Source organism: Anopheles marshallii, chromosome 2, assembly GCF_943734725.1.
Source record: "Anopheles marshallii chromosome 2, idAnoMarsDA_429_01, whole genome shotgun sequence".
Taxonomy (NCBI): domain Eukaryota; kingdom Metazoa; phylum Arthropoda; class Insecta; order Diptera; family Culicidae; genus Anopheles; species Anopheles marshallii.
The window spans coordinates 2,598,688-2,670,776 of NC_071326.1; the positions used below are offsets into that span (position 1 = coordinate 2,598,688).

General features: G+C 46.0%; 3 protein-coding genes across 3 annotated transcripts; 1 reads left to right on the forward strand and 2 right to left on the reverse strand.

Moving 5' to 3' along the window:
- Positions 1-10,985: 10,985 nt before the first annotated feature.
- LOC128709479 (transmembrane protein 26) lies at positions 10,986-17,566 on the reverse strand. The gene is given in 6 exon segments (XM_053804482.1): positions 10,986-11,283; positions 12,224-12,478; positions 12,763-12,843; positions 15,249-15,405; positions 15,542-16,218; positions 17,373-17,566. Coding segments are annotated over 6 exon segments (1,662 nt in total).
- Positions 17,567-18,559: 993 nt separating this feature from the next.
- LOC128707536 (sorting nexin-13-like) lies at positions 18,560-23,949 on the forward strand. Its single transcript, XM_053802492.1, has 9 exons — positions 18,560-18,672; positions 18,747-18,853; positions 19,523-20,005; positions 20,296-21,387; positions 21,465-21,620; positions 21,695-21,810; positions 21,911-23,056; positions 23,130-23,485; positions 23,544-23,949. Exons 1-9 carry the CDS (start codon positions 18,560-18,562, stop codon positions 23,947-23,949), a joined length of 3,975 nt encoding a protein of 1,324 aa, XP_053658467.1.
- Positions 23,950-27,605: 3,656 nt separating this feature from the next.
- On the reverse strand, positions 27,606-53,965 carry LOC128719575 (zinc finger protein squeeze). The gene is made up of 4 exons (XM_053813200.1): positions 53,429-53,965; positions 45,611-45,634; positions 28,216-29,251; positions 27,606-28,102 (listed from the first exon to the last, which is right to left on the reverse strand). Exons 1-4 carry the CDS (start codon positions 53,963-53,965, stop codon positions 27,606-27,608), a joined length of 2,094 nt encoding a protein of 697 aa, XP_053669175.1.
- Between the last annotated feature and the right edge of the window lie 18,124 nt (positions 53,966-72,089).

The following is a 72,089-nucleotide window of genomic DNA, read 5'->3' on the forward strand; positions in this document are numbered from 1 at the left end:
GTGGAAGGAAGCAACCTAATTAAACATGGCAACAGGGCCATAAAGGAAAGGACACGAAATCGGCTTACCTTTGAAGCGTGAGCGTTCCGTGTACCGAAACGTCCTCTTAAACGCTATCTTATCGGTTTGCGTTGTTTTACTGCTTTTAGTGAAGGTGCTTTCCTTGCTCGTCTCTCGGCTCACTCGTTAACAGCCCGATTGCGGACAATTTTTCCTTGGGAGTTGTAAATCAGAATCCTATTTACCCAGAAATGCCGTTCGGAGTTTCTCGTGGCATTCTGAAGCTTCCAAACGAAACGAGCTCTAAACGAAGATAAAAACGTACCAACCGGGATTGCGAAGGACAAGGGGGAAAATAAAGGAAGAAAGCAACTTTAATTTGACACGAATCACCGGTTTATGATGATTGGAGAGGATAAATTGTGTGTCCCTTTTAGTGTTGGGATTTTTCCTCGCGCTCCATTCCCAACTACAGCTGAGCGAGAGTTGTCCGTCCGCATTTCCCACCAACCATCGTAGCAGGCGGAGGATTTATGCTTTATTTTCTCACCCCTTTCAACCCCCACCAATGGTAACTACGGTTGGAATTTTTGCTGACGTATTTAGAAGACAAATGGAATGTAGAATTAAAAAGGCTTACGCCTGCGACACGTGGAGAGGAAAAACTAAAACAAACAGATTGAAATCAACCGAATTTCGGTCCTGTTGCATATTCGAACCAAAATGCTGAGCACGTGGACACGTAACACTTTCACTCACCCCAGATTCTCACACAGTCACACACTCGACGCAGGTCTAAATCGTCGGCACTTCACACGCCAACCAACCTAGCTGAGATCCCGTTGCCAGCGCGTCAAATTCTTGACATTATTGTAGCATCTTTTTCACCGGACGCACTTTCACCAGGAACCAGGAGATCGTTACATCTTGTGTAATCCTTCTCGTTGTAAGCCACTCCACTTTGCTCGAAATTCGGATTAACTTGATAGCACTCAAACGAGATTCACAGAAAAAGGAAGACGGTACAGAAGAAAACAAAACGGACAATCTTTTATCGACCAGCGACGTTCGTTCACTGTCTGACGTCACTGCGAGACGATTTCACAATGCACACTTTAAGAAATTCTATGCTTTGTTTGTTTTTCCTTCTATTTGTCGCGCTGTATACTGCTCCCAACATGCAATGCGATGACGAAAATGACACCTCGAAGCGATAAAATCAGTTAAAAGGAACGGGCAGGTTCTTCTCGCAAACACACTCGCAACGGTCAACCGTTGCTGTACTTTGCCAGTAAGGTTTTATTCGCCAGGTAAAACCGCGCGCTAGACCTACTTCGATACCGTCCGACGATTCGCACACGAATGAACGGCTGGTTCGCTGTGGCGATGAATGGCAACCTGTGGGAATGGAATGAACTCAGCTGACACGCTCGTGGAAGCGAAGCGCGTATGCGTTCGTTCTCACGCCAGCTGCGAAGGAGGATGGAGAATCATCTTCAAGAGCGCAGTAGAGAGAGAATGAACCTGCTTTTCTCTCAAACAACCCCCTATCGGGGTACTAAAAGCGGTAGTGGAACGCGAGCAGTACAAACGAGTTAGTGTTCACGGGCTGCTGCCGTGTTTCCCATCGACCTCGGCCGCTCAGCTTCCGTGCGTGCGTGCACACGGCGGCTTGAAAACGGTTCACGTGCGCCATGAAAGCAAAAGTAAGTCTTAAGATCTCGCACAATAAAAGAAAAGCAATCGTCGTACACTTTCGCCGATCGTCTCACACAGCACGTGGGAGCTGGGAGAAATGGGGGAGGGCAAAATGGGACAAGTGGGGGTGACAGCAGTCGTTGAGCTTTGCAGGCGACAGGACTCTGACCTGAACACTGCGTTACGCTGTCGTGTCGTGCCGGGAGTTTGTGTGTGCGGCTCGTCTTTGACGGTAGCACTCTGACGCCCTGTGGGGAAAACCCGTTCAATGGGAAGGGTAAATTTGATTATTGAACCTGTCGGGGAATAGAGCCGCAACCTTTACGCTAGGTCTTGGTCTGCAGCATTACTGAAGCCTCCTCCACGTGCCGTACGTTATTTGTTATCTTTCGCTATTCTCTCTGTGCGTTCCACCCTGCCACGAAAAACAATTGCCGGGAGGCGTTACACGGGTGAATCGATCCGTTCCAAATTTGAAGGAGTGAGAAAATGGATTTACCTTCACGTTTTTCTCGTGTGTGTGTGTTTTGGGTTCGTCTTCTCCTTGCGACACGATGCTGCCACACGGAGGCACCATGTGAAGTCAAGTTTTTCTTCCTTTAAGATACCGTACGGCTGTCTTCGATCAGAAAGACACTCGAAACTTGTGGCTGTGCAGCAATGGGAGGCATCGAAAGATAACTTTTCCGATGAAAAGTTGCAAAAGCTACACGGTTCTCACCCATGCTCGGAGCGTTTGTAAACTGGCCTGCGACTGGCGAATGGAAATGCAAATCCATTTCCAGCGTGGGAAAACGGCGAGTAGTGAGATGACTGAAATGGGAGGAAAAAGGGTAACGTTTTGTTCAATACGCTTGTGATACGTGCGAACCATTTCCGATGGTGCATTTTCCGATCGAACGGAAGCGATGCGAAGAAGTTGGCGAGAGTTTTCTTAAGGAAATGTAATTAAATGTGGAGCTGAATGAATGTGCAAATGGTTATTTTGGATGAACGCAGCTGGGGACCGTTTATCGGTGGGTTTTGGTATTTATTTTAAAGTGATTAAATATTTTAAAGATCTTATGGTTCGTTATTTTTTGTGTTGAGTTTTAAAAATATTGAACATCTTCATACAGTATTCCTGCTTGTAGTTCTTTTGTTAAATATGAATGTTCTGTTAAATATGTAAATATGAACAAATATCTTATTTACATTGATGGTTAGATTTCATTCCACTCTTATTCACAAATTTGCAGTCTTCTCTCGGATCTGTCAAATAGTGTAAATGGTAACGCACGACTCAATTACATGCACGGTCTGGGTTAGAATCTCGACCAGACCGTGATTTTTCCATACGTAGAGGGTTGCGCTGTAATCTTTATACATTATTTTTGAGGCAATCACATCAATTGATATGTCAACAATAGGATTTAACAATCATGGTCAGCATTGTACACTATTAAAGTAAAAATTTTCCATCAGCAACTGCAAAAAGGCAAAAGGACTGTTGGTCCCAAGAATGTTTGATTTGGAGTACTAGGAATTTGTAGCAAATTTTACCACATATCCAACGCAGTCAGGATGGAATTTGGTTGCATTGCTCCAAAAAGGAATGCTGTCACATTCACTACCCCGTCCGTACCCGAAGCACAAGGGAACGTGTGAGATAGCCGGCAGGGATTCTCTGTCTGTTTATACACCGATCAATATTATTTTCTCCAAAGCAAATACTGCATTCCATCCTGGTTAGAGTTGGACGAACGATCGGGTACTGTCGGGAGCCACCATTTCTTCCCATCAATCGAACATCGTTGCAGCCCAGTTGCCACGTGGCAATAGTAAACAATAGTGTCAATATTAACAAAAGATTGTTTTTGATGCCTGCCAGTTCATTTAATTTGCAAATCGAAAGGCGAAAAGCAGTTCCGCACATCGCACCGGAAGGGCAATAGAGAGAATGAGAGACAGAGAGCAAGGAACTCATTTACGAAAGCGTATGTGGAAATGCCTTGACTAAACCGCAAGTAAGGTAAGCAATTAGTTTCATTCGGTGGCAAATATGTAACCAACCGGGTGGGACCAGAATAAATACCTACCAGTGGCCGGGAACGGCAAGCAAACCGTGCAAGGATCGTTTGGCGAATAGCAAATGTGGAAATGTGACGAAAGTGCTTAATTGATTAGCTTTCCCTTCACGGTCGTTGCCAGGCAGATGAACCGTGAAATGCCAAAACCATCGTCATCAAACACCATACGTGGTACGAGCTGAACGTTATCTTTTGCGCCGTTTTCCGCCTTCGGGTCGTTTTGGGAATTGCCAGCTACCCGGGACCGATATTGATCAGAGAGCGCGGCGCTACGTCAGGCTGGTTGGATTAGGCGGTTGTGTGTTGTAGGAGGTTTCTAAGCGCGAACGAAGTTGTTTTTATTTTCCCTTGACGCGATCGGATGGTGGAAATTGTTGGAGTATGAAGTTTTCTGCTCAAAAACGAAAATTTTACGGGTTTTAATAGCGTGGAGCAACGGATCGCGAGCGCGCTGTTATCGAACCAGTCCTGAAGATGAAGCAATAAATCATACAGACATGTTTAATGGGACGACAGGTTTCCGGGAATTAAGATGTTGGTTTCGTACGGGTTTCGCGAAAAAAAAATGCAGGAGTTGCTCGATAACAGCTCGATCGGGAGTAAAACACTTCAAGGAATGCTGCTGTGGGGATTAAAGGATGACTTTCGCATACGATACGCTTCAGGCATGTTTATTGAGTGGAAAAGTATTCGGGATTTTGGGGGTTTTAAACTTAAGCTTTGAAGTATTTTTTTATACAAAGTGCAGGATTGCTGAGCGCTTTGTGGTTTTATATTTCATGAATGGTGCAAACAAAACCTTAATTAAATGGGACTGTATCAAGCGAAACCTTCCATGAGTCACAGGACCGCATTATGTCTGTGCCTTGTCTATTAATCTTGCTTCTCGGTTCGATTGGATCGGAATGGTGGCCTGACATAAATCTCTTCCTTATCGCAATGCGTATAAACAGGAAAAGTAAATAAATAGTTTGCTAAACCCAAGTCCAAGTCAAGTTTGATGTTATTGAAGTTTTTCTCTCTCCACCACAAATAATGCCATAAATCTTGAGTTAATGACAGACTAAAAGTGCTTTCGTAAGCATTTTCTACATTGTCTTATGTCTTGTTTACTGAATATATTTTACGAGAAACCTGAAATATTGTTCTGTCGAAGGTCGCCAAAAACTGGAAGGCAAAGAATGTTGAGTCCCAGCACCTTCACTGAACCATAAAATTTGACCACTGAATTTTACGCTGCTTAGCCGGGTTTGGTTCATTTTGTGTGAATCAAAACCCACCATCTGAAAGGATTTCTTGTTCATGAAGATCTCCCGTTTTTTTTTGGTAGCGCCATTCGTAGCGGAACACTGAGCATCCCGAAAGGAAAAGTTTTGTTTGCAAAAAAAAAAAACGAAACCCAAAAGCTGTGCTAAAAGTAGCATAACAAACTTCAAGGTAAAGCCTGCGCCAGACTCTTGCTAGCGGGCTATTTTTTTTTTTTTGCCGTGATTCTTCCTGATACAATCTCTGCCCATGTGAAGCGAGAGAAATCTCCACAGCTTTTCTAAAGCTGGAAGAAAGAAGGAAAACACACGAAGAACCAAAAAAGCTACAATATTTCCTGCAGCCCGCTGAGAAGGAACCCGACCTCAAATGGCGACGTGTACCGACCGAGTGTACTTTACTTTCTGGCGGTACCATTTTCCGGCTCTACTCGCTTCCGGTTGGTGTGTGCCATGGCCAACGTGACCGGAAGCGTCAGAAGAATCGTGAATTGTAGCGGGACTCGAGGAAGGATGCACTTGTGCCTGCCGGTAGTAGCAAGTAACAATGAAGTGATAAACAAAAAAAAAGGGGGATTGGGGTCGCCCAATCCTCTCCCCACAGTTAAATCAAGAGTAGAAAGTAGGGACCCGGTGATGTCTCCTTACGCTCGTCGAACCCCAAGTCGAATTCTCGATTTCTCCTGAGATGATTGAAACCCACAGGCACGCGGCGAAATGGGATGGGAACTCGTCAAAACGGCCGTACACGTCGAACCCACACACACACACATACACATGCACAGTGGGACACTCACCGGTGACACAAAATTCCACTCAAAAAGAAACGCCAACCCCCCGGAGGGATTCAATGTCCCACCGCAAACGTCGGCAAACGGTGCGTCTCATCGATCCGAAGACCTGACAGATACATTTTTCTTTCTCTCGTCGGCCCCCTCTGGTGGCTCTTCCAAGTACACGCTGCACAGCTTCCTTCACAGCGTAAGGATTCTCGCTTCTCGTACGCCAGTTCCGTTCCTAGCTCAGACTCTTTCATGAGCGTGGCGCTGTTTCCTTTTCGGCGGCTGTTTTTTCTTTTTCGGCAGGATGTAATATTCCCTTTTTGGGGTAACTTTAATTTATTCTCAGCACAATTTCAATCGCATTGTGCCTGTTTCCGTGGGTCTGAATTGTGTGCTCGGCAAGGAAATGGACCACGTTATGCGTCGTGATGGTGCTGCGGCCTGTTGACTGTGCCAGCCATCTCGTCGGCTTACGCGACGTGAAACCCGTAGAATGAGGGATGTTATTAAATGGAATTATTACTTTTTTTGTGGTTAAGAATTTATTGTACGAACTGTTTACATGTGGGCATGAATTGGGGAAGGATGTCTTAATAACGAATGTACCGAATACACCGTTCATTATGAACCTTTCGTCGAAATCACCATTTTTTTTGGGTAATATTACATTTTGTGCTATGTACTGGTGCAGGTGTTTTATCGACAACATTTTCACTTTTGTCCGAAGCTTTTATCGTACTTCATTGTGTAATATTTATGGTTTATTATCGGTCTTAAAATTACAATTCTACAAAAATATAATATTGTCTCCATATTCGCATTCTAACATTAAGAACGTTAAAAACTCATTTTGAAGTGTGCTTCAAAATTGTTCACTCAGACAAATCTCGTACTTTTTCGCAATATGCCACAACTGTAATAATTTCTGGCGAGTTCTTCATGTTGAAAGATATCCTTTTTTCCCGCCATCTTACTCTCGTCCCGTGAATGGTACTCGAGTGTCGTTCAGCTTATTCAACGGAATTTTCCGACTCTTGTCTCGTGGTTCCTCGATAGGCCCGGCGAAACATCAAACCCAACCATTAGCTATCTGCTCGTTTTCAGCTCGGCTAGCAATAGTTTTATCATTCCCTGCCCTCACTTCGCGATTCCGGCCGTAATGCACTTGAGGTCCAATTCCGACGAAAAGGGCCGCCATTGTGAGAACCCTCGTGGAAAATGGCAAGATTTGTCTGACGTCACGTACCGATGAAATCGACGCAAAAAAATAACGGAGGCAGAATCGAAATGTTGCCGCACAGCAAAGAGTAAAAACGAATTGAATCTAATTTTCCATCCTGCCAGATTTCTTCAACATACTCCTAAACGGAACTGATAGCACTCAACTGCAGCAGTGAAAGGGAGCATGAAAAAAAAACCACTCACACACACACACACACACACGTAGTCATGAAAATATGCTTTTCCGTTCGGAAAACTTGCTGCTTACCGTGCTTTTGTCTCGTTTTGGGTTATTTTTCTGTGGATGCTTGGATGGTAAGGGTTTTTGGCTTGTTCTGCACCTGTTCGTTTGCTGCTGCGGTAATACTATTTCTGATTCCCTTTTGTCCGTTGTTTATTTTCCATCCAGCGTGGCACGGTAGTTCCGACTAACTCACGCAAAGCGATTATATTATGGTAATGATAATAATAAAATCACACTGCTACGTGCCCGAACGCTTGTCGAACTGCGATGGAGGCGCCCGGTACTTGTGAGGCACGAATTATGGCGTGTAGTCAGCGTGTTTTTGGTGCCAACCGGATGAATGTCAGCAGTGTATCTGCTGGTTTGAAACTCGCTTGCCAATCATTGCCTGATTGTGTGCCGAATAAATTCAATCCTCAAAGTGTATCAAATGGAGCTGGAAGAAATATAGTTCTCGCTGTTCGTGTTATTTGCTAAGCTGGTAAGCAACCTTTACTTCCTTCCTTTAAAGTTATCAACAAACAATCATCGATTTGTTTCTGAATGGCCTGAAACAACTGGTCGAATGCTCTTGCTCTTTCACCTACAAGATCGATTATTACCTTTCAAACTGTTACCGGAAGTCTAGCACCAGTCCAGGTGTCATTCCACCTCGAGGCACTTGCTTGCACAGCACCGAACTCGAGGCGTTTCAAAATTCATACCCCAATCGTTGTTGTTTTCCGTACGTTTTGTTCGCTTGTTATGTTGAAACCGTGTGACTTTTGCCACGCTAGCACATGCAACCGGCTATAAATCCCCGGATCACACAACAACCAAGCAACTCGGAGTCTGTGTTTCGTGGGGAGCATGTTTTGTTGCTGTTGCTGCTGCTGCTGTCGTTGCTCGACTGTTCTCACGTTGAATGCTTTATATTCAACTCTCGCCGTATCATGCTTCATGCCAGAATTCGGCGCTTCAATCCGGTATTCAAATCTCGGGATCCGTTCAAGCGTTACGATGGCTTTGTGCAAGCCTAATAGGGAAAACGAGTTCGATATGCCTGCTTTCTTGCGCGTTGCTTTTCATTTTTCACGAAGCTGGTTTTTTTTTTGGCTTGGAGGTGGATTGGTTTAGTTGAATTTCTTTGTGTTTGAGTTTTTTGTGTTGGGTACGCTATAAATTTGTATTTTCACTTTTGACGCCTTCGACCCAGTTATGTACACTTTTCGGCAAACGATTTTTTTGTTTGCCCACTTTCACTTCACATGCTTTACAGGGCGACGTCGTTTCGTTAGGGTGCTAATGTTGGAGTTTGGAATTGAATTGAAATATGTTTCAAATACTGTACGATAACAGTGGTATCTCGAGATACGAGTTTAATTCATTCCGTTGGCTTGTTTGTATAGCAAGTTACTCTTAAGTTATAAAAAACTATTAAAGAAAGTGAGGCGAGCTGACTGATTTTTCGTTCCTTTTCTTTGCTCTTTTCGTAACAATTTACATTTTTCACGTTTGTTAAACAATACCTATTCACAGAGGTTCGTTTCTCCACCTCTTCAATGAGTTAGGCATGTGTCATTAATCTACTTCTCAACTATTGAGGCTATTCCACGAACAGTTCGATCACATCACGCTCATCCACCTCTAGACCCATGGGTTCTACCGGAGAAACAATCCCCATGTACCGTCGATACTTCGAGATCAAATCCTTCGAAAGCCCTTTCAACCATAACCTCAGTCCACAACTTTTGCCATGCAGAGGTTAAGGCCCCAGTTGTATCACCACGTCAGAGCTGATCAATATTTCTTAGGCACACTGCGGTATTAAAGAGATCCTTTCGGAACGGAGTGGTGTCTCCTTTCCGTCAGTTCAAAAGGAGGGTAACAGGCACACCAACTGAGGTTAAGGCTGAGGTAGTAGAAACTGTCATGAGACGTCGACACACGAGTCGAAGAACAATTGCCACGTAAAATGTCGTCATGTGAGGCGATGATGTGCGGTATACCTCGCAAAATATCGCTCGCTCGTATCTCAAAACCACTCAAATCACATGGTACTGTCGTATTTGTTTACAATGATGTCTTTTCTTGTTTTGCAACATACAAAGCGATCAAATTTATTTCCTTATTAAACTTTATACATCCCTAAACGGGGTAATAAATCCACGTGAATTTTAATATCTTTGTCTTGCCTCGTGCCTTTTGCCATATTTACGAGCCAAATCCATTTGTTGGGTTGTATTTCCAGCGAATGCATGCATTACCAAGTGTGTGTTTGTCGTGTTATGGCATGATTACCGACGTATGATATCTGCGCTCGTTTCCTTTCTCGGGCGCCCGACAAGCATATGCCACCCAATTATGGTAATTAAGGGTAAAGGATGATGTGGCACGGTTCCGTACATTGTACGTGCGTGTCACAACACGTAATACGGACGCGGCGTCCGGGACTCCGGGTTATGAATATATTTGTGTTGCTATTAATCGTAAATAAAGTGTGCGGTACAAAACTTATAATCGAGCTTAGCATTAGATTGAATTGCTTTCAAATGGATTGTAAAAGGAGCTTATTACTAGCACTGTGATGAAGAAAGTTTCTGCCCACTAATTCGCGCATCAAACGCATAAGGGATTTGCCATTCAGTGCGTTAATAGCACCAGCGGTAATTCGGAACCCATTCCATTCCGCTCGGCCGTAATCCTCCACGCGATTATTTTATCGCGTTCGCCCGTATCGAATCAATGTAAAAGACAATCATTTACTCTACTCTACTCTCACCCAACCCGCAATGCGCACCCTGACAACGCGCTGACCGGACCACACGTGGTACCGGGCGTCTCCATCATCATGAAGGACAATTGTGGCGGTACGTGCCGATTACGGCGATACGGCCTATCAATAACAAGTGTATTATCTTCATCACAATCGAAACGGTGCACGTCGAAACGCGGTGGGATGGGATGGTTTGCTTATCCCGCCCGTGCACTTGGGAGTGCGTGTAGGTGACCACAATACACGCTTGTCACGTGTTTTGTGTCCGAAATGTGTCTGCTGATGGCAGTTTCTCAGCTGGACACTTTGGGGAGCCTCCTTTTTTTGCGGCCACGGTAAAAGGTAGTGAAGGAGTGTTGAACAAAAAAAAAAACGGTCAAAACCACCGATGGTTTTCCACGAACAATACGATGGTACGGTTCAGATGCGAGGGCACTAATTGTGGAGTTGGGTCACTCGTCCAACATCAACTGCTGTTTGCATTCAAAAATATGTTTTAATCACACGGCACACAGATCCATTGCAGTGTGAGAATTCGTTCCATGTAAACCCCGCTATCCAAATGGCGAAAGCACCTTTTGCGCATTGTTTCGACTCATATTTATCCACTAACAAACCCACGGTAACAACGATGCAGTTGTACTTTGGCGCTTTACAACTTGCGTCCTTTCTTTGGGTGGGGTTTTCACATAAAAGCGTATTTTCCACCTCCACGAAACTGTTTGAACTGCTTTGTTTGGGCCGGTGCTGGGGCTTTTGTTTGCGGAATACGGCCCCGAGATTTATCATTCCGCCAACAAAACCCGGAAAACCATCCACCCTACTCAAAGTGTGGCGGTGACCAGCCCAAACCCAGGTTTTCTTTTTTACGGTCCGCGAAGGAACGGGAAATTCCTCGTTAGATCGCATCACAAAATTTGCTGCCGCTTTTCGGCGGTTGGGTGTGCTTATTTATTCCGACCCGGAAGAGGAACCGCTGCCGGCGGACGAGGACGACGTGCCCGACGACGAGCCTTCCGGCGGCGGTGTCCTGTCGTGGTGGTGCTGCGGTGGCGGTTTCGATTTCTTCTTACGTCCGCTTGAGGTTTTTTCGTGGATTATCTCGAAGCTACCGCCGCCCGTGTCGGTGGCGTTGCGCCGCTTGCGCTGATCCTTACCACCGTCCACGCTGTGATCGCTGTCAAATGAGGTACGGTGCTTTCGTCGGCCCGAGCTCTGCTTAGCGTCCGTGTGGCGGGTTGAAGATTTCCTGAAAATGGGGGAAAAACACACCGGAATAACAACACGCCACGCTTTTCGGGATGAAGATGGTAATGATGCAGGATGGCAGCATGTATATTTATATCGAAGCTGAGTCTTCACATGCCGAACACGGCCGTGCCGGGGGCCGGGGATGAGAATCCGTTTGTGTGGCGCATTATTGTGCCGGTTATAAGTTATAATGGAATAAAACTCCACCGGGGTGGAAACATTGCGCTCTTCATCTGGCCTGATCCTAGAAATGGCACACATACCAACACCACCACCACACATCATCCCGTGTATGATGTTAATGCCCTGTTTTTATCACAAGTGGCACATCATCGCACAGTGAAGAAAGGGAACAGGAGCTTTTGGTGCTCGCTTTTCAGAAGCGTTTGAGATTGGAGCCCTATTTCTACCCAGCACACGCACACACCGGCACATGTATTGTGCCTGCAAGCATGTGCGTTTGTAGATGGGGACGTTAATTTGAGCACGGCATCGGAAGGAACTGAACACGATTGTGGCACCGTTACAGGATATCTTTCTCAATTAATATTAATCCAAAATGCCGTCATTGCGTTCGAGATCTTTTGCTGGAGGCCGTGGATGGATGAGAATTTTCCGGACTGGGTTGGAGGTATGCAGCGAAATGGGATTATGTGCGATCGGGCAATGGACCGCCGTACTCGAGAGATGGCGAAAAGCGTTGAGAGGAGCACTAGCTCCCTTCCGGGAATCCGTCGGATGACCTTTTTCCAGGAATCAGGATCGATGGGGTAAGGCAGTTTGTTCTCCCCTGAACTCCCTTGAAGCTGTGTCTAAGCACATGCCATGGAGGATGTGTTTGGAAGCCTCCCAACGTCGTCATTTGTGTGACATTTAGCAGACCGCGGTGTGGTCGTGCTTGGAACGCATTAACCTTTGCTGCCCACTGGATCTTTTACCTGTCCTTCGTGTCCTTTGACCGACGTTCTTCGCATTTCCCATGACGCCCCCCCGGTCGTTCACCCTCCGACTGGTAGCGATCGTCATCCGCACCGCCATCGCTGCAGATCGGCGGTGGCAACGGATCGTCCTCATCCGACTCGGTTCCGGGCCGCGGCGGTGGCTTCACCGTCGACTTCCGCAAACGCCGCTGCTCGGCCGTAGTCTGACTGCTGGCCGTCGAGTAGCCAGTGTCCTTGCGGGACGAGGACGACCTGCGATGGGAAAGGGAACGTCAAATCGAAGGAGTCTATCGACGCGAGAAAAATGACGATGATGACGATGAGGTTTGGCAGTCGTTTTAGCCGAGGACACTTGCTACTAATTGAGCAGAAAAGGCGCAACAGTGGCGTGCCGTCACGGGTGATTAATTGCGCATAATTAATCGTACACACGCCAACTGCTTTCGCACAACCGATCTCTCCGGTGGATTAGTGGATTTGGACTCGTCTGCACAGGGCCCTCGACTACGCAACGAATGCTTGCCATTTGACAAAACACTTACCGACTTTTCCGCGAATGTTTCGACTTTCGTCCTTCCTGCTGGTCTGCTTCATCATCGCCAACATCCGCAACTTTCCTGGAAGTGGGCGAGAGATGCAAGATAAGCACAGCTGGATAAGAGAATGTTCAACACAAAACGGGGCCTTCGCATCGATCTGCCATTTGATGAGACGTTTGGTTGGTTGGTTTCGCATTTTTGTTTGCCATTTCCGGACAGATTTGTATCCAGCGCACCGCAATGGCGAAGTTCAGCATTGGCGAAAGGCGGGAAAAGTTTCGATAATAAATACCCACGCTCACGCTCAAGGTTTTAGCCACTGGTAGGAAAATCCTCTTTTCCCTCTATCAAAGCAGGCCACAGGTCGCCAGTAAAAGAAAAAGTACGGGAAACGACTCCCGTGCTGACTACTACCACCCCCGGCTCACGCTTGGATACTTTCACCGGCAATCAGTACACCTATAAGTCGCATTAAAAGTGCACCGTTGGCTGCAGTTTGCTTCCGAAGTTTTGAAAATCGCCACCAGACAACGCAACAAACTGCAGGTGTATCGGCACTGTCAGGCAGCTTTTATTGTTCCGGACGCAGCGGAAACTGCTGGAACAACAGTGCCCGAAAGTGGATTGCCTTGGTCGGGCACGGGAAAAACTTTGCCTATCTCCCGGAGGATCAATTCTCTCGCAAAGTTACGGTTAGGGCAAAACTCTCAAGGACGGGGTATGTTGGGAACCGTTTCCGAAGGCCAGCTGCGAGTAAGCGTTTCGAGAGTTGCCTTATCTTCTGGTGCTCTTGAAGCTAGCAGCTTGAAGTTGCACCCCGGGAAGGATCTGGCAAGTTCTGCTTTACCAATAGCATTGAAGTTTACTAATCGAGGGAATTTTAAATACTGTGCTTCCCTGCTTGATGGTAGTTTCAAAGTCAGCCATTTTCATCGCCATTCCCGTCAATTGGGTGTCTGGTAAAAACGAAAATCAAACTAATTATGCTGGAAGCCAATCCTATCAACATGAATCTTTAAACAACTGTTGCGCTGGGAAAGAATTTGGCGAGTAGACAAGTTAACTTATGGACATATTTGGAAGACTGTTTTGTTTGTAAATATTTAACGATGAATTTAAAATTTACTAATTTGGGTGGTAATTTAAATTCTTGCCCTTAAACAACCATCTTCTGCCATTCCGCTGGTGAATCGCGAACATTAGACAATCTATCTAGCTCGACTTCATTACGATACGGAAACCAAACGCAAATAAACGCTGGTGCGTACCTTTCCCAACGCACACACTACACGCGCTGATGAATGATTCAATTTGGCGTTGGAAAAGTATCTTTTCGCTTCTGTCCCCGGAATCACGTCCATCGAAAGTCAAATCGAATCATACCTTTATTTCCTTTATCCTCGCCACTATTACCATATCGTTTTGCTGGGCCGTGACACAAAGCTCAGAGGCTTTTAGTTGCCTCCGAAGCCGGAGAGGACACGCTTGGAATAATCGATAACGCGTCCCACGAAAGTGCTGGCGGGAAGGGTTTCCAACCGACACGTTCTCGACCGCAGCATTTCATACGCAACCGGAAAAGGGCCTCTTTCCGAGACGACAGCCCGTTTCCTGCCCGAGCTTCTGTGACTTTTTCCACCTTTTCACCATATCTTTTTCTCTCTCTCTCTCTCGCACAGCCACTCTTTCTTGGAGGACACCGGAAAATGGCATCGATTCAGACTTGGTGCTTCCCGTGGCCTACATTCGGTGGTGGTGGCATTGCTACAACAGTCAGTCGGTGTTGTTTCGTTGGCGGACGGGATGATTAATGTTTGTTCCCTCGGAGGTTTCCTTACCGTGCCACAGTGCTGAGGAGATAGAGAGCAACCGTTTCGCGAACATCCCGGAAGGGCAGGTTAACGGTTCTGGTTCGCGTGATATGAAGATTCGCGCGCTCCACCACACATACAGCGGGGAGGCTTTTACGTGACCGCTTGTTGGGAAGGTTACGCGAAACAAATGGCATGTAATTAGTGATCGCTATTAGATAATGTAATCAGGATGGGAATATTTACACTTTTTTGTCTAATCGGGGAAATTCCTGGCCTCAGCCAAGCATGAAGCACACGGCTGTTCCAAATTGATTCGTCCTTTTATAACGCGGGAAACGTGGGACTTTTTGAAGCTTTTGAAAAGAGCTGTACTCTTCGCCTTTCAAATCATATCATCATAAAGGAGGGTGGAATCTTGCTTTAGACAAATTGGATAATTATGTTTTAACAAGCAACATTTAATCCGCTTTGCTTCGTACGTGTGGCACGATTCCAGCAACGAAACGATCTCACTGGAGTGAACTAAATTAGTTAACCTCATTAATGATCTTTACTTTGTGCTGTTTGAGCGCAGCTTTCACGGAAAAAGCTTTCCCTTCCCCTGAACGGAGGCGTATGGAAACTAATTTCCTTCCCGTTCTGTCGGCGAGCGGACGGGAAAGTGCTTACCTTTTGCTAATTTTCCGTTGCTTCTGCTGCCGTGTGGCCGATTGTTCTGCCTTGCCGCGCATCTTCAGCCGCCGCTTGTTGGCCGCTGCTTTCCTGTTTTCCGAGTTCACCACGTACAGTCGGTACAGTTGCAGCAGTATCACGAGCGTGTTTTTGCCTTTATAAACCCCAAAACAAATGTAGCATCGTTTAATCGCCCGGCAAAACAACAAAAAAAAGCAAGCCCGACCGGCAGCTAGTCAGCCCGGTCGACAGACAGCTGGGACAGCTGGGGTGTAAGATAAATCACTCACAGGTAAAGAAGATGTTCATGTAGGTGATGATTTTGTAGTGCACGATGATGAGCAACCGAAACGTAAGGAATGGTGCGTCCTGCAGCAGAATGTTGAGCGCAATTCCCCACACATCGATGTTACAGCACGCCACATTGCAGCAGCTCGCATCGTCGGCTCCCTCCTGACCGGCGCGCGGTTGACTCCCGCCACCCCGGGGCTTACGGGCGCGCGTCGCCGACAGGACGATGGTGAACTGCAGCAACGACCAGGACCAAATGCTCAGCGTCAGCAGCACCAGCACCGGTTCGTTCGCTATCTTCGCATCCTTGAAGGAGTCAAAAAACTCGATAATGTCCGCCGCCGTACCGATGTACACCAGCAGCAGCTGGCTGAGCTGGTCCCGGGTAAGATCGCCCTTCGGCAGCATCCAACGGCCGATGATGAGCACCAGCATGAGAAACTGCTCGATCAGTGTGACCCACATCTCCGCCGTGAGCTGAATGTCCGGCAGCTGAATTTTCACGCCCAGCATCTTGTTCAGGTCCTTCAGATCCTTCCCGACCGTGGCCGCAAGATTGATGGTTTCGTTCAGCATCTGGTCCTGGTAGCGGGTCCGCTTGTCCAGCTTGTCCAGCTCCAGCAGCCAGATGGCGGGCACGATGCTGGACAGGTAGAGAAAGACCGATGGGCAGAACCTGCAAAACCGAGCGATAAGAAGCAATTAACCTGCTGGAGCTTCGTGGTGCCACAAATGCCACAAATGTTTATTTTAATTTACGAAAAGTGAGATTTTTCTTCATCGAAACAGAATGCCGCGCAGTGTAAAGTTAGCAAAATATAGATGAATAATGTTAAGCCTTGCCATTAATCCTAATGTATCACGGTACGAAACCATTTGTCCCATGCACGGTTAAGGCCTAAATCAACAAAATGCTGTAGCTGGCCGCAATGAAAAACTTTCCCATTAATAGCTGACCCTCCCTAGGTCACTTCCGTCGGGAGCGGGAACTGTTATCATTTTGTCATGATGCTGACCTAAAGTTGCGAAAAATTGCTGAGGCTTTGTATATCTAATCTAAATTTATGTCTTTTTCCTGGATGCTGGCATGTATTGCTAAGGGGCTAGAACTTTTTGTCCAGAATTTCCAATTCTTCCAGCCTTGTTTTAAAGCGCTTTGAAACTTTCGATTTTCGAATGAATGGAAGAGAGCTTAATTTTATTTACATCCACCGAATCTTCACAAAACCCTTCAAGTTATGGATGTCATTTTTCCTACATTTTAGATGAATTTGGCGAACGTCCAATCGGTTAAACATCTGAGGTAAATGTTTCTTCTCATTGATGTCACTAATTCGCGAGTTGAAGTAGAGAACCACAAAAGATAAACTCACGCAGTCTGTAGTAAATTCGATTTTTCACAACTTGAGATAAGGCCCAAACTTTGTGCGCACACTTTCGTTTTTCGTTCGCCGACAGCCATTTTCCACCGCACATGGGATAAAGACACCAGCGGTAACTTTCCATGACGTGACACGAGCAGCGTAATTCGCCTGCTTTTCATCCACTCTCCGGTACGAAAATTTCCATCTTGAATGAATCCCAACAATAGCCCCAGACAGGAGGACACCATCGAGGGAGGAAAAAAATAGAATCACTTTAAGTACGGTAACATTCATGCCCATGCCTCAGTCCACCAATACCCAAAGTCCTGTAGTGGTCGTTCCATTTCACCCACGACACATGCTATACAGCAGGAAATTAGATTTTACGGTTACCATTTTGTTGGCATCTTCCAAAACCGTCCCCCGAGAATGGGTGGTAGCTTCCCGTTCGAGCGTGTGTTCTTACCAGCGCCATTCTTGGTTCTTCTTGATCGCCAACGTAAAGATGCCTTCGATAAAAAGCACTCCGATCGGAGCGCATAGACACCAGTAGATGGGTTCCTTTTTGTTTTGGGTCACCTGCCAGATCGCAATGAACCCGTGGGCGGCAAACAGTATCCTCGTCAGCGTGGCTTTGAACGTTGCTAGCAGCTTGGCCATTCTGCTGTTATCACTTTTGTCGGGTTCAGTTGTCCTGGTGCAGCAGACTGCACTTTAAAATGTTCCGCTCAACCGTCCGGGGCTCGAGAACAAATATTGACCAATTTCAACAAACGATCGCGCTCAACTAACTGCCGAAGCGACATCAGCAAGGTCGTGGCAATTGCTTCGTCCTTTATGAATCTGGGCGGGAAAGGAAACATGACCAATCAAATCATTGGTGGAAGTATTCGAATTGTAATCGACACCACGATGACTGGGATAAATTTTGCGATGAGTTGCAAGAATGTTGCGTACGTTGGGAATATTCGAAATTCCACTGTAATATTTACCCACCTACATTGTGAACGAGACAGTGATTGAGTTAATACCGTAAAAATTTGTTTATGTTTTTAAACTGAAGTTTTAATAGTGTGGTACACAATTCAAACAATCTTCATTTGTACCTTCGGACACGCTATGTGTATTGTATCTCACTTTATACGCAATTCCAATTGAATTTTATCCTTTCGGAAGTTTGCTTTCGGATGTGAGAATAAATGCAAAAAGCGAAAGTGTTTCATCTTTAAAATACGATATGTTTTGCGATAAGCGGTGAAATACAACGTTATTATAACATTTCCAGCCAATTGTGCTGTTCTCTTCCAAGATTGTGTCCCAAAAACCGTTACACCTGTTTTAAAACTTGGTGTGTGAGCACATCTGTCAGCTGTCAACTGGGTATCTGACAGCGGCGTATGTCATGACCTCCCGTGCGAATGCTTTCGATCAAAACATCGCAACCAATGTAAGCAAAACAAAATTCGCTGTCGTGTTGTTTTCGTGACAAAAGTTTTTCCCTGTCCATGTTCACCCTTCGGCATTAATGATGCCTTGCACGCATCATCAAGCTATCTTTACCACCAATAGCCCTGATTTGTGTATCGTTTAAAGACCGCGCAGCGTTAGAATGTTGTGCATCGCGACGTAGTGCAGGAGCCCCAGGAATCAAGGATGGAGTTCAAGTACGCCAGCTGGATAGCGCTCAGCGCGGCTGTGTCGATCAATCTGTTCGGAATGTTCTGGGTCACGACGATGGTTATCGGTTTGGTGCTGTTCTTGCTCGGGTACGACTCGCTTATCAGTCTTCCGTTCGAATCGGTGTCACATTCTCAATCCGTTCGTCTCTTTTTCCACGCAGGTTTCTAACCATACTGTACTTACAACATAGCGATCTGGACAAATTTCTAGACAGTGGGCTGCTGGAGAATCCGCTCGATGAACCGAAATCGTTAGGACTCAGCATCGGTATGTAGAGAGTCACCGATTGCAAAACAAGCATGAACCTTGGTGCCGTTGTGTGCTTTTAGTTTTGTAGTTTTGTTTCTGTTGTACCGTGCCCTACGATTGCGAATTGGCCGTTTCTGTTGTTTCGTTTCGGTTTGCTTCTTTTGTTCGTATTTTGTTTAATGTGTTGCTTAAATACGCACATGTGAAATGCACACGATTTCATCCCGATTGGATATGCGTGTTGGAATTATGTTTTTCTTGCATTCATTTATGCTTTGAGACTTCATCTTCGTTTGCTCACCCCGTATCGCTTGGATGTTGTTTGCAATTACGCTAGCAATATTCTATCGCCTCATCCGGAAAACCCCATTTCTCTTCTCTCTTTCTCTCTTTCCCATGTGAACCACATTTTACACACATGTACACGCATATGCTCTCTATCGCCATCATACGTACCGATTACAAAAACTCCTCAACGAAATGTTACCATGACATGCACCCGTGCACATGAAAATGCCAAAATCAACCCCATCTTGTTACTGTATCTGCCCCGGATCCGGTTTGCGACGGTATCCGACACGCACGGCACGCTAACCCCGGCAACTGCAACCGGTGTGTCAATGCCACGCCTTTGCCGAATTGCCACTTGCCCAAACAAAACAAAAAAAAAAATACTGCTCCCAATAGTTTGTGACCCTAAGCCCGGTAATTTGCTGCTCATTTCGCCCAACATCAAAGTGCAAACCGAATCTAACCGAAATGCGAAAGCGCCGCACCCGTCCGGTGCGGGCGACTCGTCCGTGGCCGGTGGCCACGGTACCCGCCGGCGCAACTTTCTCGATGCTGGAATCGAGCTGCTGTTCAAGAAGCGCGAACCACGTTCCAGCGCCGGTGAACCGCCGGCGAAGTCAAACACAATCACGGACCACCTTATGCACCGTGGCCATTTGCACTTCCACCAACGGGACCATCATACCATTTTAGATAACAGCCCCGAGGGAGGATCGCTTCATTCGACGACGGTGCCGCCCCCCACATCGCATCGGCAACCATCGCCCGGAGAGGAACGTAGCCGCTGGAGACCGTTCGAGAGCATTAAGATACACACGGACAAGCGGGCGACAAGCGGCCAGACAGACCACGAGCTGGACAAGCATCGGAGAAAAGATGGTAAACTTTGGGTCGAAATGCTTACAAACCAGAGACAGCTCTACTCATTGCTTTATCCATTGTTTGTTAGCGTAAGAAGGTGTAGGATTTTTGTTGTAAAATTCGCTTGAATGGGACACTAGCGTGTAGAGGTAGAGGAGGGGAGCGAGGGAGGTAGAGGATATAGAGGGACACAAAGGTTTAGTGCTAGATTAGAGTATCTGTCTAGAAAACGATGAAACGATTTGTTCAGTTTGCAAGAACGATCTCGTCGCGATCGATCTCCCATACTCATGTTCGCTTCTTCCCAGTAGGCAATGTTTCCATCGGCGAAGAAGTGTCCGTTGCGTCGACTCCACTGTCCTCGTTTAAATCTTATCTTACGCATCCGGAGATTCTGCTACACCACCACCGTCACGATACACCGCCCGGCTCGCCGAAGAAGAAAAAGATCCTGAGCGGTAACAAACCGGTCGACAAGCTGATACACACGATCCTCGATTATGTGGTGCGCGATTTCATCGACTCCTGGTACACGATCGTGTCGGACAATCGGGAATTTTCCGAGTGCAACATTCGCACCAGCATCGAGTCGCTCATTCTGCAAATCTGTCAACGCGTCCGGTCGGTCGACCTGCTTCCACTGATGACGACCCGCCTGATCGATGATCTAGCGAAGCATACACGCTTCTATCGACTTGCCACGCAGGAGGTAGCTAACAGTGCCAATAGCAAAAAGTCCTCAGGTACGGATCAGAAGCGCATCAAGATCCACGAGAAATTGTCTCCGCAGCGGCGCAGCCTCAAGGTGGAAGGTCACCGGCGCAACAAGAGCGAGACGGATCTTACCTGGCAGCTGGGTAATGCGGCAGTGCAGAAGAATGTGGCCAACTCACGGTTTTACAACCTGCCGGTCGATGAGCAATCGCTAATCGATCCGGACACGATGTTGCTAAACGCTTTCTTTGGCTTTTGTGAGGACTATCGCAGCGAGTGTATGGACGTGGAAGCGCTGGATGACTACTTCAAGCACGTGTCCGAAACGGTGCTTTACTTCGTGCTTCCGGAGGAGGACTTTAACTGTCTGACGTTGCGTACGCTGCTGTGCAACCTGCTCGCCAACAGCCTGCTGAAACCGATGTTTCACACGCTGGCGGATCCGGACTTTATTAACCTGCAGATCGCGAAACAGTTCACCAAGGATCCACCGGCGGGTGAGTTTTTGCTGAAGATGATCCGCCAGTCGACCGATCTGTCGGAGCTGCGTGCCTGCCGGCAGCTGATTACCAAAGAGATGGACGCAAAGTACAAGGATAGTAACTGTAGTGCCGAGCTGGCTAGTCTCAAGTACACGCAGAAGCTGATCGATCTGAGAATAAGCCATTTGCAGAACAACAAGAACGGTAATATGGGAAGGTGGTTTAGGTTTGGGACAATAGCGCTACAACCTGTTTGTATGTTCCTTTTTTCCACCGGGTAGACTTTGGCAAAACGGAACGAGATAAAGCTTCAACGAATTTACCACAGCTCAGCCTCGATGATATCTTGCGGAAGGAGCTGGCCGTGTTCTACTATCTGGACTATCTTAGTGTATTAAATCTGCAAAAGTATGTGATATTTTATCTCACCGCTCAAGGTAAGGAAAAAGCCTTTCTTACTCTTCTGGAGACTTGTTGGATAGCGTATTAATTTTGTCTTGTGTTGCCATAGAATGGAAGCTTAGTACCAGTCAATGTTACTCCGAGATGCAGGTGAACAAGTCAAAGTTAAGCCGAGAAGAACTACTGCGAAGCATCCGGGAAAAGGCGAGCAATCTGTATCAGGAGGTAGTCATCCGAAGGGGGAGTAGTCCCGGTAGGGGCTCATCGTCCAGTACGCTTCAATTAATGTGAATATTGTCTTCCATCTGTACGACTTCTGTTCTAGTATCTGCAACCCTCCTCACCCAACTACCTTAACATCGATCCGGGACTGATAGAGGCTCTCAATTTCCGGTTGAACGATCCGTCCATCCAGCCGGAAAACACGTGGTTCGATTCGATCTGCAAATACATCTACGAGAAGCAGAAAAACGAAGAAGTGTTCCTTAACAACTTCTACCAAAGTGTGGCCTACAAGCAGTTGCTGCGTGAGTTAGACTTTCACAACGCGCACGATCAGGATATGCCTTCGCTCGAACACCTAACCGTGTTCGGAGGGCTCATGCACAGTGATAGTGCAAGCGACACCAACAGCGGTGACATTCGTTTCGATGAAACAGACGACGATGAGGATGGGACGAGCACCGTACCGACCGCACCAACATCTTCCACTGCATTTCCACCACCCATTACGGTGGACATCAAAGAGGAGCACGATGTGAGGGCCAGCGCTGTGGTGAAGAAACCATCCCCGTCGAGCCTTTTCCCCACGACCGTGAACACGATCAAGCACGCCCGATCGCACAGTGACTGTACCGGGATGTTTGCAGCCATCAACGATCTCAACATCGAGCAGCTACGGCAATCGTCCGACTGTTCCAGCAACGATTCGGGCAATGAAGCGCCCACCGCGATGCCCACGAGTCGCCGAATCCCGGCACCGCAGCTGTCTGATGTTGTACATCGTTATGCGGACGAATCAAGTCATCAGGGTCAACACCATCAAACCCAACATCATCACCATCACCACCACCATCACCATCAGTATAAGCATAAACTGTCCGCACGGATCATTAACACGGCTATTCACTGCGAGGGGCATTACGCGGTGTACGCCATTCAGGTGCACGTGATCGAGGATAATCACCACAAGAGCTGGCACATCTATCGACGCTATTCGAAGTTTCTCGAGCTGAAGAAGCTGCTGGTGAAACGTTTCCCAACACTCGATCGCGTACCGTTTCCAGCGAAGAAAACGTTCCAAAACACACAGCGGGCCGTGCTGGAGCATCGGATGGAAATATTGAACCGTTTTCTGGCGGAGATCTGCGCGAAAGCGGAACTTTCCGAAGAGATGATGGCGATCATACGGAACTTCTTGGAACCGGACACGGACGACCGTAAGATGCATGGAGGACCGGTAGTAAAAACGGTAAGGTAGCACGGAGTGAAAAATTTCAACCTTTATTTATTGATGCGAGCCTTTTTCTTTTCTCTAAATATAGATCGAAAGTCTCAAGTCAGGCATGAGTAAGATTCGGAACATGCCGGACACGCTTGTCGGTGGCATTTCGAGGATGTTCGTGGGCAAAAGTTCGCTGAAAGAGCGCAGCTTCTACGACATACAGGACATTCCGACGCTCGAGCTGAAACAGTCCGAGTATCCGGCACTGGCATCGGCACTGAATCTGCTCGACGAGGTGTTCGATCTGCAGAACAAATCGCAATGGTTGCGCCGTGGGCTTATCAACCGACTGTTAGGTGCGCCTTGGGTTAGCCATGCGACCAACAAGCGCATTATACAGACGGCGAGTAGCCTGCTGGCCGCGGATAAGCTGGAATCGGTCCTGTCGTCGATACTGTAAGTTTGCGCTCGCTGCCCGTTAAGGAATGATCTAATTGTTTGTGTCTTCTTCCAGCAATAACGTGTGGCCGGAAGGGGATCGTTTCAATCCAACTACTCCCCTGCGTGAGGATAGTACACGTTTGCGTACAAAACTGGCGGCCAAAATTTCCCTCTTCGCATTGCTGTCCGACGATCTGAAGCACGTGGTCGGTTCGGTGACGTGCAACAGTGGTCTGTTGAATTTCTTCCAAATGCTCCAAAACAAGAAGCTAAACACTCGGCTACTGCTGATCCTGTTCAACCGATTGTTGGTGGTGATCTTACAGACGGAGAACGTTACCAAACACGCTCTCCTGTCGTCTGAAGCTAGTGGAGCCGGCAATGGTGCTGGAACGAACGGCACCGACGATACGACAACGATACGCATCGGAGCACCGGGAATGGTGGCCGGATCGCGAAAAGCGTCCCGATTTTCGTGAAGGGCACGACAATACAAGGCCACATTGGAGACCCATTCCAACAGCAACACAGTATGCCGCGTAACGAAGCTGTATTAAATGAGACGCTATCATTATGGTTTTTCTTATTCCCACTCACCGTTTTATCATGCCATTCCAATTTTGCAATGATTTTAAGTGCTTTGTTTTAACGATATGTGTACTAGGAAGGAACGTTTTTTTTTTGTTAATGTTTTATTATTGGCTTTTAAGTGTAATGTGATGCAGTGTATGCAGCTTTTTATTCTGTCTATTACGATCGGTTGGTTTTTTAGCTCGTCCATGTTTTGTGTAACTACAAGCTATTAGATTAGGGAAGCAGAGAGTCACATATCGCCGGGTGCTTAAATAATAACCTCCCACCCCCGCATAGTTTCATTTCGTTTGTGGGCCATTTTCACTTGGATTCGCTTACAAACGTAACGTGCCGATGAACAAACTACTACTAGCGGATTATTATTGTTGTGTAGAGACAAGTAATAAAACAAAAGGTAATACACTTTATGAAAATGGAGAACTTGACGATTAGCTCGGGCGAGTAAGAGTTCCGAAATGTGTCGGATAAAGATCCTTCTTCGCTTTCCATTCAGGTGACGGCATTCACTAACCCTGCAGAAGAATGGTCTGTTTACCAAGAGAACATCCCTGGAGGAGGTCACATTGATCCTCGTTTGTTATCACCAGTTCCCGTGTAATCTATAGTTGTTCCTTTCACGCATGCTTATTCTGCTACTCGACTAACTCACACACACCAGTATAAAGTGCTAGGAATGCGGATGCTGCGGAGACATCGGTGTTACCTCTTCCGTGGATGTTCTCTTGGTATGCAGAATGATGAAACGGATCATTGCTGGAGAAATTCACCTATTCCGATGGAGATATCACGTTTCCCGACACACTCACACAAACGACCGCGATCGTAGCTATTGTTGATGTTGATAACATGCGAGAGTAGAACAGCTGTATGATTTACCAGAACGGTGATGGGGAACACCTGTTAACTCCCGCTTCGGATGCTCTCTTGGTGTCAGCACTCAGAAAACCGGTCCCTTTTGGAGGATTTTATCTTATCCGGTGAAAGAGATGAAAGATCCACTTCCCGCTGTATCCGACTATCGATCACTCTCGCGATGATCATTTAAAGATTACATGCGAAAAAGAAACAACAACTAAAATTATTGCTGATTCGTGTTACCGCTTCCGTGGATGTTCTCTGTGCTGTCTATACCGGCGGATCCTTTTCTCAAGGAGTTGTACCAATCGTTGGTGATTTCAACGCAAGGAAGCAGACGAACTGGTTTACGAATTATTCATCAGCAAAATCAATTCTTTTGTTCGCGTCTTTTCGATCACATTAATTGAACACACATTCAAGAACAACACCATTACGTTACTTTTTAAATTATGTTTTTTTTACTCTGTTTTATTTAATCATAAAAGATTTGTTTTGCATCAGTTGTTGCTTTGTTTTCCACCCATCCATCATATCGTCGTCGTCGTGTAATTTCGGTTGTAGTTTGTTGTTGTTGCTTTTTTTTACACAGTTTTCTGTTTTATACGTCCCTCGCTTTTTTCACGACACTAACATTCGTTTACTACTACTGCTACTACTATTACTAATTGCTGCAACTACTCTCGCACACATCACATCCTCCACTAACTCCCTTTACTTTACGATTTCTTTCGCTTGTGGCGGAAACGATCGTTCTGATTTTGTGTTTTCTTTGCTGCTGTTCATTATACAGCGTGTTTACATGGATTTGTGTTTTGTGATCTATTGTTTTCAATAAGATGCAATCGTTCATTTGCTGGTTCCCCCGCAAGGGAGCGTATTTTGCTTAAGTAAATCTCTTTCTCTACACGTTGCCCTCCCCGTTTGCCCTTACAAACAAAGTCCTAGAGTACGTGGGGAGCAACGTTATCATTTTGCTGTGGACGCTAGTCGCTCGATGACGATCGTTCCGATTTGCACTTTCTTCGAGAAAGTGGAAACTGGAAGGTAAACCGAGGGAAGCGAAAACAATCCTTCCCTTCCCCCCAGAAAAACACTTGCCAAAACGAAACGATCACTGTTTTCTGTCATACGCACAGCAGCGCACACACTTCTGTAATGATAAGCGTGCTCGTAGTATTACAAATACGAAATAAGGCAACTAAAACCGTAAGAAAAAAAGGAAACTATCGTACACACCACACCCCGCGCAAGAACGCTAACTGTCGATACGATGAAGCTGGTCGCGTGTGATCAGCCCCGATCTCCCGATCGGATATCATAAGCCCCGTGGGTGTGATCGTTTCATTTCCCTCGTTTTGTTTGTTTCTGGTTTAAATGCATCGTTTGTTTCTAAATTGGGAGGGAATTGGGACAGCACGAAAGCTGAGAGACTGGCAAACCTTTCTTTTTCACCAGGAAAAATCCTTACGCGGAGGTGTGGGGATGTAGGTTTTGTACACGTACGCAACAGGATACACGAGAGCACACACTTCAAGTGATAGTGACATTTATAGAGATGTTTATGTGGTATGTATATTTATAAGCTACTCCTGATTTACTCTCCCCCTATTTACAACTGCGCCTCACTCTCCCACGAATCGTTGAAACGTCCTTTTCTGTTTGTATGTGTGCGTGCGTGATGGGCATGCAGTTTGCTTTTTAATGTAAAATGATTACTGATTTCCTTGAAAAGAGACCTCCCTTTTAGCGACTTTCCCTTAGCTGCACACTATGCCCGTTCCTGGACGTAACTGCCTTTTTGTTGCTACCTCCACGCATACACTCGCACACACACACACACACACATGGTGTCCGCTTCTAGAAGATGTTTAGCGTAGTGTATTAATCAATAAAAAAAAGAACCCTCCGCCCTGCCAGTAAACTTACTTAACCGTCTAAAATCACCCGAGATCCTTTAACTAGGCGCAAATCTAAGCAAGGATTAAAACAAACCGGAGGCCGCTATGAAACCTCGCGCATAAAACGGCACATGAGTGTGTGTGTGTGTGGGTGCTGGAGGGTGGTGTACTTGTGGAACGGTTTCAAACCCTTTCCTACGACGCCGTGTCTACCAACGCGTCGTCGCGTTATAGCTGATCTACGAGCGGCGAGCTTATATAACTTATATAAGAAGAACCTTAACTAATAGGGTTTTGTTGTGGATGGTGCTGTTGCTGTGGCACGCCAGACAGAGATAGGTAGAGAGAGAGAGAGGGTGTGTGTGTGTGTGTTGGATAGAACTTAAACAAGTCTAAGGCAAAAGCAACCTACACGCTACCGCCGATGTACGATCTCATCGTGTGATCTTTCTATCTCTCTCTCTCTTTCTCATTGATCCTCGTTTTGTTTTGTTTCGCCTACAATTAGGAGGGATAAATAGAAGTTACTTTAAACGGCCACAATTGTCTTATCAAACTCCTTGATCGATCACACAGACAAGTGTGTGCGTGTGTGTGTGTGTGTGTGCGTGTGGCGTTTCATACTTTCGCACTATAATTACAACTTTTGTAGCACAACACGATCACGCACAACACACATACACCCAGCTTAAGCAGGATCCCGCATACAGCAACAATCCATCCGTACGCATGATCACGCCCGCGCCCAACAACAATCGTGTCCCCGTTGCCATCGCATCGTGGAACTATTTTTCCACCTTGCCAACGCCACCCATTAGCAAATGTTCGCCGGACAGAAGGCCACCGCCTCCGCCACCTCCACCACCGCCCGGTTGGTGCGCGTAGTTCCGGATCTGATGCAGGGAGATCAGCTGGTTCGGGAATCCGTTCGCGGCGGCCGCGGCTACTGCTGCCGCATTCTGGTTGATCGCTTTCTGATTCTGGAAGCTAATCGCATCGTACAGGTACGAGGGTGGTGCCCGCTGTTGGGCGGCAGCCAGCTGCTGCTGGTGGTGCTGGTGGGCCGCCGCCAGACTGTTCAGATGCGGCGGCATCACATTGATGGGCGTGAAGGCGGACGAGTTCGAGGCGGATGAGGAGTTCGATTGGTTGTTAACGTGCTGCTGCTGCTGCTGCTGTTGCACCTGGGAGTTGTGCCGGATGACCACCAGGTCTTCGCCGACGTCGTCCGCCGAGTTGGCGGAACTGCTGCTCCCGTTCAAGTTACGATGATGCTGCGGATCTGGAAAGATGGAACAGATAAGAAGCTACCATCAGGCGCTATCGCACCGCACTGTTGTTCCGTTGGAATTGGAAAACCGGGCGCACACACCGCATTGACACGGAGGTACTTACCGTTCGCGGCACCATTGTTCGCACCACCTGCACTGCCCGCGCCACCATTGTTGCCACCGGCATTACCGCCACCGTTCGCACCTCCACTACTGCTGAAATCGTACTGTTGTTGCTGCTGCTGCTGCTGTTGCTGCATCGCCTCCGCTAAGCTGGCGGCCGAATCCGGACTAACCTTCGGCCAGTACGGGTGTTCCAGCCCGACCGCTGCCGCTGCTGCCGCCGCGTTACCCACCACCATACCACCCATCCGGTTCAGGCCCAACCCGGCCAGGCCCGCCAGTCCAACGGCGGCTGCATCCGCCACCGCCGCCACTGCGGCCGCATTCGCACCCGCCGTACCGGCACCGTTTGGACTTCCGGCGCCACTGTTATTAGCGTTACTGTTAGCGTTACTGCTGCTGTTGTTGTTGTTATTGTTTCCGCCCGCACCCGATCCGGCCGCCGAGTTAGCACCGCCCGCACCCGCCCCAGCACCACCACCTCCTCCGCCGGCTCCACCGCCACCGCCACCGCCCGCCGCCCGGTTGCGACGCTTCTCCTCCTTTTCCGCGTGCTTCTGCATGTGCTTGGCCAGGTATGTTTCCTGCGTGTACGATTTACCGCACAGCTGGCAGATGTGCGTCTTCAGGTGCTTCGAGTCCTTGTGCTTCGGGATGTGCTCCAGCAGCGAGGCCTCATCGGTGAAGCATTTGTAGCACGAGTTACACTTGAACGGTTTGTCCGTCTGATGGCACCGCGAGTGGGACTGCAGGTTGGAGAGCTGGGAGAACGCTTTCGGGCAGCCGGGATGTCGGCATTTGTACGGTTTGTCCCCGGTGTGCGTCCGGATGTGCTGCTGCAGGTGCGACAGCTGCGTGAACTTGCGCTGGCAGATCTCGCACCGGTACGGCTTGATGCCGAGGTGTATCCGCGTGTGCTGCGACAGGTAGCTCGAGTTGGCGAACGACTTCGTGCACTGGGTGCATTTGTACGGTTTGGTTTCGCGCATCTGGAGCGACCCACCGTGCAGCTCCAGGTTGGCCTTGGCGGAGAAGATCTGTCGGATGGAGGAGAAAACGCAAAACATTAGCGCATTAGGAGAACTGAAGTGGATGTTTAGGCGGATTGAAGAGCGTTGCTTTGGGACATCTTCACACGAAGGATAAGAGATGCAGTGGAGTGGACACTCCTCCGCCATCGATGCATCAATACGATTGGCCTTCCTTGTAATGAGGAAAGTTCGAGTAGCAGTGTCAATGACGATTGTGGCGGGCTGAGCAAACGAACCACACGAAATGATCTTCTCGCTGCAGTAGTAGCGCATTTACCGCAACAAGGTGCTCGAGAAACACTCGTCAACGCATTCGAGTAGCCGTGATTGGTTAAAGCATCTCGTTTAGGCGTGATCGTTAATATGGGCAAATATGAAAAGATCATCTAGTGGGATCTCGCCATTCTATTTCAATTTGATAATTAACAGCCAGTACCAACACACCAAACGGTGCTTGAATCTTAACCAGACTAATTGCAAAGAACATTAACAGCAACTCTATGTGATGATCATTATGCAAGGACTTTTGCCCTCTAACTTCTCAACAGCATAGCATGAGAGTTTCTGCAAGTTTTCTATGCAAAATAGTACATAGTTTACGCAAAAGAACATTTTTAACCACGCTTTAAACCCATTAAGTTCCCCCAGCTGTTGCTCCTCAATCGCTCACTTGATCAAGCGCGGCTAACCTTAACCTTGCTCCGCATGTTGTTTTGGTGTTGGTTTCGTGCATTCGCCATCGTCAATTGGATTATTAACGAAACCACTCCACATGTCCGCACCACCACCGAAAGAAGACAATGTCAAGGTCGTCGAATGGTCGGTCGGTAGTGCTGAACAAGACTACACAGACCAGACGCTTTGAAGTTCCTTCTAATGTATGTTATTAGCCGGTGGAAGAATGCGGTAATGTAATGCTGGCAACGAACGTACATTCGGGTGGAATGTTTTGATTCTCGGTTGGATTGATTGGGTTGACACCGAAAGCCTCCAAGATGGGTCTCCTATTTCTACTAGACTTCAACACTGCGGCCGTTCTTGGTGCGTACCAAAGAGGGAATGTTTTCCACCATGATGGAAAGAATTCGGAATAGAAGCTTGCGAGCGTTGTTTTGAAAGTGGCCAGTCATCTTCGAGACGATGGGCGCGTATGTGCGTAAAGTGTGCTCTTAACGGAGCTCCAAAACTCCCCAAAACTTTAACTATATGCTATTTGCGCCAAGGTCGTCGGATGTTGCTTAGTGGAAGAAGGGGATAGAAGGTAGGGACAACTCGAAGCCCAGCCTCTCCTGGCCTTGTTCTATTAGCATGACACTAATTTCAGGGGTAAACCGAAATGAAGCTGAATTTTCTGTTATGAAGATTCACGAATTCTTGAAGATGTCTGTACTTTAAAGACCCATGGATACTCAGCTATCTATCCATCAATACTCAGATATTCAGATTCCTGATTGATTCAAATTATTCAAAAGACTCTTTTAAGAAGATTCATGTAGCACAAAGCGCGGGAGAACTCTTTCTGCAAATCGCGATCACGATCGACGATCAGTAGAAGATAGCAAAGATTATTGCTGGGGGATGTAAAAAAAAAATTGGTGATAAATCAACTATTATTGGTAAAGTGAAACAAATACCCCATTAATAGAAACTGAGAGTTCATTAATAAAGATATTTTATCCCCATTTCAATACTCCACTAACTGTGCGGATAAACACAACTTCTCCACCACTTTGAAGAAAGATCCGGTCGAAGAAACCCGGTATGAAGTGCAAATTACAACGAAAACAACAATTTGATGCCAAGTCGCGCGCACACGCTACTCCATCTCGGGCGAATGCTGATGGAGGATTTAAACAACGTGTTTTGTGAGTACCACGGCGCTGCCTGCACTACGCCTCCCCCCGTTGTGGTTTGCTCTCTTCACGTTCAAGTACTCGATCGCCACCGGGACCGCGTTCGCTAACACTCTTCTTCTCTAAAACTTCAATTTGTCATGAAGAGGCCAACAAGAAAAAACATCCCCCCCATTTCCCCCTTTGACACACACATATAGTAAAATGCAAATTGTGCGTCACACACCGTACCAAAGATCCATTTAGCTCTTGAGAACTGTGCTGCGGGAGGTGGTGAGCTGTGGCCACCAAGGGAACCGAGAGAAGCGGTAGACGGACAAGTACGTTTTGGAAGCTTTTCAAAACCATTGCTTGAACTTGCTAAATGCTGCCTCATTTGCGTGCGATCGTGCGTGGACGATGCTGCCGCCTTCATCTTCCAGCTGTTTGTTCTTTTAATATTCTTTTTTTTTTCTTGCAGTTTGCAAAAGACGGTTGGTTAAATTTGTGAAATCAAACGTAAACAAAGTGAAATATTATTAAACGAGCCGAATCGTGGGTATGGTGGGTGCTGATAGTGAGGTAAGGTAGGTAAAGAATAAAAACCACACCTCCTTCTGCAACATAACCCCTAGGCGGGGGGTGCAAAAATAAACATAATTCTCTGCTCCGAGTTCTCTGTTTGTTCTCGCATCGACACAGGGGTCCCAACCTTCGCACGAGAAAAAGTCGTCCATTGCATGGCCAAATGATGTGCGGTTGATGGTTCAAATTAATTCCACAAATTGCGCCCAGAATACACCGGACCCGGACCCGCCCAATCAACGAAAGCATTGGAACGCACCTTATTTAAAATGTTGTTTTCATTTGGCTTCATTCTTCTGGAGGAGGAAAAAGGCACCGTCTTCTTGTGTCCGGGGACACATACTGCCTTATGTGAGAAGCAATCTAATGAAAGAACAACATTGGACGGTAATGGTTGGAGATGTGAGATACTCCGTAACCTGTTGCGGAAGCATCGAGTCGGAAGATTCATAGGAATTTTTGGCTATATCTAACAGAGGATTCTTCTCACTTTCAAAAATATTTTAAAACTCTAACAACAATTCCTAACAAAGAGAAACATCTTCACATCAAGTGTGAAATACACTGTACAAATAGTTTCAATAAAGGATAAAAAGGACATAAAACTAGCTCCCCAAGCATCTTGGGTATGCGAAAATGGTTTCTCGCTTTATGGGACATCATTCATTCTCAATTGAAAATTGAAATCTCCTCTCCCGTTCCTTTCCACCAACTATCGATCTACAGCGCCAATAAAAGATCGCTACAGCTTCAACAGTGTGGCACCCGACAACTTCTGATAGAAATAGGAAATGTGCTAAAGAAAACATCATCCAAGCAACCATTTTCCTCAAGCAGCAACGGGATTGGGCTGACAGTGGAGAGGGATGCTACTCCCACCCTCACCACTTTTCTTACACCTAAAAAGAGCCCGTAAATCCATCGCCTGCTTCAAGATCTCGGTTGTCCTCCCGATGAAGGGGAACTGCAGCGATATATTTCGTACCGTTTATTATTTTTACTTCTTATTCTCCACACGGTGCGCGCCCCGCATGCTTTCTCCACGCAAATCGAACACGATCTCCCATCCCATCCCAACGCATCCACCCCATTTTCCCCATTGGTAGTATGGAAGAAGCTCGTCAATTCTATCAATTTCTAGTGGAGCTGTCTATGATAACAGCAGCGTAAAAAAAACCCCACCAAATCAAAATAACCAACGACACACCAAAGTGCAGACTCCCTACAGCACACACAGAGTGACACATCCAAGCAAACAGAGCGGCAGAGAGAAAGAGGGCCAGAAAAACTGTGCGAGCGAGATGGGTGCGGGGGTGGATTTGATGTTTGGCTGCTCGCAGACTCCTTTTCGAGTTTTCGAAGGTAGGAAATGGGTTGTGCAAGATGGGACGGGGGAAAAAGGGAGGGGGAGGGAATGGATGATGTTTTTGTTATTCTTTCATTTTCTTTTGCTGCTTCAAGCATTGCAGCAGCCCATTGCTCTTGCGTTCTCGCCCTATCCTTCGCCACCATTCGCCCTCCCCCCCGTTGTTGCTGAATGTTGTTTTTGGCGGATGGTTTTTGTTGTTTCTGCTGTTGTTTTGATGGTGTGTATTTTTTTTTCGTATTTCTTTGCCCTGTTTGCTCCACATACATTCTCGCCCCGTATCCAGGATTATGGCTGTGCTGTACACTACACACAACCCAGGTTACACTGCGATTCCTTCCCTCGATTAAGGTGGCGTGAAACGAGCGAGCGATGGAGGAATATTTTATGTCTTTTTTTTTGTTTTACTTTAATCTTTTTGTTTCTGTTGATTTTGAAACCTTCTTTACATTCCAGCCTTCCGCTGCGATTGAATGTATGAGTGTGTTTTTTTTTCTTTCTTTCATTGTGTTTATAGGTGTGCGAAAGTTGATTTTTTGGTTGTTTTATGATTTTTTCAACCGTTTTGTGTTGTTTTTATTTTTTATGTCTAACCTTTGCACTGCTGGTTTTGACAGGAAAGAGAGTTTGCGACTGTTTTTTTTTCATACCCCTTTCAGCATAAAACGCACACAAGGGGTGGGAATGCGTACATCATGCTAAAAATGAATTGCATACTCAAATGGCGAAATGCATCGTACAAAAAGATAAAAATGCAACCAACCGTCACACAAGTTTTATGCAGTTGCATATAACCACGTGTGTGTGTGTATGTAAGCGCACACACCCCCCCAAACAACAATGGGAAAGTTTTTATCGTCCTTTTTTATTATACAGGATTAACGCACGATAGGGGAGGGAAAGATCGTTTTTTGCCTCCCTCTGTAAATTGCATTCCAATCCTGGTTGCGTTGTAGTACAGGAAACGTTACAGAGCCCCAACTTCATTGCCATAATAATGGAACGAAATTATTCATGTGTGGGTGGAAAGTGCGTGTGTGTGTGCATAACACACAACACAATGTATGCACCGTGATTTTTAAGAGGAAACTGAAGGAGCATCAGCCGAATAATATGGTTAAAACATTCATCGCCCTTTGCACATTAGAAACAATTTTCTTCTTCACAATTTTACACGCAACTCACCTTCACATCAAGATCATCCGATTCTTCACTCTTTTCCCGCTTTACCGGCAGTGCGGTTGGCTGTATTTTGCCCTCCTCGGAGGTTAGCAAAAGTTGCCCAAATACAGGTGCCATGGTTGTCAGGGTACTGAATTTATCTACTTGTGTAACACAATTTCCTTATCATATAAGGATTTTCACCAATATCTTGATGCTCTTTGCTTCACTTAAATTATATTATTGCACTTTCTCGCCTAATTATCGCGCCTTATAGCCAACACTAAATAACCCGCGCGGTCTCTTCACCTTTAGCCCCCGGTACACGAGAACGAGGTTTGGTTTGTTATTGTTTCTCGGATGAAATGAGACGAGCGTTGTTGTTTTTGTTTCACTTTTTGCTGCTGCTGCTGCTGCTCACGCCCGTCAGCTTGCTAAGCGGGAATTACTTCGCGCATTCGGCACCATCAACACCGTTATTGGCCACAGCATCTTCACGCCGCAACACGCACTTGTGCACGCTGCAAAACGCACCGAAACCATTTTGATACATTATTTTAATACCAGTTAGAAGATTTATCACAAAAAGGCTGCTGTCAAAAATTGCACACCCGAACAAAGCGAATCGTAGCAGGCGAGTGTGTGTTGCGTGTGGTGTGTGTGCGCGCGCGTTCTGTCCTTGGGTCCAACAGAGACGCGAGAAGACCGTCGTCGTCGTCGTCGGTGCTCTCGGTACGGGAAAAAAACTCTCACGTGCGAAAAACCGGCCACACACACGCACGCACACACAGCACACAGCTTCACTTTTTGTGGGTGTCATGACGGGTCGCGCACGGATCTCTCTCTCTCTCCCGCTCTTTAGCGCGTGAGATTTTGGCTTCCCGGAGATTTTTTGTTGTGCCTGACACACGCTCTCTTGTAACAACACACAGCGCGCGCACGATCCAATTCAAAAAAAGGGACAGACATTTTTTATTCACACTCTTTTTGGTAGTGTCGCGGACTTTTGGGGGGAGACTACCAACCCCCACGGAACAGCGGGTGTTTGGGGGGTGAGGGTGGCATTCGGTAACTCATGCGTTTTGCCGCTCACAGAATCGCGCTCGTGTACGCCATTTGGTTTTTTGCTCCAACGCGCGCACAAACACACACACCCGCACACAAAAATCGCTTTCATGTTCATTTTTTCGATACTGATCTGCTGAATTTCTTTTGGCAAATTTATTATTCAATGGCCCATACATTTAAATCGATGATTTAAATACATTTTATGAAAACAAAAACAAAATTGTGGCATTTTTTGACAATTGTGGTAATTATTTATCTCACGACAGAAGCACAGCCTTTGCGAAGGTGGAGGTGTGATCGCAAAAAATAAACAGGTTGATGTAAAATTCGGTTACAGCATTTGCCTGAAGGCAGCCTCACAAAAGACAAACAAATAAAATACAAATAAACAGAGGTGGTACACTTTTTGGTCACAAATTAAACTGCCCCGCAATCAAAGTATTCCGCGCGCTTCATTTTTGGCACGTCACACGACGAGTCAGTAGCAATAACAATAATAATAATAAAACACACACACTATAAGAGCTACAGGCAGACATTCTTTTTTGGGCACTTAACGCTCTACTACCAGGATCATTCATTCGCTGTGCATGCACACGGCGACAAAAAAAAACACATTATTCAAGTAAACAGACGACGAATTCTGCCAGCTAAAATCATCATACGCACACACAGTTCTGCAGCCACACGCATTGCAAACGAGCCCAGTCGCGGCACAAAAAAATCCCCACAAACACACACCACGCTTTCGCAGCGCACACGCACACACCCATACAACCGTACGCACACGTTCTTTAAAGCGACTCGGACGGTCGACACAGGCTGGGTTGAAAAGGAACGGGAGAAGCAGCGACGAAAAAAATTGCCGAGTTGGTTGGAAAAAGCCCCCTTTGACGGTTTTATTTCCACGAAAATGATTGCCGCTTCAAGCTAAACAAAACTAATGCACACGCACACACCCGCTCACGAGGAACAGCGAAAAAAAAGGAAAACACTTTTTTTCTCAGCTACGAAATGCGGCGATTTTTTCATCTTCTCGCCTACTGTGATCTGCGCGGGAGAGAACGATATTGGTGGACGGTGTCCGTGTGTGCCTGTGTGTGCCAGTACTTTTTTATATTTTATTTGAGGGGACTAATTTTTGCTCCCTCCGCAGAGAACACGAAGCGACAATTCACGAAATACGAAATTCAGACAAAAAGGGAAATAATCTTTTTCTTTTATGTTTGCTTGCTTGCGTTCACATCCAGCGGCACACGCACAAATTAATCGTAATCGGGGATTCCTTCGCAAAAAAAGAACGTCACACACAGCACTCTCGCAGCGCAACAGAATAACCGTAACAAAAAAGGGCATCCCGCGAGATAAACAAACCGAACTGGATGCGAAAGAATTGCAGTTGCACTTTGATTACATTTGCCGTGGAATCATCATCACGTCGTTTTTTTTTGCGTAACTAGAATTTATAACACACAAAAAACACTTGACGCGAGGCTACAGACGAGAAAAACACATCCGCACGCTTCGGAAAGGTGAAGAAAAAAGAAAAACTTTTTGGTGTGTGCGGTCACTTTTTTGATCAAACGCACACAGCCAAAGTGCCGTGCCGAGTCTTGTTGGGTAAGGGGTAAAAGCGGGACGGAACAACTTGCCGCACTGCTCGAGAGCACTTTGCTCGAAATGGTGCTGGGCCAAGTTTTGACCAAAATAGTGCATGATATAGCTCACTGTGAACGCAGCATACGCTCACTGCTCGAACGGGGCACGCTCACGCCGCTCGACTCACTTGTCTCACTATCAGAAATCGTGGTGAGATGAGAGCCGCGCGATGGCGCTCACGATTAGAGGCAAAAGCATGTCCGAGTTTTTTTGTGGTGCGGCGATTTTTTGCCGATTTCAATGTTTGGCGGCATGATGTAAAAATATTTTTTTAAAAAGTTTTTCATAAATTTTTTAATTAAGTGATAATTTTAAAAATACATGTTGGTTCTTCCCAAATTCAAATTCATTAAAATTGTTTAAAGGATAATTCAACTTTACGATTTAGCACATCACAAAATTCCTTGCTGATTGCATTTTCCGCACGCACCTACACACATACGCATAACGTCCATCTTTAACATCATTTCCAAAAGCGCGCGCACGCCTCCTGTATGTTGGAGCAAAACATGGGGGCTTTTAACAGATTCTTTAATCGACCATCTCTTCTTTTTTTGGTCTAAAGATTTTTTATTGGTTCAAAAGGCACCCTCCATCCCCTCCCCTCCCCCCTCCCCCTCCCCTTGAATGAGCAACAAGGGCCGAACACCATCGAAAAGATTTGCTCCGTGTAGCATATTATGTACAACACAGTACTCATTGCCACCTCTCATTGCCAGATGTCCTAAAAAAGCCCCGGCCGTTAGGGGTGGCAGGGAAAAACCTTTTTGGCAAAATATAAGGGATTTTCCCAGTTTACTTGCGTTTTTTACGTAAAAGGGGACAGCCACACAAGCACGCACACACATATACATATATACAGGCAACAGAATTACCGGTGTACGGGTCGGCCACACACTGGACAGGGCTAAGCCATAGGGAGAGTTGAACGGGAAGTGTAGCAGTGGAACGGACAGACGGGGAAGAGTGGACGCGAGCCGGAGGGACTAAAAAAGGACGCTAGCTGTGGCCTGCACAGGACGACAACGGAATGTTTGCAAAATAGTCCGAGAGAAAACGGGCCAGAGAAGAAAAAAAACACACCTATAAAACCGGCCGTTAAGGTTAGGTCCGAAAGGTTAGGGAAGAAGGGCTACCTTTTTTGTATATGTGGCTGTGTGTGTGCTTCGAAGGTTTCGGATAAAATAGGGACGGTTTTTTCCCTCCTTTTTTATTATTTTTTTGTTGAATTCGGCACAACTCGAACCGTCTGCCCATTCTCAGCAAATCATTCGGGTTCCGAAGTGCTTGTTGAGCCTGTTTTACTAGTGCGTCTTGTGAAAATGGAATGAATTCCCCTAAATTTTTCCACTAAAAGCAACCGAAAGCCCAAGACCGAGAATAAATTATTTAACATGATTTTCTTTGAAAATAATATGTTGCAACGCATTATTCCGAAAATGTACCGTAAAAAAAACAGTAAAATTACATTATCATGCCCGGTAAGGCCCTTCAGAATAAAAAAAACCACCCCGTGTCCGATAAAGCCCAACACATCGCCGATAATGTTTACCTTCTCTGCGGCTAATCAGTGACCGGTGAAACAAGAAGAAGAGCAGCAAAACCAAAATTCCTAAATTTACATACTGCAGTTCGTTGCAGAACACCGTGCGCACGATTTCCCGCAGGGCAACGAACGATAATGGCACCCAAAACCAAAGCCAACAGCAGCAGCAGCAGCACCACCACCAGCGAAATACAGCGAAAAGTGAGCAAAAATTCTTCCCCGAAAAAAAAATCAAACTTCCACGTTGAAGGTTTTCCTGATCTTTTTTTCTTCTTTCGGGTTGGCCCTCCCCACCTCAGGTTGTTCTCCCTTTTGTGGTCCCTTCATCCTTCCGGGCGCGAACAGACTTCACGTCGAATCATCTCTCCTTCTCTCTGTCTCTCACGGTTCCATTCCTCCCTTAAAAAATGCATAAAACCGCGAAAATCTGCACACACGCACACGGGGGCCTCGCTCTTCTCGCCCGCTATATGTATGTACAGTTGCTCAAGTTAATATCCGTACACGTGATATTTTTGTCATGATTTTCAATTTTAAAGCGGGGTTTAAGGAACAAATTAATATCATCAGAAATGTCAAATTTTGTTTTGAAATGTTTTTTCTGATAAAATTAACTAAAATTAAACAAAATGAAACGACAACAACATCCATAAACAGGCATCATATATTAGGCAATGGGATTGACAATCAAAACGTCACGCTCAGGTGTACCGTCAACGGTTTGACCAGCTGTACCCCGCGAGAGAAGAAAAAGAAACCTCTGTCAAACAAAAAAAGAAAACCGGCAATCGACAAGAGAGAATCTCCACTTTCGTTTCGGTGTCGGTTTCTTCCTCTTCTTGTGCTCTTCCTGCGTGTTACTTGCGTGTCGCGCGAATGTCTCGTTTCGGAGCTTTCCGTGCACTCTGCTCTTCCCTTCGCGCGCACGTGAACCTCCCTTGCCCCACTTGCGTGGCGATGGTGGTATAGGGGTAGGTAAAGTACAAAGGCACCAAAAAAAAAAAAGAGTGTGTATTACTCCACCACCATCCCACAACCACCCATCACATCACTTGCCAACCGCCAACGCAACGCAACGCATCATTCATGCGCGGCGCTCCATGGAAAAAGTGGCGATTTTTTCTGGTTTTTTGAACCCGTTTCTTTCTCGTCAACTACCCCCGAAAAAAAAAATCATCGCGTTTTTTTGGTTACGTTAGTGGTAGTAGGCTGTTCCTATCCTTCTCCCGTTCACGCGCGCTCACTATCTCGTTCTCGCTGATGGGGTGTATGCGTGTGCGCGCGCGCGCGTACATACACTGTCACTTGTAGCTCAAAAAAGGCCGAAAAATCAACTTTTCCCCGCGCGCTTGGTGTGTGCGAGAACGGGGTGGTGCGATAGGGGTGTGCTTTTTTTTGCTCTTTCTTTACAGCCAAAAAACTGCTGCTAAACTTCCCTTTTTTCCGATGCAATTTTATTTTGCAGCATGATTCACACACATACAGTCTCATGCACATCTGCATCGTCATATAACACCCAAAAATTGCATTTCCCGAGTTGCATGCATGCGTGGCATCCTTCCCCTATTCGGCGTTGCTCTGCACAGTGCGCTTCTAAACCAATATCATCCCCATCATCATCGTCATCACCAACCTCATCGTTATAATACAACAGCAAACCACCGAAAAAAGCGAACCCGCACTTTATGCATCAACTCCCTGCTTTTAACTTGCTCCCTCCCTGCTTGGCCGATCCCAGCCCTCCCTCGATGAATTGGAGAAAATCTCATCAAACGCACACACACATAAGGGGGTAAGAGGGAATGCACACCGGGTGGCTAGATTACCCGAATAAAAAAAAAAACGCATTCATCCATCCCAATGCGCCTGCTTTGATAGTTTTGCTTTTTTTAGGCCATTCGCCATCCATCCCGCTCCTTCTCACGCACCACTGACACACACACACACGCGCGCACGGAACAGCGGGTTTGTGGACCAACGCACACATCTACACGCAACAGTCGCGAAACGCGCCGAAAATTGCAATTTTTCTTTTTCGGCACTGTTCGGGTGTTGTGGGGAAGAAAAAATCATTCTTTGTCACCATCAGATTTTGGTGCGCTACAATGTTGTCACGGTGAAGAAGGTGGGAAGGACAAGACGGAGCAAGGGTGTGGGGCAGGTGAGAGAGAAGAGCGGGAAGGTGGGGGACTTCCTCCCCATCACGCGTGTCGAACATAGCGAAGGTTCTTCCGTGCACCGTTGAGCAACCGGCAGCAGCAGCAGCAGCAGCAGCAGTAAAAAAAAAAAATACACACACACCGCAACTGACCGACAAAGAGAAGCTGACGTAATGTGATGCGCGATTTTGGGGAGTGAAAAAAGCAATAGAGGCAAAAAACAAAAAGCCGAACAAAACTCCAGACTCCAGACGCATTTGGAAGTGGAAGGCAATGTGACACAGAGAAACAAAAACAAACCAAGATATCGGGAAATGCATGCTGTGAATGTGGAGCTACTGCAGTAAGAATATATATTTTGGGAGCGTACTTAGTTCTATTGGTTAGTAATATAACAAGACTAGTATAAGAAATGGTATGTTACTAAAGGGATCGCTCGATACAATATCGTAGATTGTGATCTTATACGATAAAAAACTCTCCACTAGAGGATCGCTGAAATAGACCGATCGCTAAGGTATTAATCAATAACACCCACAATCTGGGTTCAAATCTCAACGAGAACTCTCTCTCTCATACATTGATTACTTGATCTTCTCAGATTGCGGATAAGAAGTCAGCTGAATGAAGATGGAACAAAAAAAGTCTAAGACGGGGACAACATTTGATCACTCATTTGTCTAATCTCTCCATGATGTCCATCTTAAGAAGATCTGTTGTTGTCTATCCAGATCATCAAGCTAAAAAATGATGCTTTCTAGACATTCGTTCTCGAGAAGTCAATTCTGGTACATCGTATGCACAAAGAGGTTGTTTTTTTTTCGTGCAAAGGCCACGCGAGCTCATAGGGCAAGATATAACACTTTCCATTAAAACGAAACGGAAGTCGCGCCAAGACACAGCCACACCATTCATCTACTCTCCTTCCATTGAGATGGAGCACAACAGTGGCTTATGTTTTTTTTTCCCTGTCATTTATAGACTTGAAACAACCATGCACGGCGTTTGTTAGAATGAATCGGGAGCCGGCGAAGTTGCGACGCTGCCTGTTAAGCAACCCGTAAAGCAATTAAACATAATCCTCGTGGTCGGAAGTAGGTAACGAAAAAAAATGTCTTCGAGTGTGTTTGTGTTTTTTTTCTTCGTTGCGCAGTATTTACTGCTCACGTTTCGCTAATTGTACGAAAATATTGGCGTCAAGAATTGGCAAATAAAAAAACAGCAGGACTCCAAATGTGTGTCCAGTCAGTACACATGTGCGAAGCGGTGATACTTTACGGAACACGAATGAAATGATTCATTGAACGACTGTCGGGAACGGACTTACTGCACAGTAAGCCGAACGATTGACGTATATTTTTGCATTTAAGCTGACCAGGAGAGAACCTAAAGCAAGCAGCAGCAGGCAAGGCACGGCGTGTTACAGGCGAGCTCACACAAGTGTCATCCAAGTGCCGTGTCCAAGCACTGGTTCATTCACTTGTTGCTCCGTTGGCGCCTTTGAGTGCTACAACTAACAAAAACCCCAAACTGCTAAATGTTTGTTCAAACTTATTGCTACTCTTCCGTTCGTTTTGCCCACCCCACACACGGTGCCCTTCCGTTTGGAGTGCTGCGCTCAGCAATAAAAGACAACATTCAATTATCGATATTTTTACAAGAGCGGTTTGACGATAATGGGAGGGGGGTCAATTGCATGATCCACGGCTGCACTTTTGGCGGATCTAAACCGACGATCCAAAGACAGCGAAGACAGCGATTAAAATGGATGCACCGAAAAATAATTCCCCTGGTCCTTTTGGTTTGGCCTGAGCGTAAATTGAATTATAACGCAAACATATCAGCACACGACAACCACGTTCAACACTAATGATACAACAAGCTTCCTTCGAATAGCTCCCTTTTTTTGTTTGTTCGAACACATGTTTTTCGGTGCGGAGACTTAATGATCTTGCGGCTATCGTCGTTGGCCTTAATGAGATTTCGATCTTTTTTGCTTTTGCCTGCCTGCACCGAATCCTGACGCTGGTGCCGCAGGACAACAGAACAGAACCCGAGAAACAGGATCAGTAATTTGTAGAACTTAAACTACTTTCGTTGGAGGTCATTAGTGTACACGGGAAGTCGAGGAGTTTTAGACGCACCGGGCGCACACATTTTTATTCCGTGTCGGGCCCACTTTTTGGCCACTAGAAATGTTTCAGCACACGGCGTGATGGGCAAGCAGTTACGTTAACACGTGTCACGCGCGGTGTTTCATATATTCTGGCCCGCAAAAATTGTAATACTTTCGCCCCAAAACACGACACACACACACACTCGATTCCCGGGTTACACGAGGTGTTTCTTTTCCTGTTTTTTACCGTTTCTTGCAAGGGACAGGACATGCGACGTCCGATCGGTTGGACGCGTGGCTTCGACTTATAAAACAGGCATAAATCAAGCGATCCCGAATGAAGATCAGCATGCGGTTCTTCGTTTGGTAAAAGTCCCTGCCATCGCGAAGCTAATAGCAGAGAGAAAGAGAGCGAAAGAGAGATGGCAAGAGTGCGTGGATATGATCGTAAACATGTCCAACGGAAGGGCCCCCGGAAGGCTGAAACGCCATTGCAATTACTCCAGAATGTGATCTTAAAGCCACCGGTCTGGTGGCTCGTTTTGCATCTGCCTTCGATTAGGGCATGGAACAGTGCCGATCCATTCCATTCCATCCTGTTGTTTTTTGGGGAGCAATTGCAAAAAGGGGAACCCATAAATCATGCACACTCGCCGAACTGTCGTTGCCGGTGTGGCGTGTGATCGGACGGTACGGACATCGCAAACATGGTTGAGAATTGAAATCAAGCAAGATTGCATCGTGGAAACGTTGCTCAAGATTTTACTGCGCGATATGTGAGGGCGAAATAATGGCGATGAGAGCAAATTGAGTGGTGAAGGTAATTAAGTTTTATAAAAACGAACCACTTTCGGCAAAGGTGAGGTCGGTGTGTGACTCAATCTAATAACGCTTGACCAAGATCCTCTCCGAAAGCCCATAAAATAAATAACAAACCAATCTACCAACGGATACCGCCGCGAGTAACACATACTTAAACAATCCGCTAGATGAGGTGCGAGACAAAAGGACATTCAAGCAGCAGAAAGAATGGGCGGTGAAATCATAAAAATTAATTCTGACAACTTCTTTTGCGGAATTCGGCCGAATCAACTTCACGCTGGATCGTGGATCAAGTCCTGTTTTCCATTCTTTGAAGATACTTCTCGGTGTCTGATCCTGGTGATAAAGTTTACAGGGACCTCCACCAGGAAGGGGTTGGTCGTAGAATGTAGGAACACCGACCATCGTGGCGGTACACGATGATGATGATTATGATGAAAAATTACAAACCTCATTAAAAAGCGCAAACAAGTGCAATATCACTCAGGGAAAAACGACCGATAGGCGGAAAGATACACCCCACGGAGCAGTGTTGGTTGGTTCCCAAAACCTTTGCACAAAGCAGAAACGGCATAAAACCGAAGCGAGAAATATCGTCTTTTGATAGCGTACAATTTGCGTATCACGTTATCATGATCGTGCGTAGCGCTTTGCTGCCTTTCACTGCGCGTTCCCACATCGCTCCCGCCAGCCGTCCGGAGAAAGCATAATGGGCGGTGTCCTTACGATCAGCACGACGCTCCAGCTGACTGTCAATCACCGGACGCCAAAAAACCAAACGCAAAAATAAGGAAACAGAACGGATGAACCGAACCCGTGTGCGAGCAGATTCTTCCCTATCCTTAAAACGGATCGTGCCCCTTGCGCCTTGTGTGCCTGATCCTGCACCGCGGTGGTTCAGGTGCCTATCATCATTTATTATCGGTACGTCCAACAGGGCGTCCAGAGCTCTCAAGGCTTCAACAAAGCGAGCGAGACGACCGATAACGTCACCTGGTTTCGCCGCCACACAAGGGCACAGCTAATTGCGAAAAGATGTTAAACGGTACGCGAATATGCTAAGCAGACAAACAGCCGTGCGCCGCATCATAAATATGGACGCGGCGAGAATGGTTTCGATCAAAAAGGAGCAACGGCGTAGGTTTTATTATGGGGCTTTTTTTTGTTGTTCCATTCGCGCATTACAGTAATGCAATTAGATTCACTGGCAAAAAGGGGTATAATTTGGATGCGTAAAAGTGTAAGCTGATAATTTGTTTTATCATCTATTTTAATTAGAAATTAGTGCGATCGTATCGCTCGGTGGGGATTTGTTTGTGTTATAAACTGTGCAAGGGATTACTACTTCATATGAGAAGACCCACTGCGTCCATACTTTTGGAAGGACAAAACAGAACCTTTGAGATGTTCTTAAAATAGTTTTCTTCAATGCTCCATTCAAGGACTAGTGATATCGATGTGTACTTACAAGAATAGTCAGCAACTCTTTTATCATACCTCTGACTAATATGAATCACGAATTCTTTAGCGCCCCTAGCGGTATTAATTGATACTAGTTTACTACTAGTGTTCAAGATCTGATCAGTTCCTTTTTCAATAGCTGAGAACGAAACACTGTGCTCCAGAATAGAAGAACCTGAAGCACATATGGGGCGGCACACGACAGGACTGGTCCAAAATCCCATCCGGATCAAACTCCCGTACTGGTACAGGACTGGTTTTACGGGTAAATACAGTAAAAGAAAGCCAAAAATGGCAGGCCTCTTGAGACCTCTTGAGATTGTTGTGCGGCCAAAGAATATGTATGTAACTCTCCACTGTCGCTATTATCAACCTATTATTATATTATTATTATTTATCATTATAGATGAGTAACGTAATGATCTTTAAGATCGCTCGAATGTAACAAACATCCTTAATGCATTTCCAAATACATCAAAATACATCATCTACAATTTTATCATCATCATACAGATACACACACGAATATATTATTTTAATAATAATATTAATTAAATAAATGTATTAATTCTGATAATAATATTACATACCTTTTTGCGACCTTTTCCATATCTCTGTAATAAAGAAAGTAAAGAGAAGAAAAAACGTTAGAAAACTGTTACCAACCATGTAAGTTAATAATTAATAACTTTGATAAATAGCTGTAATTTCCTGTAAAAAACACACATCTGTTTATCAATTTGCTAGTTCAATCAATTATTTCGAAGTAATCGCGACCGAGCATAGCTAAACGACGAAACATAAAAGCATATTATCACCCACCCACAGCACCGCGGGGCGGTATTAACCCGCAGGGACGCTTGCATATCGAACAAAACCCCAAACGGCAGTGGAGGCAAAAGCTGCAGTGGCTTTATGAAGGAAAAAATGTTGCACCATTATATATTTTTTAAACTGCAGGTAACATAAAAAAAAAACACTGTTTGTTATTATTTTGCCGTAGCTAACCACATGAAGAGCTAACCACATGAGACAATAAAACTAAAAAATATCAAACACACGTACATGGTAGGAAAAAAGGGAAATATCTGTGTTCAATCAGGTCGTAACGACAAAAAAATGCATTTTGTTGTTGTTTTGTTTTAGGATGTGCAGTTGCAACACACATTGTCCTTTACTGTGCGTGTATGGTTATTTTCATTATTTGATTTGCATTTTTCATCCTCATGATTGATCATCGTTGGGGGGGGAGGAACGATGGATGTGGGGTAATTTTTAATGATGGAGTTTTTTCGTTTTATTCGTCTTGTTGCTTGGTGTGGGATAGATAGATTTATATTTATTTTTGCGAGCAGTATCATGAAGCGCTTTGTTTAACCATGTGTATTGAGCAATAGAGTCAGTGGTCTTTACATTTTTATATTACCTTTGTTGAATTAAACAACGGTATAAATCATAAGGAAAGTATTTTTTATATTTTTATACAACAAAAGGCACAAATAAGTACAGCTGATGTTAATTATTGACAAGAAACAGAAACACATTCATAAAGTACAAATGTCAATTTTAAATTAATTTTGTGAAAAAAAAAATTTTGAATTTCAGTTTATGCTATTTATGTTAGACAACAAAAAATGCATAACCATTTTGCAGTTGCATCAAAAGGTTAACACAGATAACTCCTCTTCATATGATAGATATGTGTTCGTGCGCGTATGTCTGTTGCCGGGGTGTCGGTGGTGTTTTTATTTCGTTTTTTGCTTTTTAAATCACGATTGTTTGTGTCGCGGTTTGATGCTAACACAGTAATGATGTACGCGGGAACCGCGACTTATTTTTCACAATTTGTGTTTTCCCTTGTTTTTCCACCTGCGCCACGTCCTCCGGTGCATCCTTTCTCATTCACATCATTTTCGATGACTGCTGTGGATGACGGACCGATAGCATAATAAAAATGCAGTTGAGTTTATGTTTTTTTTTTCACGTCCCCACAGTTCAATTAGTTTTTTTTAATTTTCACACAACACCCCCCACGTATGCTTTTTGGTTTTCAATACCTGTCCCAACCCCCACCTACCCACGGCCATCTCATTCCCCTTCGTGCCATGACATCGGATGGTTGGTGACGATCGGATGAATCAAACATCAACTGGGTTCTGGCTGAAAAACCCAAAACCACACGTGGCCCATGGGCCTCCCCAATCGGCAACATATCCCTCCACCCCTCCACCGCACATTGCATATTATGATGCACTTATGGGCGAGCATTTTTTTAAACATCCCAATCCTTTTGAACGTACCGCCGACCGACCTTTGACCGGTGGGTGCCTTTTTTTTTTAAACCGCAGATTGGCTCCGGTTGGTTTCGCAGCCGTGTTCCGTTCAGTTTCAATTGTATCCACGTGCTCACCACCAACATGATGTTGGATTTATTTTGTATGGTTTCATTATTTTTGTGTGTTATGTGTTAATAGCCACAAACCCAAAGGGTGCTTTTAATGTGGCATTTGATTTTTTAGCTGACTGGTTAATGCCCATTTTTATCCGAAAGGTTTCTCTGCTAATGCAAGTGATTAGCGATTGTGAAAAAAGGGGAAAATGCCTACGTTAAAAAGGATGCATTTTTATCAAATTATTCAAAAACCATCACAACCCCCCGGGCGAGTGCATCTCGAAATGCAAAATGAGTCCTGGGTGCACCGATTATTATGGAACAATAAATATAAAACCATTCCCACCCTATAATTGATTTAATTATAATGCTTAGAAGTGGGCCTCGATCAGCCACCGCAAACCACGCGTAAACATAAAAAAAAACACACACACACAAACAAAATAAAATAACATAAATTCATTGCAGCTCCAGCCTTTCCCATGGCGAGGCACGGGGCACGGTGGAAAGGCACTACATTTATTAATAACATCATTTGTCCGGCTGTGAGCCACCCGCCATAATATGTCACCGGGTTCTAACCGCAGCCAAATGTCGCCTCACAGCACGTTCGGTGGAGCATGTGATTTTTCATGCGATTGTGATTGCGGGAAATTAAAATTTTATGCATTCGCCCATATGCATCACAACATTCCCGACCTACCCTTCCACCCCAAAAAAAACCAACCACCACATTCCTTGCACCCCTCAGGGCGCTCGGGTTGGTGGTGGATGGCGGTGTTAGTGGTGTTGGGCAGCAAAAATTGTAAATTATAAAACATTAAACATAAAAATCAAATATCCGGTCCACCGCCACAGATCGTCCCGTGTGTGCGTGTGTATGCTTTTGTTGCCTTGTCCAGTGTTCCTGTGGTTCGCAGAACAAAGCTGATTAGGCTTTCTGGTTGATTGAAAATCACCAGTGGTTGATGAAGCAGCAAAATTAAAAGTTAAAAAAAAACCCAATCTCGTTGTGAAGTGAGCACAGAGCACAGACATAAAAAGTGTGTTGTTAAAGGTGCACTTGCACGCCTTGCAACACTTGGGCTGTTGGGGCATTTTGCTACTAATCCACAAGTGACAGTAGAGGACACTTGAGCTAAGAAGGATGATTTTGGAAAAGGTTTGTTCGCGACCCACTGTCGGTCAAATGCTAAATTTTTGGGGCCTACATTGGGTAACGAATCATCCTTGTTTATCAGCAAATCAGCGAACAAAATGGAGGCCACACTGCTTATTCGATGATTTTCTCCAAATTGCCAATAATTTTCCAGCCATCGTACGTTGGATTTAGTTGAAATAAGAAAAATTTAAACCATTTTGAAGAAAAAGAACGATATCTTCAGCGAAAGGCTACGTACAATGATAGTAAAGATTGTGTAAAATTCAAAAAATTACCCTCCAAAAACTTTCATTTATAAATTATAATTTCCACCAACTTTGAGAATATAATGTCCAGATAAACGCACTTGAATTTATGAGCCCGTGTCAAACGGAGCAACTTTGGAACTTGGTGTCTTAGGAATTTCGTGAAAAGTTTACAATAAAGTAAACACTTTAAAAAAATTCAGCAGAAGAACCAAAACAAAATACCTCATCGTTTCAGAAGTTTGCAAAATTTACTTTCCGCTTAAAACTCGAATCGAAAATAATTCGTTCGTTCGGTGACAGTTGATAGGGCGAGGAAGCATAACCACCGCAAAAATGGCGAAATCTATCTCCAGTGGACCAAATCATTATCAGCCAACCGAAAACAATGTACCCGCGGGTCATGAAGCTCTTTTAATCATTGTCAACAAAACCGGCGAACACATGTGCGATCGGCGTTTAATGATTCGGCCCGCACTACGCTCTGCACAAATTAGTCACCTTTTGGCCTGTGCGCAGGAAATGGTCCTTCTGCTGCTGCGTAATCAGTGCACAATTTCCGGTACAGCCTGGAAAATGGTTACGAGAGGTAGTGTGGTGCCCATCCACGCGGGGTAGGTCAGCGAAAATTGCACGCATTGGAAGCGTTCGTTTTATGATTCGTTCGGATGACAGCTTCAGTGACACTTAGGGCTAGGGATTTGGGGTGTTGATGGGTTCGTAATCAAGAACATGTTACCGTTTACCAGCGTCTCCGATCCGTAATGTGGTTTCGCGTTTGACAAACCAAAACCCCAATTTAATTCTTCCCGCCGAAGAGATCGTGCGTGAGGCGAAAACACGATCGCATCTTCACACATCCATCGCGCACATTACTGCGCACGAGCGTGACACCGTCGTAAAGGAATTACGGCGCGGTACGTTTACAGTCGCGGGCAAACTTCTTGACCCTGAAAACCGGTCTACGCTCTCTGCGCAATCTTCCATGCCCAATTCCCTTTTTCTCATGGCGGCGGTCCGCTTTAGAAGAGGTTTGGGGTGTTTCGTTTTTATTTCGGGTGGCCGTTAGATGGCCGAACGCGCGCGTTAGAGTGAGAGATCGCTACGGAAAAGAATCGCATCGCGACTTACGAAGCGGACGGCTGGCTGGCGGTTACGCTGGGAAGGTGTTGGACACTACCGAAGGGTTTCCTCCATGGGTGTAATTGTTTACGTGAAAAGAGCACCGCGAGAAGACGTCGAAATGTTCTCCTGTTGCGTAATATTTACTGCTTGCTGTGTGTGTGTTTACGGCCGTATGCAGCCATTTCACAGACTTTAACTTCAACTTCTCAGCTCAATATTCCCTTCTGCCGCAAACAGTCCCCGTTTCGGCTAACATTCGGCGCACGAAGCGTGCAGCAAACGAACCAGCGCACACACAAACTTCCGGATAGAATGGCCGATGGCGATGAAGTCAACGATCGCGGTTGCAAGATCTCTGTTCGCAAAAGCGCAACCGAATGGTGCGCGCGAGGTCATGGGAAGAAGCCAAAGCTTCAACCGACTTGCATCCATCCATCCGATCCAATCCCAAATGCGCCGTGTGACCTAGAGATCCACAAATTCATTAGCGGGTGGGGGTTTTCCAAGAACCAGCAGGCGGGATCCCAGTGCCGGAGTGTTGGATCAAGATACGGCCTAAAATTGATGGCGATTAGGGGGTGAGTCGGCAGGCTGCGAGCCACACTTCCTAGCAGATTGGGCGCTCGAAACTGACGTTTGACATTGGACAAATTGCGCGAGTTCATCAATCGGTTGATGCGGGGACCCAGACATGCGACTGGGTGCCACTCAGTCGTGTCCAAGACCCTTCTCTTTTTTTCGGCGGATATCTTCGTAGCGTTGTTACGGAGTTCCAAAAAATTCGTACCCAAAACACTCGCCAAGCACCCGAAGCCAGCGTGTGCTTTGGACGTAAATGTCATGACCGGGGATCGTAATATGCAGATTTGTCGACATGTCCATGCCCGCACATCCGCGAATGATTTACAACCGTGGTGGCAGAAGGCTTCGGTCGCAGATGCACGCACTTGTGGCGCATTTCGCGCACGCAACATCATTAGAACGATAAGCCAAACAGGGAAGTGCAATTGGACCTATGGAAGGTGATGGGTGGTGGGCATTTTAAGTTAATTAATTCCAGTGCACAACGAGCCACCGGTGAGTAACGCGTGATTTGAGAGGCTTGCACGAAGTTTTCGTGACGGAACGCAACAAACCGAAAGAAGGGATGGCTCAACACACACACCGAGAGTACGCACTCCTGCTGGGTCCAAGATTTATGGCCGATTGCATGATGATATTGAGATTTGGATTATTAATTAGCGTGCAAATCGTACGTTGGTTGCGTTCGTTCGTTGTCGGCTAAGCGGCACACCCCGTCACATTTGCATTGGTTCTCATTGGAGGGCTCCCAAGGAGCACACCTTACAATGGGAAAAAGGACCAAACACACACACAGCCACACTCGGGCTGGGGGAATGGATAGAATGGACCTTCACCGTGAGTGAGTGATGGGAATTTTTGAAATCCTCGTTCGCTGTTTTATTTTCTTGCCATGATCGAAATGCAATTTGCTCATTTTTTCCAGTAGGCGGGGAAAATGCAAAATGAGCCTCCCACAACGATTACCCGGGAGGCTCCATGAGCAGCAACGAAAGAAAAAAAAAATGGTAGTGCGTGTCCTGCCACAACTGTTCTTTGTTGTTGCTGTTTTTTTGTACTATTTTGCAGGATTAGGAACCGCCCTGTTTTCGGTCGGTAGTAGATTGCGATGGAACGAAAGGTGCAACATTTAGCATTGTGTGCATTGTTGCGAATGATGCAGCATTCCTTCCCGCTCTACCGTACGGTCGCTTTTCACGCCATCAAACACTTTCCATTGTCTGAATCGCACCGCAACTGAACTTTTCCAGTGCCAGCGCCCGTGTGGGGGGTCTATGGGAGAAAGCAAAGCCGGGACGGTTGAAACAGCAACAGCATGAGAGCAACACAATCCTACTCAATCGTACGTGCGGAGTTTGAATTTGCGTTATAGGTAATTATAATTAAAATATGCTAATTATCGCTTTTACCGGCACGATCTAGCCCTCCTACCCCCCCCCTGGGGTGGCGTTACGGGGGTGAATTGCTCGATTGCCTCTGGGCATCAGCTTCCATTAACATGGAAATCGATAAAACATACATTGAAGCGATGGTTGGGCAGTGTAGTGGCTAAAACAAAGCAAAAACATAGCCAACCCTTCTTGATAAGTACATCTTAATGTGCGTCTTCAAACTGCACCGCGATACGAAAGGGGAGGGGGTGTGGGGGGAGGAAGCATTGATCGTAAGCGCCGTTGGCTCAACCGGTGGTCAGTCACAGCTCGGGGGCTGCTTTTATTTTCCCACCCGTTAAAAAAGGGGTGCATAACATTACGTGCGCGGCGCAATGCAACATGTGCATCATGTGAGCGCACTGCAACATGGCGCGCGCAGTATGACAGTGAACAATACGCACCAGAAAAAACGGGGGAGCCCTCGCTAGTAGGAGGAGCTACTAACGGATTTTCCACCCCGCTGAGAACTAAACGCTCCAACTGGAGGCATTTTCCCGCCTTTTTTATCGTGGAGCCGATCCCGAATGGTAAGGGAAGTTTACATTGGGCAAAGCATTGGTTCTAACTGACTCCGCTGGTTTACTTCATGGTCAGTAAAAGTACCAAGAGTACATTGAATGAATATTGGGATATAAGACACTAAATATCACCCAATATTGTGTACTCTTCAGATCTCTTTCTAAAGATGTACTGCAATCGTCCAGCCAAGAATTCCAAGAATTCCAGCATCTTGTGCTCGTTTTTTTGATAGCAAAACCACGGTACGTTTTGAAGCAAGATCTGATCGTAAACGATCTCTGGACGCACGTGATGCGCACGACACTACCAGAATGTCCAGGCGAGAAACGTCACTACAACGATTGCATTGGAGTGGATTCATTCCCCATTCATTTTACGCTTATTTTGATAACTAATATTCACACTGGGCGGAAAGAATCAATAAATCATCTCTAAGCCTTTGTGGTGTCCGAACACCATGAATCGTGCGAAGAATAATGAGGACTCGACCAGCTACCTCTGATAGCAATAGGCGTCTAATGCGATCCTCTTCTCAACTAACGCCCGAAAGCATTGATAACAACTAGCAGAGAACATAGAGAAGATGTTAATTATTGTTCACAAAACGCAATACACCAGAAAACTCGTTTAATCTGTTCATGGTATAACGCTAATTAATTAAATTCAACTGCTGCTGATGATGTACTGTGTTTACTCCCTGGCTCGGGTGGGTTTTTGATGTTTGTTCGTGATGGGGTTATGGGCATTTAAAAGGCATCCCGAAAGAAACGCTCATTAACACTTGTTTTTGGCAACGGGTGAGACATTCTTCGCCCTCCTTGGTGGACTCGGCTATTGCTGGACAAAACAGTGCGTGAATGTCCACCATTGAAATCAATCACGCACAGCGAGAGATGTTCACAACATGTTCCAAACCCAATTCCCGAAGAATTCGAAGTATAGACACCTACCTTCACCGGTTCTGCCATCTGCGTCTCAACGATCGCTAGGGGCGTGGGAGGTGTGGACGGGGCACTGTAGTGTGGAGGTTTGTGATCCTCCACCATGCGCAGATCTGTTTCATGGTTGTTGTTGTTATTATTATTGTTCCCTGTCCGATCGTCCAGCAGATGTGGCGGACCGTGCTGATGATGCTGCTGCTGCGGTTGTTGCTGCTGTTGGTGAGGAAGCTGCTGCTGCTGGTGTTGCTGATGTTGCTGTTGCTGCTGCTGTTGCTGCTGTTGCTGCTGCTGCTGATGATGGTGGTGATGCTTCTGGACGACGGCATAGTCGATCAGCCGATCATTGGTGGCATTGGCGCGCAGATCGCTGATGTACGGTTTGTAGTCGTGTACGAGTGCCGATCGAAGGTCGGTCCCGTTGCCAACGGCGGCCGCCGCATGCTGCAGTGCGTTCAGCTGTCCCAGCACGCCCCGTTCGTTCATCGAGCGCAGCTGATCGATCGACCGGTGGATGTGGCTGTAGTCACCGGTCGGTATCTCCGCCATGAGCGGAGAGTTGTGGTAGTCCAGCCCGCCACCGGGCCGGTACTCGATCGTTCTGCCCTCCAGCGTGCTACCGGCGTTCGGATGATGGTGATAGGGATGCTGTAGCGAGAGAATCTTGGAGCCGTTCCGTGGGTCCGTGATGTCGAAACCTGCCCGAAGGGACACGTCCCTCCAACGTCTGCAATAAACTGCCCTCTGCCAGCGACCTTTAGAACCTGATCACTGCACACGCGGTCATACACTCACTCGGCAAGAATCACACGAGACGCCAAACTACACTACCGGACACACACTCACACAATCACGCAAGGGCGGGGGGCCAACACTTCCTGTCAAAACTTCTAGTGTTTTTGATAGGCCAAAGCGGGAAATGCCTGATATTCCCGGCGAAGTCACCGATTACTGCGTTTGTTTTGCTTTTCGCGTGGGTCGCAGCCCGGATTGCATTGACGCTTGCCGATTTATGTCTCACGTTTTCCGTACGCGCACCTCACATGTCACATACACACACGACGCGCGTGCTGCACCTCGCGGACTGCTCACAAACGAATGTTTGTGTTTGTCTTCCTTATCCTTCGAGCCGTGTGACTTTTTTTTCTGGCGGGTGTGTCTCGGCTGATCCGTGGACTCGGCGTCTCTGCGTTGTCTAAAAAAAACCCTGCGCCAGGTCGGTTCTGCGGAAAGAAAGAAGAATTGATTGGGGAGGTGCTGTGTGTTATCGGAAATTGTCAAAGAGTGGAATTTAAAAAAAAAAGAACGCAAAACACATAACACTCGTGCGTACGACCAAAAAAAAAACCCCTCGCGTTGTCACGACGTCACTCTGGCGTTAACCGTTTCTCGGGTGCTTTCTTGCGTATTTTTTTTTTTGGGGACTTTCGCTCTCTCTCCCTCTCTTTCTCTAGCTCCGATGTCTAGGTTGGTTTTTTTCCCTTCACAACACGGGCAGCGAAGATGGGTCGTTCGCGTGGGTTGCGTGAATTTTGGGTTTTTATTTCTCCACACACCAATACACCACCCTTTTCGGTAACCCGCCCCCCCCTTCCCACACCCACGTTGGGTCCCTTTTTACCGGGTTCTTTCCATTTCCTAAGTGTTTCTTGCCATCTCGCTCATTCGTGTGCATTATGTGCCCTTTACCTTACGGCGATGGTTGCTAGATCTGGTGAAGTTTGTAAAAAATTTAAAATACATACACTCACACACACGTACACACCATTTACGGTAGCTTTTTTCCTCCACCCGAAAACCTGGGTGAGTTTGGCAGGGCGAGGCGGATGGGTGGGTGGTCGGTGGGATGGAGCAGGGTGTGCAAATTGGAGCGCGGGCCGCGGGAATGGGTTTTTGAAGAGGGTTTTCTCTTTTTTTTTTCTCTCGTCCGTCCGTCCGTCCGTCAGCTAGAGGGTTCGGTTCCGTTTTCGCTTTTGGGGGGAGCGCAAAGTTTGACTTTCCGGAAGCTATCGAGCTTGGCTGGCTGGCCGCGCGACTGCGTTGATCGGTCGTCCTATCGGGTTTCGAAATGCGAAAACCGGTCCAAAAACGTTTCCCATCCCCCAACCACCCAACCTAACCCGCCGTTCCCATCCCGTTTGGTGGGGTGACTAAAAAACGCACAGCCTACTATCTACTCCATGCTGCTGCTGTTGCTGCTGGCGGCAGTGATGGTACACACTTCACTACACATAAAGGTGAACGGAGATAACTTGTTTCGTGGTGCAGATGAGCAGCGGCAGCAGGGCCCGGCACACACCGTGTGGTGTGGTACATAAAGTGTCCGATCTTGCTCACTGTTGGCTACCTTCCGGCAAGAAGCATAAAAAAGGGAAAATCCTTTTTTTTCTCCCCGGGAACGGCGGCTGATGAAATTGGTTGACGGTGCAGTATGGATGGACCGCATCCGTAATGCTCGGAAATTCTGGGAACATTCGGGTGGAAAAATGGATGGAAACTGATGGAACCCGATGACACATCCCACCACCATCATCGCCCCAAAACGCGCCAACGATGACGACGACGACGACGTTCAGCGGTTGGGAAACCTTCCTCATCAATGCGTACGCGAAAGGTAACACGATGAGTGTGTGTGAGCGACCGAGCGAGAGAGCGAGAAGGAAAAAGAGATCGAGAGCCGTTTTTTGGACACGAATTTTCCGACCTTTTCATTCAACTCCCGACGAAAGATGAAAAAAAAAACACTTTGCAGAAAAAGAAGTCCCACTCGCAGCAGGCACGCGCGCATTTTACTTGCGCGAAGGCGGCAACGGGTGAGGATGGGATTTTCCCGCCCTCACTTCAACCCATCGACCACCGAAAAGGGGAGGGGGAGACCCGGGAAATAAGCGTGTAGCATAGGTCCTCCCGCACCCCACCCCCAAAAAAAAGGCCACGAAAAACTGCCAAACTAACAAAGCCAGCTTGCCGCTGGGGATGATGTGGGGGAAGGAGGGGGGAGTGGGCCGAAAAACGAGTAAAAAAGTAACCCACCCCGAAAAACGAAACGCTCGATGGCGGAAAAAACGGCCCCGTCCCGAAACGGCTCTCCTATTATCAGTCACGGTACACTTCCGATGCAGCTTGGATCCCGACCTCCCCCCAGCTAGGGTGGGTGAGCGGGTTGGGTGACTTGGGAATGGATTTTTTGGTCAAATGATGTGCCTTCTAGTGAGTTTTTTTAAGGGTACGGGAAAAACTTTTCCCCAAATTTTCCAAACGGGAGTGTTTTTTTTTCGTCTTTTTCGTGGCGGCTAGCGAAAAACGTGTGCGAGGTGTGGTTTAGTGCAAAAATGTAATACATAACACCGTGCACTGCAGTGTAAAACTGCATTTTCCCTTTTCCATTTTCCATCACGCACCAAACAGATTACGCGTACGGTGTCACTTGTGGACGGGACGGGCGCTACATGCACGCAAGCGTAAAACACTTGTCCCGTAACCGCAACGGCAAAGGTTTGTCAAAAGAGAAAGAAAGCAACATAAAAATTGAACATCATTTTGAAGCTCCACAGTGCGCGCTTTTACCTTCAGAATGTTTGATTTTTTTTCGTAGTCCGGCGCTTTTGTTTTGCTTCTCTGGTTCCCGAATTTGTCCCACGAGATTGGATCAAAGTGACACTTGTACGCACGCACACGCACACACCAACACAAGTTGTTTCACTGCACGCGCAACACTGCACCGGAGTTGTTTTGGGGTTTGATTCCTCTACCTGCAGGCGTAGATGTTGTGGCCGTGTTGTTCTTTGCGACTTACAACCATGTGTGTTGTGCTGCTGTTTTAGTTTCTTTTCGAGGCTTTTTTAACACGCGCTTGTAACCGTAGTGAGATATAAAACTGTCACGCACGTTGTGAACTATACCAGCCGTTCACACAAACTCACCATTCACCGCCCCGAAAACCAACAGAAAAAAACACACACAGAACACAGCAATTTTGGCGCACTGTACCAGCACCAACCGCAGAACTTTTTTACTTCACGCTATTTCTAAAAAATCCCCCCTTTAAAACATAATCCTCCAACTGAACTGGCGGCGAAATGAAGCAACGCGACACCAACCAACAAAAAAATCAATCGAACATAATATTTATCATCACGTCACCTTTTACTCACACGATAAAAATTTTGGGAAACACACAAAAAACGCCTCAGAGAGCGCTCTCGCACGGCACAACCGGTCCGACCGTTGGTTTACATCGAAATGAAAATGGAAAAAATTGTTATGCTCACGAGAGGCTTGCCCAAGGAACCACTTTTACCCCGCAACCACCAGTTTCACTGCTTTCGACACGGACTGACTACGCTAACTCAACGCCTCTCATAAGCTATCGTTCCTGTCTCTTTCGCACATTGCACTGCTTGTTGTGCTTTCTCGTTCCTCTGAGACTGTTGTCACAGGCGGCATCGAAGAGAAGTGCGCGTGAGGATTATTCTAAGACTAACCTAGGATATTAATTTAAAATGGCAAGTAAACCAACTATGATCGATCAAGCTACGATTATTTATAATTAGTTGTAAGGATTTGTGCTATAATAAAAGTGCATAAAATAGGAAAGTGGTGCAAAATGTTGCTACTACTATAACGTCCAAATGTTTTCCCAGAGCAAGAAGGCATAAAGAGCAGTTATGAAGCGCAGTGAAGAGTGTGTGTGTGTATGCGATAATCAATTTTAATTATGTTTTGTGATAAAAAAAAATTTAATTGATGCTAGAAAATGTGCATCAAATAAAATACAAAATGTTGCTCCGAAACCGACAGTCGGAAGCGCGGCCGTTGTGCGAGAGCGCGCTGTGGCGAGAGACATTTTTGAAGAGAACCATTTCATTCACAACCCAATTCCCAAGGAACAATTTTTACCAGATTCGTTGCGTTTCACACCGGCTGACTACACAAACTGAGCGGGGATTATAGCTATCCCTTGCGTACATTGCACTGCTTCTTGTGCCTTCTCGCTCTCCTGAAACTTTGTTATTTCCGCTGTTGTTAAAGACGGTGTGGAAGAGAATTGCACGTGTGGATTATTCTAGGATTATTTTAGATGAACCTAGGATAAAATGGTAAGTAAACTAACTATAATCGATCAAGAAACGTTTATTTCTACTGTCTCTCATTCAAAAGTTTACCGGAAACTCACCGCAACAGCATTCTACCGGCGTTCTCTGATGGCAACGGAGATTGCATCCAAGCAGCCACCTAGAAGAGCAGAAAAAAAGTGCAGTGAAAAGTGTGTGTGTGTATGCGGTAACTAATTTTAATTGTGTTCTTCTGGTTAATGAAACAAAATGTCAATTGATGTATTGGAAAATGTGCATCATAATAATATAAAAAAGTTACACAGGTTAAGAGTACCAATTGTTGTGTTCTCTTTGTAGAAATGGAAATTAAAAAAACCATTGTGGTTTGCAGTCCCAAATCAATTTCATCACATAATTTTTCATATGTCTTAATATTCCAACAAGTTTCACTAATTTAAGCTTATCTGTCACTGTCACTTGTTGCCAAATCGAACCAAATTTTGTCGCTCAAAACCACGTTTTTTAAATTGATCAAAACTATATTTTTGTCATTATATTTAGCTTTTGAAACTTCCTAAAATACATTAAACTTTCAATTCCATAAAAACATTCCCTAGAGAGTTTGATAGCCAGGCACCCGCCCGCACCCTTTCCCGTTTCTTCCTTCTTCCTTTCATATCCCCTCGATGGGCCGGACAATGCTGCTGTCTGGCCGATTATCCGGCCCAAAACCGACCAATCTTTTGCTTCTGGCCCGTGGCTCGCAGGGGTTCGATTTTGAGAGAGAAAAAATTTCGGCTGCGTTCGGGATCTCTCGGCCCAAGCAACAAAAAATTCGTGCGTTCGTGCCGGACCGAAACATCGCTGAGGCCGTGGTCCAGGAAAAAGTAGGGCCTTGGTTAAAATTAAAAATGTATTGCAAAAATTTATTTAAAATAAAAAAAGTCAAAACATTATCCATAGCTGGGGAACATTAAACAGTTTGAAGTATTCAGCAAACAGACAGACAAATTGGAGTTTATTAAGTCAAATTGAGTTTAGTTGATCGGAAAGCGATCATTGCATTGTTAAGCAACCAAGAAGGTGAGTTTTCCGAGGAAAAAGTAAGTTCTCCGAAAATACCTGCTTGAAGGAGAGGAAGGTTTGTTGTCCCTTAATTTTCTCCTTCCATAATCGATTTCGCAAAAGACGGGGTTCGGCAAGGAAAAAATTAAGGATGTTGCATCGGCGGTGTGCGAGAGGGAAAGAGTTGAGTGCGTAAGCGAAAAAAAAGTTACGCATAATTCTGCGTCGTCGCTTCGGAACACTTTTTCTACTATTTGCATACCAACATCTGCCTTCTCTGTCGTTGCGCTGTTTGCCATAGGGATACCCTTTTTGCCTCCGCGAAGTGTGAGTCGGTTCTGGGCGAGTCTTTTTTAAAGATTTTAATTTTTTCCCTCACCGTCCGTCCTCCTAACCTTTGCAGGGGTTAAGAGGTGGGGGAAAGAAAGAAAAGGGTTAGTGAGGGGAAAAAAGGAGTAATACCAACTTCTAGTTCTGTGGGCTGATCGAAGCAAGCAATAGAACCAAACACCCCTTTCGCTTGCCCCCTCGATGGGAGGGGGATAGAGGGAGAGAGGGAGCTGGAAGGAGAGTTTCTTCACGCCGAGGAAGGAAAAGGAAAAAGGTATGTGTGTGTGTGTGTAGGTTTTTTCCTTTCTCAATTTTCTTTTTCAACTCGCGTTGTTGCTTTTAATTCGTTAACAGTTCGCGTGGTGTTGGTTTTTCCTTTTTTCCCCCGGATTTTTTTTACTTATTTGCATCCTTCATCGTTTCATCCACCAATCGTTTGCATCTTAGAGCCCTTTTCGTGTTGGCCGCACCTCCATCCCTACCACCGTCTTCTCACCTTCCTTCCTCTCCCCTCTTCTCCATAACACGCTGGTCGAATTTATGTCGTTGATCAACTGTGGTCGTTCCGCACAGCGTTCCCCACATCCAACAACCTTGGCCGTTCCACAACCTGAAGCTGATGATGAGTCCGTTTTTCCTGAGGTGGGTGTTTTTTTTCTCCGTTCCTTTCAAGATTGTTGTTGGCCGGCCACGAGCATCCTTTTTATCGGGGGGGACCGAAAAAAGAATAAGGGCGAATTCTTTGGAGGTTTTCTGGGTGGGAGTGAAAAGTTTAAACAGTTAGAGAGTGGCAGGGAAAGTGTGCTGTGGGAAGCTGCTGGCAGTGAAGGGGTTTCGTTGTCTGATACGAAGATGCAAGGAAGGGAGCAAGGGGGTGTGAGGGATAAGACACGAAGGCCTTGCGGAAGAAAACTGATTACATTTTTTGGAGATTAATTTAGGTTTTTTTTTCGTTCACTTTTTCATTCGCTTTGTGCTTGTATACACTAAATGTTCACCACCCTTGAGAAGGCTTTCATTTACATTTTTTTGCTTCTCCCTAATTTCACTTCCAAAGGACCCGAAGAAAGATGGCGCTTGGCTTTGACGTGTGCCCAACTGGTCCGTCCTTCCCCGTCCGCATACCGCTCTGTCCTTCCTTTCCCGGTTTGGGGTGGGTTGCAGCGGAAGGGTTATTAAATTTCGCCATAGAAATGAAAATTTAATGTCAGCCCGAGTTAAATGGGCTTTCGAGGCAATTTTTTCGCCCATTCTTATGGCGGGTCGCTTTACACCCCCACCCGTCGTGCAATTCTAATCGAACTTTACTCTTTTTTTTTTGTTTTTTTTGGATGTGAAGATTGGAATTGAAGGAAGGGAATTTTTGGGAACTGTGCTGTCGGCTGCAGGAGTAAGTTTCGATCTTTGCGACGGAGTTGATAGTCTATTTGGGTAAAATTTTTGTCCAAAAGGAATTGGAGGGTATTTTTCCATTCAATGACTATTATTGGTTAAAAACAGGGAAACAAGTATTGAAGTCTAAATGTTTGGGCATTTATGAACAAACCTTAAACTGTCCTGCAAGCATTTCCAATAAACATCTTAAAGACAGCTATCGTAACAACGAATCAATATCATAGTTGTAACCATAAACGAGCTTTATTGCTTGCAGAGATTTTAACAATCAATAGCACCACCGATCGCTCGATCGTTAATAAATTACAAAACAAAAACGCTCGTACTCGCTTGCCTTCACCCTGGTTTCGATCAAAACATAACTTCCCCCTCCGGTCAAGAGACCATTGACTCGCAATTTGACGACCTGGTCGAATGGCGCCAAAAAAAGCGAAACAAATCGACCAAAAACAAAAAATGCTGTGCCAGGCATGGTGGAAACTGCATCGAAAAGCGGAACGCCAACCAGTGCGTCGCTCAGCGAAAACGAGAAAATGATTTACAATTAACACAAAATGTTGAAGAATGGAAAAAACATACAAAAAAGGCGTTTAGGTGTATCGATGGAGTACGATCGAATGCGAATCAATTAGCGAAAACGATCAATCAAGTTTGATCGTGTAGAACCCTAGCTTCAAGAAGGAGAATGGTTTTTATTTAAATTGAAGTTTAATAACTTGCATAATTATTTTATAACTTGTTCTAGTTAATCTTCGGTACTGAACCGTTACTTAACACACTGCCAACCGTTTTCGAGCCTGACTGTTATTGTTTACCCTTAACTCCTTCCTGTCGGCGATAGATCCGGCCTCCAATCCTCATGTTTACAGTGCCTGACACGACCACTCGATTCGTTCACTCGCAGTGCAGCGAAAACAATCCACCTGATGACCACCCACACTGCCCACTGCCCACTGTTTGTATGTTTTCTCATGCACCGGCCTGCTGGGCACCGCTTCGGGGTGCAATACTGGGTGTTCTATGCCCGCGGAAAGATAGCCCGCGCCCGAGGACTCCAAAGGCACGGGCGACAGGAAATGTGTGAATGAACGCCCAGGGACGTGTTGTTACCGGCGTTTGTTGTTCTGCTGGCCTCATCGGTTCCCGTTTATGTGACCACTGTTGCTAACACGGTGCGTTAAGTTGTGTTAAATTATGAATTAAATTGTACCTCAAGCGTCTTCTGGACGGTGCTTTTTTTTCTCTCTCTTTGTTTCGTTTGCGATATGCTCCCCTTTTTGTCTTGGCGCTGTGGCAATGTGGATGCCAATTTGCGAATGGAAAAGGGTTCTTGTGACTCCCTGCTCCACCTCGTACAGTAACCTATGGACGTTTTTTTGGTGCTAAATGCAACGGTTTACAGAATTGTGCCTGGTGCTGAAGTGTACTTTTTTTTACCTTAGCTTAGTATAAACAACATCGCCTAACAAAAAAAAGGTTACTCAGTGTGTAAAATTAGTGAAAAAGGCGTTGTACTCTGGTTTACCCCTAACCGGTGGCATTTTAATATTGTCGTACGCACAATAACTATGTTTAATTCACATACAGGGTAAGCTGTTTAAGCAGCAATTGAAAAAAAATGGCATTATTGGGCGTTTCGATTGAAACCAAATTCTACGCCAAATTGTTTTGACGATGAACGCGAAACGAATGTGCATCAAATGAAATTGTCGAGTGGCAAACTTATCAGCAAAGTGTGTGGCTACAACTGCTATATGATGGGGTTGTGATTATTTCCTTTCTTTTTTTTGGTTGGTTGGGCCCAACCCTGGGAAAGTGAGGCCAAACGTCGTCTGATTGACGGGAATGCGCCACCGGCCAGAGGTTATCGGATGTGAACATGTCATTTTGACGCTCGTTGTTTTTGCAACCAACGTTACTATTTCCGTTATCCAAAAAAACACACAAAGAAACAAACGTTTCGCGCAGGGCTTTAAGAGACACACGGATTCGTGAGGTTCGCATCTGGGTAGGACGTGAGGTTGTGTTGCTTTTAGTGCTGCCGTTACAGTTTTCAGTTGCGTCATGCGTACGACACATCGGGAGGCTGATATTGGCGAGAGAGAGAGAGAGCAAGAGAGGCGGAGAGCAAAGCAACAAAAAAGAAGATTATGTGACTTTGAAGCTTATTTTAATAACACTAAACAATGGTTTGGATAAACATCCTTTTGGCAGACTGGTTTAGGATTTAGCTTCGCTGTTAGTTAGTCATTTTAATGTTATAAAGAAATGTATCTACCTTAATTGACTGTTCTTACCTTATCCTGCTATGCGAAGACGTAATAGTAAGTCTCCAATTAATTATTTTGTGTGACAACGGCAAGTATGAGACAATCAAATGCTTCATAACGAAATCTTCGCATAACGATCATTAGGGTTACTGGAACTCTTTTTATATGGAATGTTAAGATGCTGTTTAGATCAAACCTCCAAAGAACTTACGGAGTCACGTCTAGGATGTCTAGGCTAAAGATTCTGCAGTAGGACAGTAAATAAATTCTCAATTAACGGAAGACACTCTGTACGTGTTGAAAACTTGAGATGTTGAAAACATGGGATGTACCTGTTAATTTATCACTTGCTTACTTACTTGTCAACGTGATCACTTCATCTCAATTTCCCTACCACGCCTCCTCTGTCCATGTGGACGACCTAAAAGGCCTTTACGGCCTGGGTCGTCCGGTGTTATTTTCATGACGTGACCAGCCCACCGGAGCCTGGCGACTCTAATCCGCTGTACGACAGTAAGTTCACCGTTCAGCTGTTAGAGCTCTTCATTTCATTTCGTCAGTTTTGGACAAAGTCCATGATTCAGAGGCGTTTGTGAGCACTGTAACTATTTAGGTTCTATAAAGTCCCAGCTTCGTTCATCGCGACAGGTGTTTTGAGTGGAGAAGTTTCCACAGACTGTAGAAAGATCGGTTGGCAGCCAGCACCCTGGCGCGTATTTGAACATTAAAATTAAGTTTAGTAGGCCATAAATGGCATGCATGAGCTAGAAGGTCGTTACTCCAAGAAGAGAGAGACAGAGAACATCTCAACTATTTGATCAGGTTCAAAGCACAAGTCTGGATATCGTGTATAAATCAAATTTGTGCTACTTGATCCTAACATCAAATGAGTCGATATTCATCGTATATTAAATTCGTTAAATAACTTTCAAGTACAAATTCACCTGATATTTTCCGCTTTTTCTACTACCTGCCAATAAACATCTAAAAAAAGAAAGACACCACAAAGTGCCATTCAACACTTTACGCAGCACTTGTTGAGGTAAACATTATGTAAAAAACGACTTCCTTTAACACATTGTAATGATGCAGTCGCAGAGGAGGTACAAAAAATCCAATTCCAAGGTTTTTTTTAGTATTAAATCCCAATCATCACCATCAAAAAAGTGCATCGTCGACCACCAGTGCTCGGGGTGAGAAAGAACACTTTTTTATGGAATGTTTTTCATGTCCGTTTTTTGGGTGCAGCTCGTGCGAGGAGAGAGGAAAAAATCCCAACTGTAAGGATCCTGATGCAAGTGGACAAAAAAAGCTTCACTTCAAAACCGTCAACAGCAGTGGGAAAGCCCTTCCGCACGTTAACCGATCGATAGCACGCGCCAATCGGGGCCGTTTTAAAATGTCGGATGCCGTTTTTTGCCGGCTGAGTGTAACATATTGCTTGTGTTTTGGTTCGTTATGTCCTATACCAGTGCTTTGTAGGTCGTTTGTGTGTTGGGTCCTTAACTAACGGGACTTTAGGTATGGTTGTCAGATCCGGAGAAAGTTTGTACGGCTCTGCGATAAATAATTAAATTTCTGTTGTGCAGTTGTTGTGCTATATTTATTGTTGGAGGGGATATTTTGAAGACACAATATTGCTCATATTGTGAGTAAAACTTTCTGAGTGACCAACTTTAATGTCCAGAAATTTGAGGTTCTTGATTGATTAAATAGGAGGATAATTTTCAAAACATAAATTATCGCTTTCCAATCCACTTTAGGTTGTGCAAACGATTTGCAAACTGTTAGGCGTCTGCGCTCCAGACGTTCGTGCTGGGCATCAAATTTTGCGCAGACAAAACTGTAAGAAAAAGACCATTTGCACAAGCATTTGTATTGCGCCGCATCCGAAGATGATTCCTCTAAATGGCACCATGGCAGCTCAGAACCGTCCGGGACCCTCCCGGTAACATGAGGTTGACCGAGTGACTCGCCTCTCAAAAAGGGTCCGCAAAAGTTGGCCGTATGCAAAGCAAACGCCAGGACGACTGACAGACGTATGATTACGAGTCGCGTATCGGACCTCGGCGATTCGGGATTCTCGGGGCGTTTGGAATTTGCTGCCATCTCTTGTGCTGTTCTTCTTGCAAATTATGACCAACATCAGAGTCCCGAGTCCGACATCAGGAGGAACTGCACCGGGCACCGGGAGGGCACAATTTCGAAGATGCGCGAGGGTTGCGAATGTCGGACCGAACCCCGAGCGCAACTTTTCTAAGAATAGGTTTTGGACGGGGAAAACAGGGAACAGTGATGCTGCAGCGTTGGCACCGTTGGGATTGGACATTTTGGAACCCGGGAACGGTTTTGTTTTGGGGGTCAGAAAGGTCGCCAACCGACGTTTTCTTCGTCAGGCTTCTTGCATCTCAGTGAGATCGATCGATCACCTGGCAGAGACAGTAACGTCAGTGGCAAAAAGCGGGCGAATGTGAATTTATTCCAATATCGTAAAGTGAAGTGTTGTACTGAAGAGTAAAAATCTGTTGTAAAACACATCTCATACGTAGCCATACATCCTTTTATGAAGGACGTAAACACCATCGTTCGATGACGGCCCGCATGATAACCCTGGAGACGATCTTCATTCATCCAGCATCAGATTTTCGTCATATTGCAATCAATTTCTATCTCTCACAACCACATGCACTGGACTGGCTACCTTCGCCTGACTCAATACAACCGTAATAACATAATCAGATGGGATCTTGAGCATAGGATCTTCAGATGGACGGGTCTGAAGCCTCGGTCGCCTGGCTGGGAAGGCAAACGTGGTGCACAAAGAAAGGCAAGGTCCCTGTGCCCGGGGTGCGCTATCTACCTGCGCAGCGCTACTGCTCACATACGGGTTCCCATTTCGACTTGGTTCCAATTGTTCTGCATCGTTCTGGTGTGTAAAAACGGATTTTCCCACGTTTTTTGCCTGCTCCCTTGCTGGTCCCAGACACAACGCCAGTACCGGAGACCAGTGTCAGCTCAGCTCCTGCAGCCTGCTGCCTGCTGATGAATGGTCTTTCTTCCTTTCGGGCCCTTCAAACTGCTGCCGGAATTTTTGCATCATCGTCCTGGCGGGCAGGGTCCGGAAAGCCGTGAAGCCTCAGCCGTAAAAACCTCACCAAAGCGAAGCGTTCCTCTCGTGCAGTGAAAAAAGAAGCAACGGAATGAGGAGGAACAGAAAAAAAATGATCCGAGCAGTGGAAAAAAAGAAAGGACCAAAAACCGGTCCGACAGAAGTAGGCAACGGGAGCATGTCGAGAGCATGGCGATCGAATCTGGATCGTGCCGTGTGCCCGTGTGCGCGCATGGACAATCGTTGAGACGGGGATGGTTTTTTTTTGCTGTCTATCGGTGTGTGTGTGTGTGCATTATGTTAGCACAGATTTGGTTCTGGTTTTTCCTTTTTTGCCATTGATGCTCGAATACAGCATGCAGGTCCACCAGCATTGGCTTTGATCCGATGCGATTGCGATTGCGCTCGCTGATCGGCGTCCGGCACAATCTGTCAGTTGGTTGTGATCGGTTGCATGATTTGCATGCGACCACCGGTGAAACATGATCCACCTGATGCTTTAACATGGGGGTTGGAGTTTGCAGTTTTGTGATTATTTCATGATCGTGTAGTACATCGTGTTTTAAAACGGACGACATTTCCTTGACAGCAGGAACTCGCGAGGTAATTTTGGACATAGTCTTATAATTTGTTTAAATAATCTCATTTTCGGGAAAGCATGAAGAATTATCTAGGTACATAACATTGCCAGTTTAAGTAAGCTCAATATAGCTCACCCTCCAAAAAGTCTGTTCCAAGAAATCAAGCGTCATTTGGGGTTACCGATCGATTGTACATCATATTTCCTGCCATTTCATGACGCAGATGTAAATTCCGCTTCCTACACGGAGATTTCGATATCATTGAAAGTATCACTGCAGAAGAATGGATCCTCCTCGCACTGCATCTGACGCCACACGTTTCCCACGATTTCACATCTTTAAGCCTGCGGTAGCAATTTCCTCCCTTCTGCTACAGCATTATCACGGTAAGGTGTTTCCGGGATGCGCGAACGTATCGTGCATTCTCGAACCGTGCGGCAAAACATTATCGGAAATCGGAGAAACTCGAGAGGATGTGTTACACGCCAACCTTCGCAACCATCGCTGGTATCGCCGGGCAGATTTCGTTGCACCGTGGGCGAAGATTAAACGCATCAACGTTGCGCCGATGATCCTGATTCCTGCCTAGATGGCCTAGCACACTGCCCGTCTGCAAGGCAAGGAATTATTGCGTCGAAATTCACGGGAAATGCATTTCAATTGCCCGAAGCCTGGAATGGGAACTGCAGGGAAGCGTAAACCGACCGTCGGTGTCGGTTGCGCTCGAAGAAGATAGCACAGGGCACTGCGAAAGAAAGTCGATGGCGTCCTGGCAGCTAGAAGTCGAACCCGGTGGCGAACCCGTGTAAAGGGAAAAGAATGTAAAAGTGTCTTACTTGCGCTGCGAATTCTTCCCGTTCGCTTCGTTACGCATGCTTCCATTAAGTGAATTAATAAAGATCCAATCGAATGGGGTGTCGAACGGCAGTTATTCGTGCAGCGGCGAACGGATTCGCGGGTCTTGAGAAACGGGAGTTGTTTTATTTTTTCCACAGTGCCTCCCGAGGTAGAATGTTTTAATTAAACGCTTATGAGCGTCGCTATCGTGATTTGGCGATCGAGGCATGATCGAGTTGGAACTGGTTTGGATGCTAGCGTGGCTGCCGGTGTTGTTTTCGTGGTTCAAGCCACTGGGTCCGAATGTCCGGCGCTGCATATCGCTGGCAGGTGCACAGGTGCTGTGAACCCGTTTCTGTGGTTCGGACGAAAGTTTGTGGAGTACGGGAGAGAGTGTTGAAAAATTTAATGACAAGATGCGGTATTCGCTGGCATCTGTGCATAAAATGATAGATTTTTGTGAATAACCTGATTAATATCGAGGATGTTTTGCCTTCAAACATACTTATTTACTTTTTTGCGTGAAAACTGCGACACATTTTTTAATTAAAATTGATACAAAACAAGGCTTCGGATTTTGATCCTCTGTAAGCCAACAAATCCGTTTAAAAATATCGCATCTACAAGAGTTCTGCTGTCAACGAATGATCTTCGGTTCAATGCAAAAATGCACTTCGATTTTCACTTTCAAACGAGATCAGGTTTTGTGCGTTTGGTGATTCCGTAAATGGATTCGTCTGTACTTCTTTTCGGTGTATCCTTCCTGCCCAATCTCCTTTTGCAAGTTGTGTCTGTGGGAAAATAGGGCCTTTGCTGCATTTGCTCGTTCCATAGGATCTGAGACCTTCCGGGCAAAATGGTTGGCCATTGTTGCACAACACTCGTTCCACCTGAGCGCTGTTCTTCTCGTGCAACTTTCTCAGTACAATAACGAGATTAAGCGAACTAATCTCCGATTGCCCGTACTGCAGCAAGAGTGCGGGAAAAGCGAAACCCTCCTCGGTGCTTTTGGATCAGGTTGCAGCGAAACGTCGGCACGAAGGAAGTCGCCGAGGATCCGGATCGTGGGAGGACCGCTTACGCATCCTTCGCAATAACGCTTCGAGCAGTGGTTCGAGACAGGAAATGATTCGCTCTGGTAGTAGTGCGAACCTCGGTCTATCGATGAGGAAGACTAATGGGCGCTTAGAAACGAATTGCAATAGAGGTGCACCGCTTTCCAGCACAAAGCTGGAGGCCAACGGTGGTTAGTGGAAAAGAGTAAACATCTGTCGATACACGGGAGTTATCCAGAGGTCAGGTTTTGTAGGAGAACGAATCGCTTAAGCCCACGCATTGGACATCGAAACTGAAGTCCGGGAGGACGAGTGGTTTTTTTTAAATCTCACCTCAACACTACGTTCCACCTACTGTTGGTACATCAAATTTGGGTCTCTAGTGGACTACCGCCAGCCAACTCTGCACGGTGCCGATAGCAAAACTTCAGCACGGCGGTTAGTGTGTGTTTGTTTTTCGAATTGTCAATAGCTCGTAGGCAAATTTATGCAAATTGAGCGTTCGGTTCTCGGCATTTGGTTGGCGGCGACCCGTCGTTCGGTCGTGGACGAGGACGTGGCAAAGAGTTTGTTTTGTAACGAGAGTACACCGGTTAAGTACCCTCTTGGAACGGGGGATGTTTTTAGAAGATCTTTTAGGCAGATTTATGATCTGCACGAGCAGTGACAGGAAACGGAAAATATGGGTGGGTACTCCAATGTGATAGAGTAGGCAAGACATTGTGAGATGTAGGAACACAAAAATTTCTGTTTGGTATCACTCCTTCCATCTGCACATGAACAACTCACCGCCCAAAAAACTACCTCAAAACTACTTCGCGAACTTCACACTCCTAAATCACAATTCGCCAACAAAAAGAACAATTCAGAGCGCGTGCCAAACCATTCACTGAACAAATCTTTCACAAAAACCAACGAAAAGGGCCGCTCGTATGCGATTGCCACTGTTGAACTACATTCGACGGATGCTCTTTTATCGTTCGATACATTGTTACGTTAATTGTGGAATTATTAAAAATGTTATGAAAATCGGCACAATGCGCCTTATTGTGCTTTGTGACCGGCCTCCGTTCCGGACACGGGGCCCTTTGCTCCCTTCTAATCCGTTCCCTTGCAAGCAAAAGGACGAACCAAAGGGTTTATTATCCTGCCCGAAACACTATACCCCGGTATCGGTATTTCAGCCACACCGATACCGATCATTCCCGTCAATATCGATCAACCAATAATCCACATCCCGGCAGGACCAAAGAAAAAAAAGAGGTGCAGAAATAAAAGTCAAACCTTCTCCTCTTACGGACGGCGACACGGGCTAGCATTGTTGCTGCTCTCGTTTATAGATTCTTTTCGATTCGGGCTTGTGTTCACCGTCACCTAATTTTCCCGTTCGAACGGGTGTACGGAAATTCGGTCCCGCTAACCAAACCATATCCTCGGTGGTTAACCGATGCGATCCTTAATCGAAGGTAACAATGGCCCTGGCGGCACTGTTCTACATTGTATTGGCGGCGTAAGAAAGGATAATTCTTTTGGGCTAATCATTGGCCGGAGGGGCGATACGGGAAATAAAACGGTGAAAAGGCATGTCCTATATGGTTGAGCAAACTGGCGGAGACATGTTGATGGGTTGGTTTGAAAACTGCACACGACCTGCTGAAAATCATCGGTTTTTCTTTGTGTGGTGTGGCTTTTTTTGGGACTGGATTGTTTTCACACCGTCGTCAGTTGCAATTAGCAGGATACACGAACGTGTTGGTATAGAAAGGAAATGATGGAAGGATGGAATGGCGTTAGATAACGTAACCTGCCACATGAAGAAGCCTTCGTGGTTTGGGATGTGGACGCAACAAAATGTTCATTTACCGAAGAAGCTGAAGCTAGTCTAGTCTTACGAGTAAAACAGAGGAATAATTAGGAGATGAAGCTCAAGGTAAGGCCCAACATTCTTTTAAACTCCTTTTCATTGGTTCCTCGCTAACTGCTGGTTATCAATAATAATAAGTTGTTTATTAGATCCCGGGGGTTTCAGGACATCGGTCAGTGGTTTTGGTGCTGGTGAGTATATAATTGAAATATTGGAGTTTGCATCGAAAGTTGTTCATCTCAGGATTGGAGAGTTATAGACATTACAAAAGAAATGCAGACGATCCTCTTTCTCGAGCACTAGAAGTTACAATCCAGTATATTAAATTTGAAGATCTTATGACAAAACCGCGATGGATGCGATAGAATAAAGGCCCCGTAAGAAGATGTTTACCGTCTAATAGCATCAGAAGAAACTCCCGAGATCATCGATTAAATTTAAGGTTTGCCAAACGCGCCCACTTTCCCGGAATTGGCGTGTTTGCATGCAGTAAAACACCCGCTTGGCGGATTCGGATCGCTCTACCTGGCTGGGTATGGGCAGACGAGATTGAGCAGTCCTTTTTGCGCTGCAGTCTCCCGATCGAAACCCCTCCCGTAATCGGCAAGGGTCTAATCGAAAGCGATAAATTATAATCATAGCGGTACCCCACCGAAATACGAAGATGTGGAGACCATGACCATAAGATACCGCGATACCGATATCATCCTAGGGGACTCTCATCTTCGCCGGTGAATACTTGGCGTGCAGTGGAGATAAAGCAACTAATGGATGTGGGCCAGAGATCCAACGGACGAGGGGTTTGGAATCAGTCCCATCCTCATCAGGCCGTTAAAATTTGCCAACGACACACACTCGGACACCGGCAATTCTGCACTCTGGTGGGCAGGTTAGACTTTGCGAAACGATTCCAAACTGCTTGGCGGCATCGAGCGAACAGGAAAGCAAAATGCAAACAACGAACCTCAAAAACGGCATCAAAACGTAAAGACACCGCAGATGGGGTGGAGGCCACAGAGCGGGTTACAGTGGTTCGGAGAGATGTGGGAAGGTGTAGGATCAAAAAATGGCAAATGTCGAAAATTCGCACACAAATAGACGCATAAAAAA

What these genes read in the sequence shown, in the direction of transcription:
- LOC128707536 (XM_053802492.1), top strand. Translation starts at nt 18,560, where the DNA reads ATGGAGTTCAAGTACGCCAGCTGGATAGCGCTCAGCGCGGCTGTGTCG. An exon ending in TTTGCAGAACAACAAGAACG is followed by an intron (nt 21,388 to 21,464) that starts GTAATATGGGAA and finishes TCCACCGGGTAG; the next exon opens with ACTTTGGCAAAACGGAACGA. An exon ending in GAGGACCGGTAGTAAAAACG is followed by an intron (nt 23,057 to 23,129) that starts GTAAGGTAGCAC and finishes CTCTAAATATAG; the next exon opens with ATCGAAAGTCTCAAGTCAGG.
- LOC128719575 (XM_053813200.1), bottom strand. Translation starts at nt 53,965, where the DNA reads ATGGCGGAGATACCGACCGGTGACTACAGCCACATCCACCGGTCGATC. An exon ending in ATGGAAAAGGTCGCAAAAAG is followed by an intron (nt 29,252 to 45,610) that starts GTATGTAATATT and finishes TCCATCCGACAG; the next exon opens with ATCTTCTCCGCCAAGGCCAA. An exon ending in GAACAATGGTGCCGCGAACG is followed by an intron (nt 28,103 to 28,215) that starts GTAAGTACCTCC and finishes CCATCTTTCCAG; the next exon opens with ATCCGCAGCATCATCGTAAC.